General features: G+C 38.5%; 3 protein-coding genes and 1 pseudogene across 18 annotated transcripts; 1 reads left to right on the top strand and 3 right to left on the bottom strand.

Annotated features, from left to right (window-relative positions):
• Positions 1-22,224: 22,224 nt before the first annotated feature.
• Positions 22,225-57,489, top strand: LOC136219223 (uncharacterized). 16 transcript variants are annotated; one of them, XR_010684086.1, is made up of 6 exons: positions 22,225-22,454; positions 22,561-22,645; positions 54,683-54,803; positions 54,918-55,033; positions 55,905-56,425; positions 56,527-57,489. XR_010684086.1 is itself a non-coding variant. In XM_066006521.1 (5 exons), exons 3-5 carry the CDS (start codon positions 47,650-47,652, stop codon positions 48,812-48,814), a joined length of 1,002 nt encoding a protein of 333 aa, XP_065862593.1. In that variant the 5' UTR covers positions 22,225-22,454; positions 22,561-22,645; positions 47,601-47,649; the 3' UTR covers positions 48,815-48,914. The 16 variants fall into 16 exon arrangements, 3 of the variants coding, with proteins under 3 accessions (XP_065862593.1, XP_065862592.1, XP_065862591.1); XR_010684080.1 differs by having other exon boundaries at positions 22,551-22,645; positions 55,905-56,148; XR_010684079.1 differs by having other exon boundaries at positions 22,551-22,645.
• LOC136219226 (cytochrome P450 71D445-like) lies at positions 23,167-25,239 on the bottom strand. Its single transcript, XM_066006523.1, has 2 exons — positions 24,237-25,239; positions 23,167-23,971 (listed from the first exon to the last, which is right to left on the bottom strand). The coding sequence occupies exons 1-2, from the start codon at positions 25,119-25,121 to the stop codon at positions 23,357-23,359; spliced, it is 1,500 nt and encodes a 499-aa protein (XP_065862595.1). The 5' UTR covers positions 25,122-25,239; the 3' UTR covers positions 23,167-23,356.
• On the bottom strand, positions 27,498-29,148 carry LOC136219225 (premnaspirodiene oxygenase-like). Its single transcript, XM_066006522.1, has 2 exons — positions 28,255-29,148; positions 27,498-28,112 (listed from the first exon to the last, which is right to left on the bottom strand). The coding sequence occupies exons 1-2, from the start codon at positions 29,146-29,148 to the stop codon at positions 27,498-27,500; spliced, it is 1,509 nt and encodes a 502-aa protein (XP_065862594.1).
• A 5,032-nt stretch (positions 57,490-62,521) lies between the features above and the next one.
• On the bottom strand, positions 62,522-70,186 carry LOC136220861 (premnaspirodiene oxygenase-like; annotated as a pseudogene).
• Positions 70,187-72,089: the final 1,903 nt, after the last annotated feature.

Raw genomic sequence — 72,089 nt, 5'->3', positions numbered from 1 at the left:
GCCTACTACATCTATTTCCCCCTTGAGGCTGATCTTGTGATCCTTAAGAATTTTGGTGATGAGAGAGCCCATCCTAAAAATCCCGGTGCTGCGTTGGAAATCCCCAATATGGAAGATGGGCATGTTGAGTGGTTGATAGTTGAGCATATGCCAGATGAAGCATTGCTCAAAGTTTGAGGCTGAGGAGGAGGCGTTGACCTTGGGAAAAAGGTAGTTGGTCAGGATGTAGTGTGCCTGTCTTTGAGGCTGACCCAAGTTAGTACTGGAGACTTCACCAACGTGGTTCTTGGGTTTATAGAACTCAGCCTTGTACTCAACCCGCTTGTAATCATTTGTGCATCGTAGTTTTGCACCTTCTTCTGTCAGATCTAGCAATATAGCGAGATAATCAGGGGTGATGGTGATCTCCTTGTTTTTGACCTGAGTCACCATATAATCAACGTCTTCGTCAGCTACTTTCAGGTTTGCGTAGAATTCCTTCACTAGTTGTGGGTAGGTTGTTCCAGGGAGAGAGAAGAGCGTAGTCCATCCATTCTTTGAGATCCACTCACAGAAGGGTTTCTCAGCTTCGACGAAGCTTTTGGAGAACCATCGGGAATGGAAGACGTTGAGGTTCTTAATGCTCTTAAAAGCGTAAGTGAATGTCCTTTCCCTGGGTTTATTGTTCTTCTTTTCCTTCTTCTTCTTCAAAGGCGTTGATTGGTCAGTACGAGGGTTCTCACCGAGGATGCTGACCTCTGTTATAGGTTGGTCATGCTGACTATGGGTTTGTCGTTGGGACTCGGAAGAAGATGTTTCTTGATACTCCTGCTCAGCTGGAGAAGGAGGATTAATGTCGGATCGGTTGTAATCGTATTGGTCATTTGAACGGTTCTAGGAATCGTCAGACATGATGTTCTTGGGAAGTTCTTAAGAAACTCAGAAGATTTGGGAATTGAGAGAGAGATCGAGTGCGAAAATTTTTCAAGCGTGAAAGTGGATTAGTGAGAAATTTTTGACTATTTATAGTCGGAGCGTGTTGATCTGATAGGTCAGAACGGCGGTGGGTCCTTGAAGCATTCAACGGCATTTAATTCTGACATTAATGACACATTCGGTGCATGGTTTTCTAATGATTACGCTTACGTCATCCTAGTTGGCTACTCGAATTCGCATACATGCATTAATTTCGCAAGTTGTTTCACTCAGCATCTAAGGTACTAAACGTTTGAAGTTCTGAGCATATAGTTTAGTGTGGACGGGGTACTCAGCATGCATGGTAAATCACTCAATGTATTTAGCAATTCAGCATATAGTGATTTCATAGCATTCATATTTACTCAGCATATGACAGTTACTCAACATGTAATAATCACTCGGCATATTATAATCACTCAGCAATCACTTTACTCAGAAATTTATTGAAGAGAATTAGACATACTGATAGCTTTCCTTAGTATGCTAAACTGCTCATGAGCCAAAGGCTTTGTGAAGATATCTGCAAGTTGTTCATCTGTTGGAACATAGGTCAGCTTGATCTCACCTTTGAGTACATGATCTCTGATGAAGTGATGCCTAATGCTGACATGCTTCATCCTGCTATGTTGGATTGGATTTTTTTATAAGTCAATGGCGCTTTTGTTGTCACATTTGACTTCAATTGTTTTAGTTTGAACTCTATAATCATCCAGCTGTTGCTTGATCCATAGGACTTGGGCAACATAGCTTCCAGCAGCAATGTACTTAGCTTCAGTTGTTGACAGGGAAACTGATGACTGCTTCTTGCTGAACCAAGATACTAGACAGCTTCCAAGGAAATGACATCCTCCTGAAGTGCTTTTTCGTTCAAACTTGTCTCATCCATAGTCAGCGTTAGTGTATCCAATGAGTGTGAAATTATTTGTATTAGGATACCATAAACCTGCATTCACTGAGCTTTGCAAATATCTAAGGATTCTTTTTACAGCTATGTAATGAGATTCCTTAGGGTCAGCTTGATATCTTGCACAATAACATACTGAGTATTGTATATCTGGCCTACTTACCGTTATATAGAGTAGAGAGCCTATCATACCTCGGTACAACTTGCTATCTACTGACTTACCTTTTTCGTCAACACAAAGTACAGTGTCAGTACCCATTGGAGTAGATATTGGCTTACAGTTTTCCATATCAAATTTCTTCAATATCTCCTTGGCATACTTAGTCTGGCTGATAAAGATGCCATTCTTACCTTGTTTAATTTGAAGTCCAAAGAAGAAGTTGAGTTCTCCCATCATAGACATCTCAAACTCAGTTTTCATCTACTTGCTAAATTCCTTGCACATTGACTCATTAGTAGCACCAAAAATAATATCATCCACATATATTTATGCCAGCAGGGTGTCTTTACCCTTTTTCTTAATGAATAAGGTTGTGTCAACTTTTCCTCTGACATAGTTTCTGGTCAGCAGGAAGCTGGTCAGCCTTTTATACCAAGCACGTGGTGCTTGCTTTAGGCCGTACAAAGCCTTTTTGAGTTTATAAACATGGTTTGGGAACTTTGGATCCTCAAACCCTGGAGGCTGACTAACATAAACCTCTTCATTTATAACTCCATTAAGAAATGCACTTTTGACATCCATTTGGAACAATTTAAAATTCATAAAGCTAGCATATGCACACAATATTCTTATAGCTTCTAATCTAGCCACAGGGGCAAAGGTCTCACCATAGTCAATACCTTCCTGCTGACTGTAACCTTGAGCTACAAGTCTGGCTTTGTTCCTGACTACGTTTCCTTGTTCATCTAGCTTATTACAAAATACCCATTTTGTTCCTATGGTCTTCTGATTCCTTGGTTTAGGCACTAAATCCCATACTTCGTTTCTTTTGAATTGATCGAGCTCCTCTTGCATCGCATTTATCCAGAATTCATCGTTCTCAGCTTCTGAGAAGTTTCTTGGTTCAAGAACTGACACGAAAGCTACGTTGCTGAGATATCTCCTGAGTTGATTTCTGGTCATCAGGGTGTTCTCAGCGGCATCAAGAATGCTACTTTCAGAGTGTCCTCTTGGAACCTTGATCTCTTTTACCAGTGTAGTGTCTTCAGGGGTAGGTGTTTCAACAATCTCTGCAGGATTATATTGGCCAGCAAAGATAATTTGTGGTTCGTTTTTACCTTTGGTCAGCCCTTGAGGTAGTGACTCAGCGGCTCCATTTTGGTCAGCGGAAGCTGAGCATGGGTCATCTTCGACAGGCTGACTTATCTTCCCTGCAGGGTCAGTTTCATCGAACTCAATATGTACAGACTCTTCTAAGACCTGAGTTCGTTTATTGAACACCCTATATGCTTTACTATTTGTTGAGTACCCTAAGAATATGGCTTCGTCGGCTTTTGAATCAAACTTAGCAAGGTTGTCTTTAGTATTTAGAATAAAGCATTTGCAACCAAAGGCACGAAAATATCCAATGTTGGGTTTTCATCCTTTCCAAAGTTCATAGGGGGTTTTCTTTAGTATAGATCTGACTAGTGCCCTATTGAGTATATAGCAAGCTGTGTTGACAGCTTCACCCCAGAAATACTTTGGAAGCCTATTCTTACTCAACATTGCCCTAGCTATCTCGACTAAGGTTCTGTTCTTCCTCTCAACTACCCCATTTTGTTGAGGAGTTCTAGGAGCAGAAAAATTATGGTCAATGCCGCTGACTTCACAAAATTCATCAAATTATTGATTTTTGAATTCTCCACCATTATCACTTCGGATGTGAGCTAATTTTAGGTCTTTATCATTTTCAAGTTTTCTAACCAATGTTGAGAACATCTCAAAAGCTTCATCCTTGCTACTCAACAGGATGACCCAAGTGTACCGAGAAAAGTCGTCTACAATGACCAGGGAAAATTTCTTACCACCCAAGCTCAGCGGCTGAACTGGTCCGAAAAGATCCAAGTGTAGTAACTCTAATGGACGCTTGGTTGAGACTACATTTTTACTTTGAAAAGATTTTTAGTTTGTTTTCCTTGCTGACAAGCATTGCATAATTGATCCTTTTCAAACCTGAGTTTGGGCAATCCCTCATTTAATTGCTTTCTTGCTAATTTGGAAAGGAGGTCCATGCTTACATGACCAAGTCTCCTATGCCATAGTCAGGAATTATCTTCCTTTGATACTAAGCATATATTCTTTGAAAACTTCTTTTCTAAGTTTAGCATGAAAACGTTGTCAACATGAGGTGTAGTTAAAATTAACTTATTTGTTTTGCCCTCGAGTATTTTACACTCAGTGGCATCGAATACAACTCTTCCACCGCTGTCACACAGCTGAGCTACACTCAGTAGGTTGTATTCAAGTCCTCTGACTAGGGAGACTGACTCAATAGTAGGATTTCCTCCAACAGTACCTGACCCTACTATCTTACCCTTTTTGTTGTCTCCAAAACTTACATTTCCACTTCGTTTATGCACAAGTGTGATGAACTGAGTTTCATCACCAGTCATATGCCTTGAGCATGCGCTGTCAATATTTTCATCTTGTATGGTATTGTCCTGGAGAAGATGTCGAAGGTCACTGAGTTTGACCTCTTCAATCTCATCACATCACCTGTTGAGTGCTCATATTTTCTTATTACACTTTTTGATAAGTGTATCGAGATCACTCAGGGCATTTATCATTTCATTTCTGAGCAAAGGTATGGACATTACCTCGGTTGAGTGTTCCTCATGGTCAGACCCACCAGAAAGGTCAGCTTGCTCATAGTGGCAGGGGTCAGCAGATTCGTCAGCCATGAAACAGATATTTGCTGACGCGGTGGCCACCATTGCTTTTCTACTGCCCTTCTTGTCTTTCTTCAGGGTAGGACAGCTTGACTTGATGTGACCATCTTGATGGCATTCAAAATAGGTTACTGGTTTTGAGCTATCTTTCTTGTGTCTGCTGTAACTTGACTCAGCTTTGTATCTGTCATTTTTCTTGAATGGCCTTTTGCTGTATTTGTCATTTTTTCGGAATAGCTTCTTCATTTTTCTAGTGAATATGGCCATTTCCTCATCATCTAATGAGTCAGCTTTCATGACAAGAGATTTTTGCTTCTTGTCCTCAGTCTTTTCTTTGGCCTCAAAGTTCTTCATGGAGATCTCATGGGTCAGTAGAGATCCAATGAGCTCATCATACTTGTATGTGGTCAGGTCCTGAGCTTCTTCAATGGCTGTTTTCTTTGCCTGCCAGCTTTTGGGGAGACTTCTCAAGATTTTCTTCACCTGTTCTTCCTCAGTGAAGTTCTTGCCTGGTCTTTTGAGCTCGTTGATTATGTTGGTGAACCTTGCATTCATTTCTGAGATGCCTTCATTGTCATTCATTTCGAACAGCTCGTATAATCGCATGTGTTGATTCACCTTTGACTCATTGACTTTGTTGGTTCCTTCATAGGTTACCTCTAGCTTCTTCCAGATTTCTTGTGCTGACTCACAACCTGAAATCTTATTGTATTCTACAGCATCTAGAGCACAGTGAAGCATGTTTATAGCCGAAGCATTATTTTGTAATTCCTTAAGGTCATCTTCTGATCATTTGGCCTCGCTTTTGACGGTTTTTACCCCATCAATGGTTTCATAGGGAACAAAAAGGCCTTGGACTATAGCTAGCCATGCACTCATATTTGTTGCCTGAATGAAGTTTTTCATCCTGTTCTTCCAAAATGTATAGTTTGACCTGAAGAACAGCGGAGGCCGACTAATAGATAATCCCTCAGGGAGTATCTGAGTTGTTTGATTTCCTGGAAGGAAACGAGTGCTGTTCTCAGCCATTACAGGGATCAGCTCAAGATAGTTTTATCTTGAATAGTGAGCTGTTAGGCTCTGCTACCACTTATTGGTCCCGTGTAACGTGATGGTATTAGTTCCAAAGGGGGGGGGGGGGGTTAGGAACTAATTAAACTTTTTAATAATTAAGGCTGACTTATTTTAATTTTAATACTTTTACTCAGTCTCTAGGTCAGCACCGTTGAGTATGTTTTAAGACAGCTTTAGTCAATTTACTAACTAGAGCTGTTTTAATCGTGAGTTGGGAAGTAACACTTTAAGTTAGTTTCCAACTTAGCACTCAGATTACTCAGCTTCAAGGTGTACAGATTATTTTACTGAGTAATGTTAAGCAAGCAACATATAGATATATATCAAGAGAAAGGGTTAGAAGTTACTCAGCAGACTTATCCTAGTTCGGCCTCTCCGCCTACGTCCAGTCCCCGGAATCTTTCCGATCTTTTTCAATCCTTTACTGAGCTTTTTAAAGGTAGAGCACAAACCTTTTACAATAGCAACTGAGTATGCAAGAGTACCGTCCTCTATTCGTCTACTCAATCCTATCTACCACTGAATACTATAACCGAGTACTCAGCTTCTCTCTACCACTGAGTACCATAACCGAGTACTCAGCTTCTCTAACCTTTTACAGATGATACAAGATTTGTTCTCACTTAGTGAAGAACACTTTAGATGAATAAAATCACTCTAGACTTTTACACAAAAATAGGAGTTGGTGTAAGAGCTTGCTTTTTCTTTTTCAGATAACTTCTATTTTGGATTTCGGAATTGACTTTGAGATTTTGCTTGTCTGTATTTCTTATTATTAATCCAAGTGATGAATTGGCCTTTTTATAGTGATCTTTGGGGCGCCAATAATTTGAATCCCGACATAGCCGTTGTGGGAAAACGGTCTTCTTTCGTCATCACTTGGTCAGCTTACAGAGCTGCAGGCCAATCCTGTCTTCTGTTCTTGACAGGAGCCAGGTTTGTCTTCTTATGCCAGATTTGTCTTCTAGCAAAAGTCAGATGGTCCATGCTCTTTCTTGAAAAGGTCTTCAGGACAGATTTCCGAGGCTTTTGATTTGTTTCAGAATTTTGTTAGACCTTGTCTTCCAAGTTGACGGATCATTGATGCTGACTGACGACCACTCAGCTTGACTTAGCGGCTTTGCATTCAAGCTTTTCTGTAGAAGACATTTCTTTCACTTAAGCTGAGTTGCATTTTACTCAGCTTCTTGCATCTGCTGACTTCGTCTTGACTTTCTCTTATAGATTTTTAGTTCCTGTTCTTATTACTTAACTTACTCAACATTAAATCAAAGCACTTAAATTTAATTGTTTAATCATGAGATAAACTTAAATAATTTTGTCAAATCAAAATCATGTGGAAAGGTGTTTCAACAAAGTCAATAGTGCTGAAAGCTGACTCTATTAATGAGAGTTCTACTGATGATGAATAAATGGAGATGTTCACTCGCAAGATGAAGAAAATGTTCAACACGAGTGAGAGGTACAACAAAATGACATTCAGAAGGCCTGGCAGGCCTAAAAGGGAATACAGTGATAACAAGTTCAAGAAGGAACCCTTCAAGCCTATCACATGCTTTGAATGTTATCAGCCATGGCACATAACCCAAATCTCAACAAGGAGAAGAGACATGGCAAGAAGGTTATGGTAGCCATATTGAGTGATAGTGAAGAGTCATCATCCTTCGAGAATGAAGCTGTTGAAGTTGCCAACATATGCTTCATGCCTATTGAGACTGAAGAACCTAAAGCCTCTGAGATAGATGGGTCATCCAATACCTCTGAAGACAAAGAACCTGACCAGAGTATTGAGGTAAGTCCCTCTTCCGAACTTCGAGAAGAAATGATTAATGCTATTTGTGATCTTTATTCGTTAATGAATAAATATAACAAAAAGATAAGAGCATTGACTAAAACGTGTGATAAATTGAAGAAATCAAACTCAGAGATATCAGATATCTCTTATGAGACAATACTCGTCAAGATTAGAACCTTTAAATCATGATGAAAGTTGTCAACCAGCTTACTGAGGAAAATAAATCCCTCAAGAAAGACATCACATCAATTCAGAGTCACCAAGTGACTTAGAAGAGATATTTTGTGCATAACATATGAATCATATATCTAAGAGATCTTCAGATGCTCTGTTTTGTCCTCTAAGTATAGGTATTAGAAGTAAAATCAATCTCAGTGTCTGAAACCTCAGTAGACTTTGCCTCTGATTTCGAAAGTTGCCTCTATGTTGCATATTGACTTAAAAGAGAAAAGTTTCTAACGGTTTTGAACTACCCATTCGTTATATTCACCCCCCTTTAGAACTAATCTACCATATTAGGAATCAACAAGATACACATCTCTTGACTTTTAAGGGTAAGGTTACAATTTATTACAAAGGGAAAATAGGTTTTTTTTAAAATATTACAAATTTATTCTTTGACTCCGGAATTTTGTTAACATGCTTGGAATGGTGAGGACAACTTTATGTCTTCCAACTCACATGGTAGGAGTTCTTATTCTTGGTAGGTGTAAAATAATGCCCTAGCAAAATTGTACTAAGCCTATGTTATTCTCGTCAGCAAAATTGGTGTATAGCAACTTGTTGAGACCAAAGGATGTGAGTTATCTAGTTTAGGGCCAGGTTTAAATCTTGTAGACTTTTTGAAAGAACGGTAGCAAAGGAACTCGAAAATCGTTCTCAAAGTGCACCTTGTAGATAATAAATGTGTTATCCTTCATTATAATATTAGATCGAAAATCGAGCCTAGACACCTCTAATGTATATGCTCATTCGATCTGATACACTATTGAAATCAATGCCAAGTTTTCTATGGTGAGTATACTAGCAACCTCATCGATTGGGTGACACTTCTTCGGAGGTGTGAGATGAAAACAATGGTTGAATCTGGTGCCTGAAGTGCCCCCAATAATTCTCTTCATACATCCATACCTTTTTCTTAGTCTCCTCGTGTAGTGTATTCAGATCAGTGTTGGCACTATTGAAAGCTCCAGAGACAAAAAAAAAAAAAAAACTCTTTCGTGTATTTAGTCATAGTAGAAGGGATTCCCATCCTCTACATTGGAATCGCCAATCTAAGAAATTAATATAAAAAGCTATTATTAAACCTTAATTATCAAATTAAACTTTTAGTTCAATGAGTTTCATGACATGGTATCAGAGCCCGTTACAAACAATATTTTAATGATCTTATTTATTCACTAATATCTCCTAAATTATGAGATTTTTTGTTTGATTTTTAATCCGTAAACCTAAATATTTATATATTAAAATAAGTTTTATTTTCGTTTTTTAGTCCCTTAACTATTTCAACCCAAAATTTTACCGTTATCTTTAAGAGGAAAATCTGAAGGAAAGTGGCATAATACAAGAAAAGCTGGAAGAAAATTCACTCATTCTCCTAACATTGTAAGATGTACTAATCAGGACCGGTCATGATAATTTAAGGGCCCTATGCAAAATAAGCAATAAGGGACCCTTTAATAATAAAAAATTTATACAAAACAAAATCCTTCAAAAAACGATTTTTTTTAAATATCAAACCTTTTCCATTCGAATCACTATTCTAATAATAAGGGCCATGTTGTTCACAAAATCACATTTCAGACTGAAATTTTTACATAGATACATTCAGACTGATCTTAAATTCAAAAATATAATCCAAACTACAAATTACAATAAAGAAATAGGGTTAAGATGCAAAAATACCCCTAACATTTTGGGTCATGAGCAATTTTACCCCTAACGTTTGTAGCCAAGAGCAATTTTACCCTAACATTGATAAATTGGGTCAATTTCAGACATTATTATAAAGCACAAATATTTTGTTTCTTATTATGCACCAATTGCATATCGGTTAGTTCTAAAAAAAAGATTTCATGTTTTTTTATAATTTAATAATAGAATTGGAAATTATATTTATAAATTCGTTGAACTTTTTAAAAAAAATTTTTGATCCAGTTCGTACAAAAGAGAATATATTTTGTTTATTTTTTTTCACATCTCAATATATGTTTGTGATTTGTTATTGATAAAATGCCGCACCTAGAAAGTATATATGACAAAATTCATGATCGGAAAAACAGTTTGATAAATTATTTCTCAAATTAATCCAATTTATCAACGTTAGGGGTAAAATTGAACCATTTTAAACAATAAAAGTAAAATTGCTCATGATCCAAAGTTTTATAGGTATTTTTGCACCTTAACCCTAATAAAAACATATTCTTACAACTTTAAATGAAATATCTTGTTTATTTTTATTGGAACAAAAACTGGGTCTTTATTTCGTCACATGAATATAATGTCTTGTAAAAAATAATTTCTTTGATATGTCTTGTAAAAAATGGATAATTCATCTTTTAATTATAAATTGACAATACTTCCTACTCTACTTATATTTATTAGGGTAAAGTTAAAAAAAAAAAAAAAACTCATTTACTTTCATGTTTTGTAAAATAAATATTTGTAAGTTTTCCAAACTTCCTAAAAATGAAAATCTTTTAATTTGACACTATAAAAATAACTAGGTTAAATAATTTATTAGTCCCTTACTTTTTATCTAACACACTGTTCAGTCCCCTTATTTTGAAAAACACGTTATAAGGTCCCTAGCTTTTGCTAATATTAACCATTTGGTCATTTTGTCTAAATTTTTTAGACTTGTAATCGTTATATTTTAGCATAAATAGATAGTTATAAAATAACAGAGTAACATGATCAACTTGTATTGTACTGTGGTTGTCCTAAAAGCTAAAATATATTCAGTTAAAAATCTAAAATGACCACAAGATTAATATTGGCAAAAGATAGGGACCTTAAAATGTGTTTTTCAAAATAAAGGGACTAAACAGTGTATTAGGTAAAAACTAGAAGACTAATAAATTATTTAGCCAAATAACTATTAAATCCCATATTAAATCCTGGGCTGATATGGCAGAGGAGGATGACAATAGTTGGAACACAGTTAGCACTAAGAAAGTAAGGCGGAGGAAAAAAATTATGACAACAACGGAGAATTTGCCAGCTCGAAACAAACGAGCCAGTAAACCTCCGGTCCGTTTTAAATGATCTTTCTTTACTGGAATTGTAGGGGTATTCTTAATAGGGATACTCAGGGTTACTTGCATCGTTTGTGTTCTCTTCATAAACCGGATTTTCTTTGTTTAGCTGAGCCTATGGTGGAGTTCAGTTCTGTTAATGAGGCCTTCTGGAGAAGGCTTGGTTTGTCTTTAATTGCTATGAACAATAAGGAGCTTCCAACTCTATGGGTTTTTGCAAAGATTAATTCTTCCATGGTTACCAATATTTGTTTCAAACATGAACAGTTTGTTATTCTGAGTTTGTCTAATTTAAATACTTTTGTCTGCTTTGTTTACGGGAGCGTTTGGGCAAATAGACGTGTCACTATGTTTGATGATATTTTGGCTCATCAAAATAGGTTGAATGGGCATTGGGTGCTTCTTGGAGATTTTAATTCTGTCCTTGGATCTCATGAGAAATCGGGACGGGCTCCTGCTTTGCGTCCTTGTAGGGAGTTTCGTGATTTTATTGATTCTGGTTCTTTTGTTGATGGTCCTACTCATGGGGCCTTCTTTACTTGGTCTAATGGCAGGTCTGGCTCTGCGCGGGTTGAATGTCGGCTGGATAGAGTTTTATTATTTGCTTTATTCTCGGACTTCTGGGAATCGATTTGCAGTTTGGCTTTGCCGCGGCGTCACTCTGACCATTGCCCTTTGATGTTTAGCTGCTCCAAGGGGAATCGCCCTATCTCTAGATTTAGATTTCAGTCTATGTGGATTCTGCATCCGGGGATTAGGGAGGTGATTGCTGATTTTTGGAATGGAATGCATCCTAGCTTACCTCCTATGCAAGCTTTATGCGATAAACTCAGGCGACTTTGGCCGGTGCTCCGTCACTGGAATAAAGTGGTTTTTGGTAACATTGATATGTGTCTCACTGATGCTGAGACGGATCTGGCCCGTGTGCAGGCAGAAATATCTGAGAATGGGTTTACTCCTGAACTACATCATGAGGAGATGAATGCTCATGCACATTTGGATAATATTTTGCATATAAAGGAGGTTTTTTTTGCGCGACAAGAGCATAGTTAGATGGCTTAAGGAGGGAGATCGAAATACCAGCTTCTTCCATCGTATGGCATCTATTCGAGCTGCTCCTCTGGGATTTCGGTGCTTCAAATTGAGGATGAGTTGGTCTTTAATCCGAATCAAATTGGGACACATATTGCTGAATTTTATTCAAGTCTTTTTAAAAATGATGAGGTCTTGCCGCAGAATTATGATCTAGTTTATGAGGTTGTTCCACATCTTGTCTCTGACTTGGATAATGATTTGCTTACTCGTTGCCCGAATATGAATGAAGTTTGTATGGCAGTCTTTGCAATGGATAGCAGTAGTTCTCCTGGACCTGATGGGTTTTCTGGGGTCTTTTTTTAGTCTTTCTGGGATATTGTTGGTGCTGATGTGTTTGTTGTTGTCAAAAGCTTCTTTATGAGTGGCATGATACATCCTGGCCTGTGCTCCAGTATTATGGTCCTTATCCCGAAGGTGGAGGGTGCGATATCTCTTGATCAGTATAGGCCTATTGCAATGAGCAACTTTAGTTATAAAATAATTGCAAAAATTTTGGCTGATAGACTCGCTTCTATTGCATCTCGCATTGTTTCTCAGAATCAATTTGGATTTATTCCTGGACGAAGTATTCACCAATGCATTTTGCTTGCTTCTGAAGGAACTAATATGCTTCGTAAAAAGTGTTTTGGAGGGAACTTAGCCTTGAAGGTTGACATCAAAAAAGCTTTTGACACTTTAAATTGGAATTTTTTACTTGCTGTGATGGACGCTTTTGGTTTCTCTATTCAATTCAGAGACTGGATTCTGAATGTTTTATCTGCATCTCGAATTTCAATTTTGAACAACAGAGCCATTAGTGAATATTTCAGATGTTCAAGAGGGGTTCGACAAGGCGATCTACTGTCTCCTATTTTGTTTGGTATTGCCGAGGACTTTCTTAGCCGTTGGTTGCTTCACCTCGTGGATACTGGGCGACTTGCTCCAATGCAATATACTTCTGCAAAGGTGTTTCCGACTCATTTATTTTATGCTGGTGACATTCTTCTCTTCTGCAGTGCCTCTTCAGGTAATCTAGCTGTTATTAAGGGTGTATTTGAGTTGTATGGATCTATCTCGGGTCAGTGTGTTAGTTGGAACAAATCTGAATTATTTCTGGGCTCCTTTGTTTCTTCTGGACGTGGCAATCGTCTTGCTGATATTATTGGTATTCGTCAAGGGTCTGTTCCATTTCGCTATCTTGGAGTCCCTTTGTTTTTTGGTTTACCAAAGACACGACATCTGACTAGTTTGATGGATAGGGTGCTTGCTCACTTTGCTAAATGGAAAGGGCATTGCTTATCTATGGCTGGGAGAGTGGCTCTGGTAAATTATGTAATTACTGGTAGCTTCATTCACTCTTTTAGCATTTATAAGTGGCCCTCTGCGTTGCTTACACGTATGACTAGGCATATGAGGAATTTTATTTGGTCTGGGTCCATTAATTGCAAGAAGCTTGTCACTATCCCTTGGAAAATTTGTTGTCAAAACTTCAAGGATGGAGGTCTTGGAATCAAGAATCTGTCTATTCTAAACAAGGCATTGAATGGAAAGATGGCTTGGGGTCTTCTTCAAGAAAAGTCTCTCTGCTTTAACTTACTTAGAACTCGTTTTCTCAATAAAGCGGGACAGTCACAACATTATATCATGAATTCTTCTATTTGGGGCTCGATAAAATCCATTTATTCTGAAGTTGAGCATCACTGTTTTTGGTGGATTGGTCAGCACTCTGAACTTAATTTTTGGAATGGGGCCTGGATGTGTCCTTCACTGGCTGCACAGGTTGGCCTATCTGCCAGTCAACAGCGTCGTTGTTTTGATTTGGTGGAGGATTATTTGGATGGTAATAATTGGCATAATCTGCCCGTGTTACCTGCGGATGTGGAGAATAGATTGCAGAATATTAGGCGGGGTAGGGACGATGTTGATATTTGTATTTGGAAGCCTGCTACGAGTGGGGTTTTAACTGTTAAGCTCCTGTACGCTTGGCTTAGATCTCCTCCTACTCAACAGCCTTGGAGTCATTTTTTAAGGTGTCAAAGTGTTCCTCCTGCACACTCGCTTATTGGCTGGCGGGCTTATCTTGGGTATTTGCTAACACATGATCAGCTTCAGTTGCGCGGCTGTCAAGTTGTTTCTCGTTGCAGTTTGTGCTCGTTAGATTCTGAAACATTGGACCACCTTTTTATCTCCTGTCGGTTTTCCAAATTTATTTGGCATGGTGTTAGCTCATTGTTTGGAAGACGAATTAACACAGACTCGACTCTTAAGAATCTGGTTGATCATGCTGTTATTCAACGTTTCAGTACTCAAATCGCTGATTTGTGGGCGGCAGCAATTGTTAATACAATTTGGGCTATATGGCTTGCTCGTAATAGGTCCATTTTTTAGGATGAGAGGGTTGATACTTCCGTCACGCTGAGACGGATTTGGGGAGCTGTTCGTGAATCTGCTCACACTGGACGAGGCTCCGTTTGGAATTCGCTAGTTGAACTTCAAATCTTAGGTGAGCTCGGGATTGAAAAGCGTCTTGCTAAGGCTCCGCACATTACTCCGATTTTTTGGCAACCACCTCCGAGGGATTGGATTAAGATCAATACTGATGCGTCTGTCACGGGTGCTCCTGGTCCTGCGGGCTGCGGAGGTATTTATCGCTCGCATATTGGCATGTGCCTTGGTGCGTTTGCCTTTCCGATTGAAAGTTCCTTTGCTTATCTAGCTGAACTATCTGCTGCTATTTACGCCATTGACATGGCTATCAGCAAAGGTTGGCGGAAAATTTGGCTTGAAAGCGACTCAATGTATGTTGTGCAGATGTTCAAATCTAAATCTTGTTCGGTTCCTTGGTTTGGTTAGACAAAAATGGTTCAATTGTTTAAATCAGATCGATTCTGTGGCTTTTGTGGTGTCTCATATTTTTCGTGAAGGAAATCATGTTGCGGAATCTCTTACAAATTATGGACGGACGGCAACAGCTTCGACTTGGTGGGATGTTGTCCCGGATTTTTGTGGATCGGTCTTTTTTCATGATCGTGTAGGACGTTGCGTTTATCGCTTTTCCTAATTCTTTGGCTTCATTTTATTATTTATTCTTTTTGTATTATGACATTTATTTACTCTTTTAATAAATTTGGTTCGGGGCTTTTTTTGGGTCTGTGGTGGGGGTGCCAGCATAGTTTGGATGTCCGCCGCTTACCCTTCCTCGCTAACCAATCTTTAATCAAAAAATAACTATTAACAACTTCAAAATGAAAAATTTCCAAAAATTAAAGTTAGTTAGTATCACATTTACTACGTAACCAAAAATTTTATTTTTTAAAATATCATTTTCGGAGTTTTTTTTTAACATTTATTTTTTCTCTCTTCACCAAACAAGACCTAAATGACTTGAAAATTAAAAAGTTGAAGAATTAAAATTGATTAGAATATCATCAAGTCTTTGAATTTTTTTAATTTTGAAATCGTCACGGTCATTTTAATTTTGAAGTCCTTATTTTTAGCAATACGAAAAACCTCAATCATCACTTGATCGCAAAAAAAAAAAAAACCTAACTCCTCTTGTGGACAAAAAAAAAAAAATCAACATGTACATGTTTGACAAAACATGTTTTTTTGGAACTCTACCCTATTTAGTATGGTTTAACACAACTTTTCTTCTTTTGTGAATCAACTTTGAAGATGAAGAGAGGGAAGTTTGTCTTCCTTCTTCCTCTTCCCACTGGGTTAGATTTACTGTGTTTTTTTATTACTGTTATTTTTCTTTTCTGTTTGTGTTCATATACTTCATCTAATCTCTTTATTTGTCTGAATTGTATCGCTTCTCTATTATTCTTTCTTTATACCTTTTTCGAATTTAGCACGAGCAGAAACTGTTTATCTTGTTCGTGGATCAATGGATCTACGTGGTTGCAATAAAAGAAAGGATTTACATCCAAATGTTCAGAATGACTTAAATGGTGATGATTGAATTGCAGATGCTTTTCTACGGATTTGGATTTATGAGAAGTATATTTTTTTTTCTTGTTCTTTTGTGTTTTTAATACCTTTTATGGTTATTTTTGCTCTTTGTAGTCGTTTTAGTATCTTCATGGATCTTATAAGATTTTTTTCCTTATATTTGTTTGTTATACTTGTTGTTTATTCATCTATTGAAGATACAAGTGTTTCTATCAAATTTTTTTTTTTACTAAACATACAATAAATTAAATGTTTTATTTATTAAAACACTTCATTAATTAAGGAGTCTAAGCTCCCGTTTTGTAAAAGGTTGGATAATGTAAATGGAATGTAAAATATTAGATTAACCTTGTTTAATAGGTTGATTTTTTAGAGCAAACGAAGATTGATGGAATTTAACGTTTTACTCTCATTATTTCTAAAATGTTAAACTCCTAAACAATATTAAATTTTAATACTTTGCTTTCACTTAAATTAAAATGTTAAACATTTTTTTTTTTTGAAATAATGCCAAATTTTATTAACTTAAATCAGATGAAAGAATATTGCTAACAAATGGTAGTGGACATGCCCACTCACTCCAAACAGACACAGAATTGACCGCTTTTACTAGAGCATGTGCAACCGAATTCGCTGAACGCTTAATTTGAATTTGAATATGACAAGACAACCTGACTGAATTTGAATTTCCTCACTGCGCGATGCTTCTTAATCCAACTTAAAGCTTCTTTGATAGTCATGGCCTCGGCTAGCTGAGGACTGAGATTTCCTTGAAAAGCTCACATCTTAACTAGAATGCATTCTCCAGTGATTATTTGATGATGCCATAGATAGAAAAAGAATTTTTGATGCAAGAATTGAAAAGGAAAAAAAATTATCAAAGGACAAGACAAAATCAAACTTATCAAAGCACACGACAAAACCAAACTTGTCATATGACAAGACTCATATCTGTTGAACAGCAGCGGAGATGAAAGAATTCCATATTTAAATGCGTTTGATAACATTTATTTCTCCACCACTTAAATTAGTAAATTAAATTAAAAAACACTTATTTTGATAAGTCAAAATATTTAACTTAACATTTTAAGTTAAACATTATCAACTAATATTTTTATAAAATATAAAAATAATATTTTAATACTTATAATATTCAGTACTTACTTTTTCAACACTTAATTTTCAGTTTTTATCAAACAACACCTAAAAGAATACTAAAAAAAGTAAGGGTTAATTACAAGTAGATGCCATGTGGTTACATAGATTTGCAGATAAGTATATGTGGTATGTTTCTTTATAACCGCAACCATGTGGTTGCAAAATTTTGCATTTTTTTACTTTGCCATATTTACTATGCAACCATATTTTTAATTTTCCAAAATCACCATTTTTGGAGTTTTGTCTCTCTAGACATTAACTTTATTTTATAAAATACAACACATAAATGACCTTAAACTTAAAAAGTTAAAGTTGCATTTTTTTTTAAGTTGTGCGCAATGCACTTATATTAAACAAATGAAGATTACATTAAAGAGAAAGGAAAACCCTCAACCCACCTCATGTGATTCGAACTCATGACCTCTAGAGTCATAGGTAAGCTCTCCATCAACAGGCTAAGAGCTTCACCACAAAAAGTTAAAGTTGCTTAAATATAATTTAACTTTTAAAAATTTTCATTTTAAGATCATTATCGGTCAAATTCTGACAAAGTGAACCAAAATGCAAAATTTTACAAACCATAGGTTACGTTTGCAAAAAAAAAAAAAAAAATACTAGAAATATCATCTATGAATTGACGAAATCACATGGAATCTATACGTAATTAACTCAAAAATTAAATAAACAAATTAAGATATAGGATATGGATTAGGTGTAGATCATTTTTCCTCTTTACTACAGTATCCCATGTCAAGATTTTCAGGCGTAATTCCTGTATGCAGTCAGTTTGCAGTCAAAATGATACAGCAAGCAACTGTGCCAATGAAAACTCAACATTAATCATACCATATACCATATGTTAATCAAATTTAATGAAAAGTTAGATTATTTTTCTTGTAAAATTCTCATAACTGCATTATACAACCTGCATTTTTAATTATACATTTCGGTTTTTTTGTTGTTGGAATCTCATTCGATGATCAGGAACATATCGGGTTGCATAAGTGGATTCCTATTAAGTTTTAAACAATTTTAATTTTTGGAATTATTTATTTATTTATTTTGAAATCGTCGACCGTTATTTAAACATCGTTTACTTTGATAAAAAATGCTTATGTTAATAAAAAGATAAATCTCTCGTTTTAAAAGTTGAGGATTCATAAACAAAATGCTTAAGTTGGGAGATCATGGTCTAATTTACTGTTTTACTGTTTCCCAAATTCTATAGCAAACTTTGAATGGGAATCGGAATAAAATAATTAAAAGATAAAATCATGTTTATAATATTAGTGGTATGTTACACATTAATATTAATAAATTCTTCATACATATTGGATCAATTATTTGCACTTAATATTTAAAATTAAACAGTCTAATTTTGGAAAATGTTTTGCACTTTAATACTAATAAATTCATTGTTTCAAAAAAAGGAAAATACTAATAAATTCATACATATTGGATCAATTAGTTGCACTCAATAGAATAATTAAAAGGTAAAAGCATGATATTTGTGTGCAGAGAAGATAATTGATATTAATATATATATTTCATTGGATAAAAAATAATATATCTCTACATAAAATAATTAAGAAATTGTAATCTAAAAGTATATGAGAAGAGTTTGATTCTGCATCTTCAATATCATAGATCGTGATAGAGCAACAATAGACAGTGTTTGAAATTGTTTTTACCACAACGACGAGAAACAAACTTCACCCAGAACCGATTTCAGAGTCTTTTTTTTTCAAAAATGACTTCGTAATCTTTTAATGAACCAGATTTATGTGATGGTAGACAAAACTCTTATCAGATCCGTATCCAAAAAAAATTTATGTTTACCTTAAATTAGGATATTACAGCATTTGATTTGTTAAAATAATAAAAGTATACCACTAATTGTTTTTTTTAAACATTTTTATTAAAAATTAATTAGATACCTTAACTTCTCAAAATCACCACTACCAACTCTTTTTATCATTAAAATATCAATCTTTTCGTGTGTGTTTGATCTTTTTCATAATCATTCACTATCTTTTCTTTGATTAATTAATATAAATAGTAGTTTTTTTTAAAATCAAATTGGATTAATGAGTCTCAATCGGGCAAAAAAATCAACAAACTAGAAGAGATTACATTCGAAATAACATCATAAGTAAAAGGAATAGCATGTAAACGAGATAACCGAGCAAAAGCATCGGCTAAACCGTTAGCTAGTCTCCTAACAAAACGGACCGAGAAACCGTTATTAAGACTAAGAAGCGCTTTACATTGGGCAATAATATCACCGAATTCACTATAGTAGTAACCACCAAATAAATGATTATTTGATATAAAATAAATGTATGCGTATCGTATATATTTCATTTTTTTATTCTGTAATTTTTCTCTTTTAAGTTATGAGGTAGACGATTTTGATTAATATGTCTTAAATTATCAATATACCACCCAAAAGTATTACTTTTCATTATTGTTCTTTGGATTAACTTCTAATTATATATATTAGGAATTAATTAGGAAATTTGTTTAAGTTGTTTTAATAAAAAGGCAATCATCATGAATTGATTTCTTAAAACTAATTTTAAGCAATGTGGAATAAAAAACTTTATTTCAAGATTCATATAGAGCTTCTCTTCTATATGCCCATATAAATAGGCATTATTAATATCAATTTGATGGATTGGCCATTACTAAAAAAATTCTTGTAACAGTTTTTGTGACAAGAGAAAAACTCTCTGTATAATCTACCCCAAACTCCTAATTATATCCCCTGGCTATTAGCTTACTCTTGTATCTATCAACCATCCCATTAGCTTTGTATTTTACTCTAAAAACCCATCGATAAGTAGTGACTTTCTTATCAACTGGTAAGGAGACAAGAGTCCATGTTTGATTGATGTATAATGCATCTAGTTCTTTTTGCATGGTTTTAACCCATAATGGATCATTTTTAGCCTCTACATATGATGTGGGCTCATGAACTTTCATAGTATTCTAAAATGGCTTTGTGGCGAGGAGTATAAGCAAATATGGAGGCAACAGATGAATCATATGTAACTTGATTTGTAACAAAACCCAAGTAACTTTAGTATAATCATCTACAAGAGTTAATATTTACCTACATCCATTTAAAGATAATTTCTTGTATGGACCCCAAACATCGACACAAATTAACTTAAAAACAGTAAAACTAGTAATATGACTAATAGGAAAATGTTTCTTACATTGTTTGGCTATGTGACAAGTTTCACATACAGATAGTGAACCTTTACAATCAATGTTAGCAATATAATGAAATTTAGCATCAGATATATGCCCCAACTTGTAATACCAAACATCCTTTTTAATAAGTGACGAAAATGCATATCATTAGAAGTAGTACTAGTAGAACAAAGTGCAGAATTATTAAAAACAAGGAAATGAACTAAAACGCTCAGCTGATATAAACCATCCTTAAGAAAACCTTGAGCTAATGTGTGCTTAGAATCCTGGTCCCGCACCAAGCATCTATTATATATAAACGCAGCATGGGCTTCTGACTCTTGAGCCGCGTGTCCTTCTAACTCCTGGAATGGCAGATTTGTAGTCTTCTGCAATCTTTCCATTTTTGGTAACAACTGGAGAGATGTTGGGGGTCCTTTATACCATTTTGGGAATAGTTTGATGTTGACAGAATGTCAACATCTTGTGGGCTATTACTTCTGTCTTCCGAGGTTCCAGATTGTAGGCCAAATACAAGGCTTTGGGCCTTTAATTTATTTGAAACCTTTTTAGTTGTTCTTCATTTTATGCTTCAAATTGTAATCACACTTAACAAACATATTAACATAAAACAACTTAATTTAATTTTGCAATTAAATATTTTAGGGATCTTATTCCGTAATTGTTATTTTTGTCAGAATCAAAACCTCTATGGAAATTGTGTTTCAACAGTTTCTTTCGGCAAAAAGGGGTTCCGTATTTCACGTTACACCATCACTTAATGTTTTTAGGGACGACACGGGGTGTGTCTCTTACGGTGCATGTTTACTTATTTATTAGTCCGCTTTTATCATGTTTTTGAACTAATTTTATTAGGTTGAGAGTCGCCACCTGAGATTAATGTCCGGGAACATATATTAGATAACGTATGGGTTCACTCTATTTCATCTCTTTAGGGGGTGTTTGGTTGCTACTTTTCATGCTCCTTTTTGCATTTTCACTTCAAAAGGGAGAGTTTTAGGTGTTTGGTTAGTGACCTCCTGTTTGCCTTTTACATCTGAAAAGCAGCCTTAAGTGTTTGGTTAGTTACCTCATGTTTACCTTTTACACCCAAAAAGCAGCCTTTTACAAAAGCAGAGAATCTTTGCTTTTTGAAAAAGCAGTTTTTTCCAGTAGCAAACAGCAAACCCTAACAGCAACAGCAAACTGTAACAGCAAACAGCAACAGCAACAGCAAACCGTAAGTAAAACAAACGGGGCCTTAGAGTTGAGTTCGTGAATTAAAACGGTCCAAGGGTTTGATGAATAAACTCGTAGAATTGTCTTTTATTAAAATATCATTTATAATCTAAATAATTTTCCATTTATATAATGTTGTCGCGGGAAAGGAATAAATAAATACAAAAAGATAAAATAAATGACATTTCAATCAAATGACACAAATAGCTCTATACATCAAATCCAATCTTAATTGAAACTATTAAATCTACTAGTTGTATCTTTCGGATGTATATTACGACACCAAACTCGATCATATAGGACTTATAAATCCTATTCATCTAACACAACATAGCAATTATATCCACGAACTAATCTATCGGTTCTAATCGATTTAATATTTCTTTAAAAAATAACCATACTACCCTTCTAACTAACCCGAATCGTATTAAACATTAAAACATACAACACATCATAGATACACATTTACCGAAAATGAAGAGTTTAAAGAACTAAGCCCGAATTTTAAAATAGGCAGAAATCTGTGTTTCTACGTCTATATACGGTGGTCGCCGATCAGTGACGGGGTCACATCAATTGATATGTTAAGATTAAATTTGGTGATTATCTCTTTAATTAACATCAATTAACCTCAAAACAGCATACCCATCAATGTAAACGTGAGATTAAAATCAGGAAATTTCATTTTGTTTTTTTTTTGATAAAAAAATCATGAAAATCATGACCTTGAAGAATATATCCCGAAAGACAGACAAATATTACTCCAATAAGTAAGACATTCTCAATTTCAATGTGTCTAACCGAGGACGACTAGCACGAACTTGAAGAGAAGCCAACTGCTCATTTAATCGGCCTAAATTTGTCCCAACACTTCCAAAGCAATCTCCCGGCGCATTTCACCTTATGAACTTGGGTCTTCACGAATGGGGCCTGTAACATCTCCAAGTCTCTCTTTCAAAAGTTTAATTAGGTATTTCATGGGGTTTTTTATGTTTTAAATTCTATGTAAATTTCAGACAACTGCGTGATTATTTTATGCTGGGATTAATCATGGGCTTGATTGAAGTTTTATGCAGTTATTTTTACACTAATGGCGGAGGTGTTGAGAATTTGGTAGCATTGTTGGATTCTATGATTAGGAGCTGGATTAAGTAGGAACAGGTACACCTAATTGATCCTTATCTTTCAGTTTGTATGGATATTCACTTTGATTGTGTTTTGCATGCTTAGTTCTACTCTACAAATTACAAAAATCTGAAATCTATTGAGTCTGCTTATCTCTGGGGATGAGATGGAGTGAGTAACATGAACTGAAATACTGATATGCTCTCCCTTCTCTGTTCCAAGAATGGGGTTTCTCCTTCTGTTGTTGGTGCGTATAATAGGCTCACTAGAATCCTGTTGAATTGGAGATAGATAGTTAGCAGATTGATGGATGCTAGTGCTACCAGAATCTAGTTTTATCACTAGTACCTTATCTTTGGTTTCAAACGCACAACAAATAGCAAATAGGAGAAATTCTACAATACTCACCCGACTAATTAATTTATAACAGTTGTACATATTTATTTCTTAACAACAATATCTACTATGGAGTGGTAAAGCATCTCTTTTTATTGGTCGGGTCTATTACTAGCAGCAAATAGAGAGGAATATGAGGATACTTTTACACAGACAAGAAATGGAAATGAACTACACTGCTTGTATAGGATTATATATACCCGACCATTATTCTTAGCAGCAGAGATTATAGCATATTTCATCACACTCAGGAAAAGAAAAACGACTAAGCTATGCTCCTTATATTGAATCTATGCTGTCATATATCGAACTAATAGTGGAAACAGTGCTTAGAAAGTCTTGTGCTAACGTTTAATGAGGTTTGTAGGGGATGGGGATTAGGTGTAGATCATTTTTCCTCTTTACTGAAGCTCCAAAAATCTCAAGCATATCAAGGTTTTCTGGCGTCATTCCTGAAGGCAGTTTCCAGTCGAAATGAAACAGCAGCTGTGCGAGTGGAAACTCAACATTGATGATACCATATGTTAATCCTGGGCAAATCCTTCTTCCAGCACCAAATGGTAGATATTCAAAATTAGTCCCTTTGTAATCTATTGAGCTATCTATGAATCTCTCCGGATTGAATTTCTCAGCTTCATCCCAGTAATTAGGATCCCTTCCCATTGCCCAAGCGTTAACAATAACCTTGGATTTCACAGGAATCTCATAACCATAAATCGAACATTTCTCCCTACATTCTCTTGGTAGTAACAGTGCAAGTGGTGGGTGTAATCTTAGGGTTTCCTTTATTACTAGCTTTAAGTAGTTCAGTTCATCAAGTCGTGATTCATCAACGTTTCCTTGTCTATTGAAGATTTGTCTCACTTCTTCTTGTGCTTTTTCCATTGCTTTTGGGTTTTTCATCAGCTCTGACATTGCCCAGTCTATTGTAGTAGATGATGTCTCAGTACCAGCACCAAACATGTCCTGAATTAACATAATAATAATAATTACTTCGGATATTCGCAAACGATGCGGTTAAACATTATTCACCGCATAGTGTTCATTTAACTAGCACGAAGTCGGATGAAGTTCATCCGATTTCCTTATCGGCTTCCCAACAATAAGAAGTTGGATGAACTTCATTCCACTTCCTTGCAACTGGAAGTCGGATGAAGTCATCCAAGCATTACGAGCAAAAATCCAATTACTTGGTGATTATGAAGCTAAAAAGAGAAGAGAGGGAACTAACAAGTATGACTGCTTTGATATTGTCATCTGTTAAAGGGAATTGAAGATATCCTTGATCCTGAGCATTCAAAAGCACATCTATAAGATCTTCAATGAGATTACTTCCTGTCGCCTTTCTAGCTCTATGTTGGTCAATGATGTTTTGAAATATTACATCTATCTTTTTCTGATGCCTCTCCATTTTAGATATGATTCCACTTAGCACTCCAAAAACTTTGATGGAAGGATACAAATCAGCAAGATTAAACCCTGAAGCAGCTTCTACCAAAACTTTAAGAGCTGCTATCAAAGTATCTTCTCCCTCCCATATCTTACCAAATGCACTTCTCGAAACGATGCTATAAATTGAAGAATTAGCCATCATGCTAAAATTGATAGGCGATCCTGCAGCTGCACTGGAAGATATGGATGTAATGAGTTTTGATACTTGTTCTTCCCTGATAGATCTGAATGACTCCACACGTTTTACAGTGAGTAGCTCGACTGTGCAAATTTTTCGCAGTTGTCTCCAGTATTCTCCATAGGGTGAAAATACGATGTCTGAATAATTATAAGTTGCAAGAGTCATTGCAAGGAGACGGGGCCTTTGAGCAAAGGTGATGTCATGGGTTTTCAGAACCTCTTTAGCAGTTTGAGGTGCAGAGATTACAATAGTTGTAAGTTCTCCAAGTTGAAGATGCATAATAGGTCCATAGATTTTGGCTAAGTCTTTAAGGCGGTGATGTGGAAGAGAGGTAATTAAGTGGTGGAGACTCCCTATTAGAGGTAGCATCCATGGTCCTGGTGGTAGATTTTTGGTTGAGTTTTTCTTCACTAATATTAATCTTAATACCATGAAGATGAAGACTAGAAATGGAAAAAGGATTCGTAATTGGAGGAGTTCCATGATCAGGAAAATTGGAAACTACTGAAGAAAGGAAGTTGCGGGTTGATTAGGATTTTACATTTCATCTTAATCTAATATACTACCATTCTAGCTTTCTTTTTCGTTAGATAGGACCTCATCATGCCTATGTAATTGTAGTTGATTTTTTTTTTTGACTTAATATATATATGGTGAGTTTCTCAACTTGGCTTTAAAAAATTGATTTGTCACTGAAATTATTAAAATGTTTCGTTAGCTCACTGAACATGCGACAGAGTAATTACGTTCCGGGATTTCATAGATCACTATAATTACGTTCTGGGACTTCATAGATTACTGTAAGAAGTTCAAGGAACAATAAAAAGGGCGGCCCGGTCGCACTACGCGTCCCCGCTGAGCGAGGGTCCGAGGAGGGGCCCCACCACAAGGGTGTATTGGGGGCAAGCCTTCCCCTGCCAATTTATCTGGTAAGAGCATCTCCAATAGAGGTGCCTAAAAGAGTGGCAAAACTTACTAAATATAGTATTTTATTGTCTCTTTCATCCACATCATTTTTGACAACTTTTACTTAAAAAATACTCCAATAGAGGTTGCTTGAAAAGTTGTCACTATAATCCTACAAATTATTATTTTATTATAAATAAAATGTTTCAAATTTATTATTTCTAGGAGAGTATATTAAAAAATAATTAAACAAGGTTGCCAACAACTTTCCTTGGCACCCACAATCACTCCAATAGTGGACACCCTTTAAAAGTTGCCAAACATGATGCCACATCAGCTGGCACTCTTTTGGACACCCTCTATTAGAGATGCTCTAAGAGGCCGTTCCTAAGACTCCAAATAATTTAACCAAATTCAAAAGTTAATTAAACACTTATAAAGTTAAAAACTCTCATCTTTTATTAAATTTAGGCGGCTCTTGTTGTAGTATTAAGTTTTTATTTTTCCTTTCTAAATGACATGTTTATTGGAATTTGAAATTTTGAACCAGTTCAATAATTAGTAATAAACAAATGAAATAATTGTCATTTCACTGGCTGGACTTCTTAATGAGCCAAATCATTTATTTATATAATAACTCCACATTGGATCCATGAATTAAATAATAATATTTTAATTATATGGAAGCTGCGGTCAACAACAACTTGCTCCACTTCACTCTTTCGGTTTCTTAAGAAAACAAAGAAGATGAATTTATTAATTTTTGAAAATGAAAGTAACCGTTAATCAAATAAATCATCAAGAGCGAGAATACTCAGCCATAGATGACAGTTATAATGAGTGCAACACTCAAAGAAAATGAAAAACGGAGTAGGTAGGTATCTGGAGAAGATAACCAAGGAATAACATTAAGCAGATAAAGACTTTGATGTTCGTAGTCATCCCTAGAAACAAATTCAAAATCAAAGCAGGCGATAGAAAAATTAAGGGATAAAGATCAATTTTAACCTTAACGTTTTAAGGAAAGTGTAAATGTTATCGAAAGTTAGAAAAAACTGGTTTGACCGTTATAATTGTCACTTTAAACCTTCCAAATATCAATTATATCTTAAGATATTAAGTGTATTATAAAAAATTATAAAAATTCTGTTAAAATGCTAAAAACTAAATCACATATAAGTTAATCACAAAAAAAAAAAAATCAAACTGTCTAAAATATTTAGACTGTTATTAATATATTTATAAAAAAACCAACAAAAAATATAAGAAACTGTTTCAATTCATCGACAAACTTGTTTGAAAGGTGCGATGTGACAGTTAAATAACAGTCATACCAGTCTATTCACTCTGCTTATGTTTGGTGATGAGATGGAGTGAGTAACATGAACTGAAATACTGCCATACTGGTATGCTCTACCTTCTCTGTTCCAAGAATGGGGTTTCTCCTTCTATTGTTGGTGCCTATAATAGGCTCATTATAATCCTGTGAATTGGAGACAAGTAGTTAGCAAGTTGATGGATGCTAGTGCTGCCCGCATCTAGTTTTATCACTAGTACCTTATATTTGGTTTCAAACGCACAACAAACAGCAAATAGGAGGAATCCTAGAATACTCACCCGACTAATTAATTTATAACAGTTGTTCATATTTATTTCTTAACACCAATCACCTACTATGGAGTGGTAAAGCATCTCTCTTTTCATTGGTAGGGTCTATTACTAGCAAATAGAGAGGAATATGAGGATACTACACGGACAAGAAATGGAAATGAACTTTACACTGCTTGTATAGGATTATATACCCGACCATTATTCTTAACAGGAGAGATTCTAGCATATTTCATCAGACTCAGGAAAAGAAAAACGACTAAGCTATGCTTCTTATATTGAATCTATGTTGTCATATATCGAACTAATAGTGGAAACAGTGCTTAGAAAGTCTTATGCTAACATTTAAAGAGGTTTGTACGGGATGGGGATCAGGTGTAGATCATTTTTCCTCTTTACTACAGCTCCAAAAATCTCAAGCATGTCGAGGTTTTCTGGCTTCATTCCCGTAGGCAGTTTCCAGTCGAAATGAAAAAGCAGCTGTGCGAGTGGAAACTCAACGTTGATGATACCATATGTTAATCCAGGGCAATTCCTTCTTCCAGCACCGAATGGTATATATTCAAGATTAGTTCCTCTGTAATCTATTGAGCTATCTATGAATCTCTCCGGATTGAACTTCTCAGCTTCATTCCAGTACTTAGGATCCCTTCCCATTGCCCAAGCGTTAACAATAACCTTAGATTTCACCGGAATCTCATAACCATAGATCGAACACTTCTCCCTACATTCTCTTGGTAGCAACAATGGAAGTGGTGGGTGTAATCTTAGAGCTTCCTTTATCACCAGCTTTAAGTACTTGAGTTCATCTAGGCGTGATTCATCAACATTCGCTTGTGTACCAAAGATTCGCCTCACCTCCTCTTGTGCCTTTTCCAATGCTCTTGGATTTTTCATCAGCTCCGACATAGCCCATCCTAAAGTAGTCGATGATGTCTCAGTGCCGGCAACAAACATGTCCTGAAGTAAGTTTGTTACATAATGAAAAAGTGATGCAAACTAATGTCGAATTGTTTTTTTGATAGAAAAACAAAATCAACCATTTTTCAATGCTTGATCTTTATATTTAAACAACTAAAAACTTAAAACTCTTGATACTAACCAGTATGATTGCTTTGATATTGTCATCTGTTAAAGGGAATTGAAGGTCTCCTTGATCCTGAAGGTTCAAAAGCATATCTACAAGATCTTCATTACCCTCAACATGGTTACTCCCTGCGGCCTTTCTAGCTCTATGTTGGTCGATGATGCTTTGAAATATTTTATCTATTTTTTTCTGATGCTTTTCCATCTTAGAACTCATTACGCTTAGCACTTGAAAAAGTTTGACAGAAGGATACAAATCCGCAAGACTAAAACCTCCAGCGGCTTCTACTACATCTTTAACAGCTGCAATGAATATATCTTCGCCCTCCCATATCTTACCAAATGCTGTTCTTGAAACAATGCTATAGATTAAAGAAATAACCATCCTGCTAAAATTGATAGGTGATCCAGCACTAGAAGATATGGATGTAATGAGTTTTGAGAGTTGTTCTTCCCTGATAGACCTGAATGACTCCACACGTTTTACACTCAGCAGCTCGATTGTGCAAATTTTCCGCAGTTGTCTCCAGTAGTCTCCGTATGGTGCAAATACCATGTCTGAATAATTATAGGTTGCAAGAGCCAATTGGAGGACATGGGGCCTCTGAGCGAAGGTGATATCATAGGTTTTCATAACCTCTTTAGCAGTTTCAGGTGAAGAAATGACAATATGTGAAAGTTCCCCAAGTTGAAGATGCATAATAGGTCCATAGATTTTGGCCAAGTCTTTCAGGCGGTGATGGGGAAGGGAGGTAAGTAAGTGGTGGATACTCCCTATTAGAGGTAGCTTCCATGGTCCTGGGGGTAGATTTTTGGGTGAGTTTTTCTTCCCTAATATTCTTAATGCCAAGTATATGAAGAGTATGAAAGTCAAAAGAACTGGGAAGGAGGGTAACCGGAGGAGTTCCATGATGAGAAGAATGGAAAGTAGTGAAGAAATTAATGGCTTGCTAGGAAATTTCTTTTCAGTATAATACATAGAGGTGTTAGTATAGTATTTCTTTTCGATTTCTTAATTCAGTAGTTATGTTTTGTTCACATGATGTGTCTGCTAAATCATGCTATTTGCTTTTATTTATTTGTGAAATCAGATTTGATTCCATTACAAAATTACCATAATGTCTAAGATTTTGAATGCTCCCAAGGAACGCTCTCAAGATTTGTTCTAGTCTATATTTTACATTTAATAAATTTGAGACGTTTTGCCAATTTTTAAAATGCGAAGATTGAATCTCCCAACCCCACGCTCCAAAATGTAGCTTGACAACCATTAGTGATGGATACATAAATTTTCGGGAGGGAGCATGGCTAAAAAAATATAGTAATTGATGAGAGGAGAAAAGACAAAAAAACAAAAATGATGAGGAGAGGAAAAGAGGACATATTTTATGTTTTTTTCTGAAAATCCAAAGATAATGAGGACAGTTTTGGAATTGAATAATTAAGGGGTTGAAAATGAAAATAAAGATTTATTCTACGGCATAAATATTTGGATATATGGATATAAAAATCAAACTTATAATCTCATAATTTAAGAGATATTAATGAATAAATAAGATAAATAAAATATTGTTTATTTTTTTTTTAAAAGAAAACTGCAGCTTTATTAAGTATTTAAAGATAAGTCCCTGTTGATTACATCATGTAGCCATATAGGGGAAGAATTAGAAAAAAAGAAATTAGCATTGGAACGAGCCTGCCGAGCAACTATGTGAGTAGCCTCATTCGCTAATCGAGGAACAAAATTGACTTTTAGATTGTCGTTTTCAAAAAGAATGCTCTTGCAGTCTTGAATAATCGCACCGAACTCCGATCCATCTTGTGAAGAGGATTTGAGTCCCGCCAGAACCACTTGTGAGTCTGTTTCAAATTCCACCATCCGCCAGTTTGATTCCGAAGCCCAGATTAAAGCAGTTCGCAGAGCTATAGCTTCAATTATCCTGTAACCTTTTATGCCTTGATGAACCCCACTGCAGTAAGCAATGCATTCACCTTTTTCATCTCGTAGAACAGCCCCAACTCCACTCTGGTTTGTATCATTAAAATTTGCGCCGTCTACGTTGCATTTGAAAAATCCTTGTTGTGGCGGCTTCCATTTAGCAATTTCCCCTGCTGTTCTTGTCGTTTGGTTTCGTGGATTTCTCTGTCTCGCTTCTTTCCACTCTCTGACCTGCTGTTTTATTTCCTGTACTCGCCGTCTCCCGTCAATTGTATCTCCATTCCACAGCGTCCCGTTTCTCTGCTTCCAAATAGCCGCTAACACACATAGCGTGTCTTCCATCAGCTTCACCCCTCCAATTCTGCAACGGGACAGCAGCCAATTTCCCACCTTCCTATCAGTAAATACTGGGTTAGAAATACCTGCAGATTGCCAACAGTTCATCGCAACCCGACACTCCCCGAACAGATGCGCTTCGTCCTCCTGCCCTTCATCGCAGAGTACACAATTTTGGCTGATTTGGACGTGGCGAGAGACCAGGTTCACTCGGGTCGGCAAGCAGCCGATTCCTACTTTCCAGGCAAAGGTTTTTAACTTTGGCGGGATTGATAAGTTCCACAAATCAGACCAACCTTCAGCCGCTTCCCTGATGTTTGAGGCGCTATCCACTGCGCGATACCCAGATTTTGATGAATATATTCCATTTCTTGTGAATTCCCAAATTAACATGTCTTCGCCGATCCGAACCGAAGCTACTATCTCACATATTTTTTCCGCTTCAATTTCGCTAAAGCATCCGAATACGCGATTCCTGTCCCATATGCGCGTTCCCGGGATAAACAAGTCAGATACCACCATGTCCTCTAATCCAGGTATTAAGTAAGAGTTGATTTTGAAATTTGGAATATTGGGTACCCAGGGATCCTTCCAAACACTGATACTGCTCCCATCTCCAATCCTCCATCTTAAACCAAGGTGAAGAAGATCAATTGACCCCCAAACGCTCCTCCAAACAAAACTAGGATTAGTGCCTAATTTGGAGGATAGAAAAGACTCATTAGGATAATATTTGGCTTTGAACAATCTGCTTATCAATAATTGAGGGTACTGAATTAACTTCCATCCCTGTTTTCCAAGCAATGCTAAATTGAACAACCTCAGATCCCGAAAACCCATCCCTCCCTGATCCATTCCATCGCACAGTTTTGACCAGCGGAACCAATGAATATTTCATTTCCCGTCTGCTTTCGAACCCCACCAAAAGCTGTTCATCATACGCTGTAATTCCTCACAGATTCTCTTTGGAAGTAGAAAGGTGCTCATACAAAACGTAGGGAGCGTCTGTGCTACAGATTTTAGCATCACGACCTTTCCCGCATTTGACAAGAACTGGAACCCCCAACTTCCAAACCGCTTTCTTAACCAATCAATCAGGAATTTGAAAAGACTATACTTTGATCTTCCAATTAGAGAAGGAAGACCTAAGTATCTTCCAGTGTCAAGTGGTGTTACTACCTGGGTAATGTCACCAGTACTCTGTCTGAGATCATGCTTCACATTTCTGCTATAAAAGATTCCTGATTTGTTCAAATTGATAGCCTGTCCCGAAGCAGCTTCATATTCTCCCAGAATCTCCATGATTGTCTCAGCCTGTTCGACATTTGCACCAAAAAAAGAAAACTATCGTCAGCAAAGAAAAGGTGTGTTATTGATGGTGCCCCTCTGCAGATTTGACAGCCTCTAATTTGGTTATCTGCTTCCGCTTTTGATATTAGCTTGGATAGTACTTCAGCGCAAAGTAAGAACAAGTATGGTGAAAGCGGATCTCCCTGTCTTAACCCCCTCCCAGGTATTATAGGGCCGACCAAATCTCCATTAACCGACACATTATACGATACTGTTTCCACACACAATCTCATCCAAGCTATCCAATTCGCATGAAAGCCCATCCTCTCCATCACTGTCCATAGGAAATTCCAATCGACCCTATCGTAGGCTTTGCTTATATCAATTTTCAGCGTTACTTCTCCTTCGATACCTCTGGTGTGTCGTTGCATGTAGTGAATTGTCTCGAAAGCAATTTGCACATTATCAATGATAGACCGTCCAGGGACAAAAGCTGATTGGTTTTCACTTATAATTTCTAGTAGGATAGTTTTGAGTCTATTTGCCAGTACCTTTGCTATTATCTTATAAAACACATTACACAGCGAAATAGGCCTTAGATCTTTCATTGACAAAGGGATATCACACTTCGGAATTAGCACAACCACAGTGTCGTTTAAATTTGCAGGAAACTCACCTCTATCCAACCAACCTGAACAGATTGTAAAAATATCAGTACCAATGTTCTCCCAAAAATGCTGGTAAAATCCCGGATTTAGCCCGTCAGGTCCCGGAGATTTGTCCGGATGCATCGAAAAAGTTGCATTTTTAAACTCTTCAAGTGTGAAATTGCCCATCAGTTTATCATTCATCCCATTTGTTACCACTCGGTTAGCAACATTAATCGTGTTGTTTTGAGCAGCAAAAGATGGTGAAAAAAGCTCACAAAAATACTCACAAACATGGTTGCCGAGTGCCTGCGGGTCAGTTATAAGATTGCCTCCTTCATCCCGTAGACTAGTGATCGTGTTCTTCTTCCTCCTCGCTTTGACGCAGGCGTGAAAATTTTTTGTGTTCAGATCTCCATCTCTGACCCAGAAAGCTTTGGCTCTTTGCTGCCAAAAGATTGTTTCCTGCTCCAGAACCATCGTTAACCGCCTCTGCGCCTCCTGGTACTGTTCTAACGACACTCTATCCTCTTTATCCTGCAACCTTTGTAAAACTGCTTTCAATTTCACAATCTGATTTTTAAAGTTTATTTTAAAGCCTGTACACCACCTTGCCATCTCATTTGCGTAAGCTTCCAGCTTCGCTGTCAGAGAAAGCTGTGAATTCCTTCTCCAGCTATCACAGACGAGTTGATCAAAGCCTTCCTCCAACGGCAGTTTCGTACCGGAACCGTCAGCTTCCCTTCCTTCTGACGCTCACTTCCAATTTTAATATCACCGGTAAGTGATCTGAATATCCAGCAACAGAATTTCTTACTTTGTAATTTGGGAAGCGTTGTAGCCATTGAGCGCTAGCGAAAGCTCTGTCCAGTTTCTCCCGGATCCAAGCTCCTGTACCCCTGCCTCTTTCCCACGCAAACCGACTTCCCTCCATCGACAGCTCAAATAAGTTACACTCCTCGATGCTCCTTGCAAACTCATTCATAAGATAATTTGGGTATAATGCTCCTCCAACTTTTTCTTCCTGTTGAAGAATGCAGTTGAAATCACCCATCACAACCCAGGGAAGGTTTGATGAAGAGTGTAACAACCGAAGAAGGTCCCATGATTCGCTGTGTCTGCTTCTATCGGCGAGGCCGTAAAAACCAATAAATCTCCAATGTCCTTCGGTGTTATTTGAAATTTTCAGTTCAATATGATGATCCGAGTAACCTTCAATAGCTGCGGAAATCTTGTTACTCCACTAAATTGCTAGCCCACCACTTCTTCCTCTACAGTTCACTGTAAAACAGTTGTCAAATCGAAGTTTCCGTCTCAATCCTTCCATACGATTACTATCAACCAACGTCTCCATCAAGAACAACACGTCAGGATCGTGGGCCCGAGCCAACTCTCCTAACACTCGAACTGCACGGGGGTTCCCGAGACCCCGGCAGTTCCAACTAATCCAACTCATTGTGTTCGGCGGGCCTGAATGCCAGGCCTCGCCGCTTCATTAAAAATTGAGAGTTCCGCATCAATATCAGAAATAGAACCCTCATTCTGTTGTTTTTCACCTTCTGTTGCCACCTTCTCAGCTTCCCAGTCATCTCCCCCTTCTATGAACTTCCCTTTCATCTTTCTGCTCTCCTCCCTCCTTTTTTTAGCTTCTGTTAATTCTAACTCTTCATCCTCATCACTTTCCATACTGACATCCCCCCTTCGTTGGGTTTCGCTGTCTGTTTAAGAGTATTTTCCTCTTCTGTTGTCTTTGTCTGGATCTGACTCTGTGAATTAACACCCTTCAAGAAAGGTTGAGCAATGTTTGGATTTGAGTTCTGCCCCTGTGCTTGGGTGTCGAAATAACTCTCTCCTCTCCCATTATGGCTATGCTTCGTATATCCAGACCGAAAGCTTCTTTCCATCAGGATTCCATTAGTCTTCTCCCCTCCGCCCATACTGTTTCCTGGTTCTCTGAGCCATCGTGAACCCCCCTGATCACCTCATCTGCGCATAGGGGCTTTAAGCCATTCCCCCCATTCCTTGCTTATCTCCTTCGTCTATTCATCAAACAGCATGTTGCAAAATCGGTCTGAATGCCCTACCATCCCACATAAGTAACAAAAGATTCCGAGTCTTTCGTACTTAAATTTAATTAACGACCATTCAGTTTGGGAGCGGCGTATCTTCTTATATCTCTTCAGTGGCTTCCTCACATCGATCCGGACTCTAATCCGCATATATTGTATGTAAATTTCGTTGGTGTTCGTTATATCATATTCCAAAAACGAGCCGACAAAATTCCCAATCTGTTTTCCAACTCCTTCTGACATTGCCCCAATTGGAAGTTCGTAAACTTGCACCCAGATGTCCATGTAGTCCAGTTCGATAGCTTCCGGTTTCGTATCCAACTTCCATTATTCCATGACCAGATTGTAGTTATCAAAGGACCAGGGCCCTCCTGCTAGCACCCGATCACGATCAACGTAATGAAAGAATTCGAATGAGTACAGGTTCGGTGACAGTTCCTGGATGGAGATACCCCGACCTGGTCTCCACAAGTTCGCGAGTCTTATTTTCACTGCAGGAAAATTTATAGCCTTATCGGTGATGAGTCTGCCTACCAGACAAAGACTTCTGGCCGCGATGTTATTTGTTGGTGGTGGGATTCCTAAATCCAGGACAACAGATTCGTCGTCTTCAATATGCAGGTTATTCATGTCCTTCTCCATCTTCAGTTATGTGAAATCAGGTCTAGCCTTTTGCCGTTTGATCGCTCGCGTCGCCGGAATTGGATGTTGCCGCCGGTAACTGTTTGGAAGATAACTAGTTTGAACGAAACTCTCACAGTTTGATGGAGAGACAAACACTCTCACAGTTTGATGGAGAGACAAAAAAGAAAAAAACTTTAATAAAATATTGTTTATAATTAGGTTAATACATACATCACGATGTTCTAAACTTGGTTTAAAGAATTGATAGTTCTATTAACTTATAGAGTGTCTCATTAATCATCTGGCTTGTTAAAAGTGATCTGATTAACTCTCTCAATCTATAACAAAAAACATTAGAGAATTTGGTAAAATTAAAAAGTAATATTATTTTAAAAAAGTTCAGTGAATAATAGATTACTATAAATAAGTTTAGAGGTTAATAGTAACTTTAAACATATTCAGGTGGCCAATATATCACTTTAAGCAAATTTGAGGGGTTAACTTAACACTCGACAGGGGGGAAATGACCTTTTAATAGTGGTAAAACCATAAGGACAGTCGACAAGGAGAATGGTTGTCCCGCGCCTTCTAGATCTGCTAATGAAGACCACCAACTCGTTATTTGGTGGTTTTAGTCTATATTTATTTGACTTAATAAACCAGGGGTCCTTTAAGTTTGGTCCAAAAAATCGATTAGTGTCCTGAATTTATAAAGTATTTGGTTAGCTTCCTGAATTTCTTTAAAACGACATGATTAATCCCCTAAATCCATGTGACAAAGCAATAGAGAATTTGAACAAATTGAAATGTATATTATTTTAAGCAAATTCAAAATGACAATAGATCATTGTATGAAAGTTCAAAAAACTAATAAATCACTTTATAAATTAAGGTGGTTAATGTGTTACTTTAAGACTTGAGCAATTCAGAAGTGAAGAAAACGAGAGTTCCACTCTGTAAATTCAAGAAATTAATCAATTTATAGAGCCTTAACTTTGGATTTGGCACATTAAACCATCAATTGATGGTATTTGCATGACTTAGTCTCTTGCATTTGAATTATTATTTTTAAAATTAAAAAAGGATCGTTTTTATAGTGTTATTATTAATGTTAGCCTTGGTCTAAATTGTGAGTGGACTCCTTTAATTGTTAGTTGTCCTGAGTCGGAGTAGACTTCTTGATACATTATAATGCTAAAATCAGTAATCAGAGCATAGAAAATGATATATAACTTAATGAATGAAGAGAAACAAAATAAAGAATACCTATTCATAAGCATCCATTAATATGAAAATATCATTTTCCTCTAGCTTAAATGAGGTGGTTTTTACTATGAACTTCTTCTTTATCAGCGAGCCTTCTCGAGTGGAGTGGGCTTTTAGAAAGTAAATTGAGTGTATGTTTGGACTTGGTCTAAAATAGATGCCCACCCTCTTTTAACATTCTGAACATTGATGTGACTTCTGTCCATTGTTCTTATTTCAAGGTTTAATTTTTGTCGATCGAGGCTTGTGTGACGTTGATATAAACTAACAGTTACCTATAATTGTGAAAATTTATATAGACTCGGTTAGAGTCATAGAAAACCTTTTCATATTGAGCGATTCTTGGATATAAAGCGGAAATACAACAATTCGTTTGCATTTGAATCCTTAAGTAAAAGAACTTTATTATATCCATGTTAGTTTTTCGCTTCACAGTCCTTTTCTCCAACACGTTTCTTCTTTCAACAACTTTTCATGTAAAAAATTTGAGCTTTTCTATCGCTAATTAGACGAATGAATTTTTTTTCTCTCTTAAGTTTTCAAGAATAAAAACTCTGATCTGAGTACATTATATGAGGATGCGAAGAAAAAGCTATGCATGTATGAAGAGAATTATTGGGGTGCTTTAGGCACCAGACTCAACCAATATTATCATCGCAAACCTCCCAATTGATGTTGTTAGCATATAATCACCACATAAGACATGGCATAGATTTCCATAGTATATCAGATCGAAAGAGCTTATACATTACAGGCGTCTAGGCCCGATGTTCAAGCCTACAATGTAAGTGATGATAACACCTTTATTCTCTATAAGGCACACCTCAATCACGATTTTTGAGTTCCTTTGCTACCGTTCTTTACGAGAAGTCATGCAAGATTTGAACCTAGCCCCAAACTAGATAACTCTCATCGCCTGGTCTCAGCTAGTTGTTATATACCTATTTTGTTTACGAGAAAGGCATATGCTTAGTACCACTTTGCTAAGACAACTTCTTACACCTACCAAGAATAAGAACTAATATCACGTGAGTTGGAAGACAAAGTTGTCCTACGGATAATACAGACATAGGCGTACCCAGTCGGCAAGTTATGAGGCCCATCCGATGGAGACCTCGGGAGAGCGGAACGTGGAAATGTAATTTGGACGCAACAATTTTCTAGGCAGCAGACAAGTGCTGGCTCGGGGCTATTCTTCGTAATTCAGCTGGTCGGTTCATCGCAATGCATAACTTGTTCTGCGACGGTATTACTAAGGTGGGGAATGCAGAAGCCCTTGCCCTTCGGCAAAGCCTACAATGGATAAATGCTCTCAATTATCAATGGGGTTGCTTTGAAACTGATGCAGACCTCGTAGTTAACAGTCTTCATTCAACAAGGCCTGATATCTCCGAGTTCGGGCAACTTATTCAGGACTATAGAGATGTGTTACAAAGTAGACCAAACTTCTATGTGTCTTATGTGTCAAGGATAGCGGATGGGGTCGTGCACATCATTGCTCGTATGCTAGTTCTTACGTTTCATTCTTGCTTCCTAATTGGTTGGAAGGATTTTTTTGTAAGTATTATTTGGATACATCTTAAATAAAAGTTGTTATTCGTTTAAAAGAATTAACAAACAATTCTTTTTGTAACAAAACAAATTAACTACGAGTAGGTTTTAGAAAAAAATACAAGAGTGAAAATAGGCTTTCAATAATTGCTCTCAAATTCTTTGAAAGCTTTCATTATTATATATTGTATAGAGATAGATATTATAAGTTATAATAAAAAAATACATAAAAATACATCATCTTAGTTTAATTAATACTTTTCTTGAATATAAGTTAGAGACTAGAAAGACATGGAGATGGTGACGGGCTAACAAGTAGTTTGGAATTAGAAGCGATAGAAAATAATTGAATAAAAGTTCAAATTGGTTCTTTAAGTTGGTATGAAAAGTCAATTTAATAAAATACTTTTTTAGGTATCGACTCAGTTTAAAATTTGATCGCTTTTTACAAATTAGTCCAAGATCAAATGAAGTCTGAAAGTGCAATTTATTTTTGGTATGTGATCTTTATTATTTTTATAGTTTCATAGCTGAAATTTCTTTTAGCACTTAAAAACTGTTACTTTAAATATTAAAATTTATTTTTATATTTTATTTTATTTTATTCTTGTCGTCCTTTTCTCTCTTGTCTCTATTATCTAATTTTTAATATATACATATCAACCATAATTCATAGATTCTTCATTTTTATGCTTAAACACCAATTTAAGGATAATAAACTCTCATGGCATTTTTATATATTTCGTCATTTTTACAGCCTTAACATGTTATTTTTTTTAATCTCACTTGTTGAAGATCAATAAAACTCAATTCATTAACTATGATAAGTTCAAGTTATTTTTTCTTTTGAATTATGGTTGACAAAAAAAACTTATTTTAAACGTAATTAACACACTATTATATAGAAGTTTGTCATTTGGAAAAATAAAATAAAAAATAAAATTTGTCTTAAAAATGTTAAATGTGATTAAATAAAAAAAACAAAAAGAACATACAAAAATAGGCTTAATACATCAGTTGCTCCCTGAACTTGTCCAAAAAGGTTGATTGACCTTCCTAAATTTATATGGTACCTCATTAGTCACCTAAATTTGCTTAAAGTGTCATGATTAAGTCCCTAAATCTATAAAAACGTCATAAATTATGTAGAAAATAAAAAGTTAATTTATTTTAAAGACTTAAAATCACGAATTACGCCTTTACTTTTTAAGTTTTGATTGTTTTTATGGATTTAGACAAATTGCAATATAGGTCACTTTAAACATGTTCAGGGGGCAAATGGATCATTATAAGCAAATGTAGGTGGCTACTTAAATACGCGTGCAAGCATTAATTTTCGCAAGTTGTCTTACTCAACATCTAGGATACTAAACGTTTGAAGTTCTGAGTGCTCAGTTTAGCGTAGAAGGGATTCATATCATGTGAAGTAACTCAGCATTTAGTAATCACTCAATATATATAGCAACTCAGCATACAGTGATTTCATAGCATTCAGTTTTACTCAGCATATGATAGTTACTCAACATGTAATGATCACTTGGCATATTATAACCACTCAATATTCATTTAGCTCAGATTTTTATTGAAGAGGATTAGACATACCGATAGCTTCCCTTAGTATACTGAACTGTTCACGAGTCAATGGCTTCGTGAAAATATCTGCAAGCTGTTCACCTGTTGGAACATAGGTCAGCTTGATCTCACCCTTGAGTACATGATCTCTGATGAAGTGATGCCTTATGCTGACATGTTTCATCCTGCTGTGTTGGATTGGATTTTTAGATAAGTCAATGGCACTTTTGTTGTCACATTTGAATTCAATTGTTTGGGTTTGAACTCGATAATCATCCAGCTGTTGCTTGATCCATAGGACTTGTGCAACACAGCTTCCAACAGCAATGTACTCAGCTTCAGTTGTTGACAGGGCAACTGACGACTGCTTCTTACTGAACCAAGACACTAGACATCTTCCAAGGAATTGACATCCTCCTGAAGTGCTTTTCCGCTCAAGCTTGTCTCGTCCATAGTCAGCGTCAGTGTATCCGATGAGTGAAATCATTTGTGTTTGGATACCATAAACCTGCATTCACTGAGCTTTGCAAATATCTAAGGATTCTTTTACAGCTATGTAATGAGATTCCTTATGGTCAGCTTGATATCTTGCGCAGTAACATACTGAGTACTGAATATCTGGCCTACTTACCGTTAGATAGAGTAGAGAGCCGATCATACCTCGATACAATTTGCTATCTACTGACTTACCTTTTTTCATCAGCACAGAGCACCGTGTCAGTACCCATTGGGGTAGATATTGGCTTACTATTTTCCATATCAAATTTCTTCAATATCTCCTTAGCATACTTAGTCTGACTAATGAATATGCCATTCTTGCCTTGTTTGATTTGAAGTCCAAGGAAGAAGTTGAGTTCTCCCATCATTGACATTTCAAACTCAGTCTGCATCTGTTTGCTAAATTCCTTGCACATAGACTCATTAGTAGCACCAAAGATAATATCATCTACATATATTTGTGCCAACAGGGTATCTTTACCCTTTTTCTTAATAAATAAGGTTGTGTCAGCTTTTCCTCTGACATAGTTCCTAGTCAGCAGAAAGCTGGTCAGCCTTTCGTACCAAGCACGTGGTGCTTGCTTTAGGCCGTACAGAGCCTTTTTTAGTTTATAAACGTGGTTTGGAAATTTTGGATCCTCAAACCCTGGAGGCTGACTGACATAAACCTCCTCATTTATAACTCCATTAAGAAATGCACTTTTAACATCCATTTGGAACAATTTAAAGTTCATAAAACTAGCATATGCACACAAGATCCTTATTGCTTCTAATCTAGCTACGGGTGCAAAGGTCTCACCATAGTCAATACCTTCCTGCTGACTGTAATCTTCAGCTACAAGTCTGGCTTTGTTCTTGACTACGTTTCCATGTTCATCTAGCTTATTGCGAAATACCCACTTTGTTCCTATGGTCTTTTGATTCTTCGGTTTAGGCACTAAATCTCATACTTCGTTTCTCTTGAATTGATCAAGTTCCTCTTGCATAGCATTGATCCAGAATTCATCGTGCTCAGCTTTTGAGAACTTTTTCGGTTCATGAACTGAGACGAACGCAACATTACTGAGATATCTCCTGAGTTGATTTCTGGTCATCAGGGTGTTCTCAGCAGCATCAAGAATGGGCTTCTCTGAGTGTCCTCTTGGAATTTTGATTTCTTTTGGTAGTGTTGAGTTTTCAGGAGTTGGTGTTTCAACAATCTCTACAGGATTATGTTGGTCAGCAAAGATAATTTCAGGTTCGTTCTTACCTTTGGTCAGCCCTTGAGGTTGTGACTCAGTTGCACCATTTTGGTCAGCGGAAGCTGAGCATGAGTCATCTTCGGTAGGCTGACTTATCTTTCCTGCAGGGTCAGTTTCATCGAACTTAATATGTACAGACTCTTCTACGACCTGAGTTCGTTTATTGAACACCCTATATGCTTTACTGTTTGTTGAGTACCCTAGAAAGATAGCTTCATCAGCTTTAGAATCAAACTTAGCAAGGTTGTCTTTAGTATTTAAAATAAAACATTTGCAACCGAAGGCACGAAAATATCCAATGTTGGGTTTTCGTCCTTTCCAAAGTTCATAAGAGGTTTTCTTAAGTATAGGTCTAACTAAGGCCCTATTGAGTATATAGCAAGCTGTGTTGACAGCTTCACCCCAGAAATACTTTGGAAGCCTATTCTCACTCAGCATTGTCCTAGCTATTTCAACTAAAGTTCTGTTCTTCCTTTCAACTAACCCATTTTGTTGAGGAGTTCTAGGAGCAGAAAAATTATGGGCAATGCCGCTGACTTCACAGAATTCATCAAACTGTTGGTTTTTTAATTCTCCGCCATTATCACTTCGGATGTGAGCTAATTTTAGGTCGTTGTCATTTTCAAGTTTTCTAATCAGTGTTGAGAACATCTCAAAAGCTTCATCCTTGCTACTCAGCAGGATAACCCAAGTATACCGAGAAAAGTCATCTATAATGACCAAGGAAAATCTCTTACCACCCAAGCTCAGCGGCTGGACTGGTCCGAAAAGATCCAAGTGTAGTAACTCTAATGGGCGCTTGGTTGAGACTACATTTTTACTTTGAAAAGACTTTTTGGTTTGTTTACCTTGCTGACAAGCATTACACAGTTGATCCTTCTCAAACCTGAGTTTGGGTAATCCCTCAACTAATTGCTTTCTTACTAATTTGGCTAGGAGGTCCATGCTTACATGACCAAGTCTCCTATGCCATAGCCAGGATTTGTCCTCCTTTGACACTAAGCATATATTCTTTGAAAACGTCTTTTCCAAGTCAAGCATGAAAACATTTTCAACACGAGGGGCAGTTAAAATCAATTCATTTGTTTTACCCTCGAGTATTCTACACTCATTGGCATCAAATACAACCTTCCTACCGCTCTCACACAGCTGAGCTACGCTCAATAGGTTATATTTAAGACCCCTGACTAGGGAGACTGACTCGATAATAGGATTACCACCAACGGTACCTGACCCTACTATCTTACCCTTTTTGTTGTCTCCAAAACTTACATTTCCTCCTCGTTTATGCACAAGTGTGATGAACTGAGTTTCATCACCAGTCATATGCATCGAGCATGCGCTGTCAATGTACCATATCTTTGACTTCTCCGCTCACCTCAGCCTCACCTGCAATGTAACTAGTTATCTTTAGGTACCCAATTCTTTTTGGGTCCTTGTTTGTTAGAGCTAACAGGTGATGCATCATATTTGATTTTGTGACGACATACATTTATGGTGTGACCATCTTTCCCACAAAAGTCACAATAAGCTACCCTTTGAGGGTATTTCCATTTTTGGTCAGCACATTTGTGCTGAGCATGCCAGTATACCTTTGTGGTATGTCTTTTCTTTCCGCAGAAGTCACATTGGACATTCCGCTGAGTATTCCACCTTTGCTGACTGGTACCTGAGTACTCAGCTTTTGGATGGAACCTCTTCTTAGCCGATGTACTCAGCTGGTTCTGTATTGATGTGATATCTTTCCTCAGTTTCTTGGAATCTGATTGGACTTCAGAGACAAACCTATGCATGATTTTTAGATTTTCATTTTGCCTAGTGTTGTCCTGAAGGAGATGTCGAAGGTCACTGAGTTTGACCTCCTCAATCTTATCACATCGCCTGCCGAGTGCTCTTACTTTCTTATTACACCTTTTGATCAGTGTATAGAGATCACCCAGGGCATTGGTCATTTCATTTCTGAGCAAAGATAGGGATGTTACCTCAGTTGAGTGTTCCTCATGGTGGGATTCACCAGATTGGTCAGCTTGCTCAGAATGGCACAGGTCAGTAGATTCGTCTGCCATGAAGCATATGTTTGCTGACTCGGTGGCATCAGCTTCTGACGAGGTTGACTCATCACTATCACTCCATTTGGCCACCATTGCCTTTCTGCTTCCCTTATTGTCTTTCTTTAAGGTGGGACAGCTTGATTTGATGTGTCCAGCTTGATGGCATTCAAAGTAGGTGACTGGCTTTGAGCTGTCCTTTTTGTGTCTGTTGTCGCTCGACTCAGCTTTGTATTTGTCACTTCTTTTGAATGGCCTTTTGCTGTATTTATCATCTTTCTTAAACAACTTTTTCATTTTTCTTGTGAACATGGCCATCTCCTCATCGTCTGATGAGTCAGCTTCTGTTGAGTCAGCTTTCATGACAAGAGATTTTTGCTTCTTGTCCTCAGTCTTTTCTTTGGCCTCAAAATTCTTCATGGAGATCTCGTGGGTCAGCAGAGATCCAATGAGCTCATCATATTTGTACGTGGTCAGTTCCTGAGCTTCTTCCACAGCTGTCTTCTTAGCTTGCCAGCTCTTGGGGAGACTTCTTAAGATTTTCTTCACATGTTCTTCTTCTGTGAAGTTCTTGCCGAGTCTCTTAAGCTCATTTATGATGTTAGTGAATCTTGCATTCATCTCTGAGATGTCTTCATTATCATTCATCTCGAACAGCTCGTATAGCCGCATATGCTGATTCACTTTGGACTCCTTGACCTTGCTAGTTCCTTCATAGGCCAGCTCTAGCTTCTTCCAGATTTCCTGTGCTGACTCACAACTTGAAATTTTGTTGTACTCTGCAGCATCTAACGCACAGTGAAGCATATTTATAGCCGAAGAATTATTTTGTAATTTCTTAAGGTCATCATCTGACCATTTATCCTGACTTTTGACGGACTTTACACCATCAATAGTTTCATAGGGAACAAACGGGCCTTGGACTATAGCTAGCCATGCACTCATGTTTGTTGCCTGAATAAAGTTTTTCATCATGTTCTTCCAGAATGTATAATTTGACCCGAAGAACAGTGGAGGCCGACTAATAGATAATCCCTCAGGGAGAATCTGTGTTGTTTGATTTCCTGGAAGGAAACGAGTGTTGTTCTCAGCCTTTCACAGGGATCAGCTCAAGATAGTTTTATCTTAAATAGTGAGCTACTGTGCTCTAATACCACTTGTTGGTCCCGTGTAACATAGTAGGATTAGTTCCAAGGGGGGGGGGGGGTTAGGAACTAATATAACTTTTTCGCTTAATAATGCTGACTTAATTAAATGTTTGATGATTTAACTCAGCTTTTAGGTCAGCAAGGCTGAAAGAGATGTGGGACATCTTTAATCAGAAACTGACTTGAGCTGTTTCAATTGTGAGTTGAGAAGTAACACTTTAGGTTAGCTTCCAACTCAGCACTCTGATTACTCAGTGTCGGCGTGTACAAATTATTTACTGAGCAATTTAAACAAGCAACACATACATATACATATATATCAAGAGAAAGGGTTAGAGATTACTCAGCAGACTTATCCTGGTTCGGCCTCACCGCCTACGTCCAGTCCCCAGAATCCCTCCGGGCTTTTTCAATCCACTACTGAGCTTTTTAAAGGTAGAGCACAAACCGCTTACAATAGCAACTGAGTATGCAAGAGTACCGTCCTCTATTCGTCTACTCAATCCTATCAACCACTGAACACTATAACCGAGTGCTCAGAGTTTCTCTACCACTGAGTACTATAACCGAGTACTCAGCTTCACTCTTCTAACCTTTACAATTGATACAAGATTGTTCTCACTGAATGAAGAACACTTTAGATGAATACAATTCACTCTAGACTTTTACACAATGATTGGAATTTGGTCTAAGAACTTGCTTTTTTATTCAGACAGCTTCTCTTTTGGATTTTTGATTTAGTGAAGATTTTGCTTGTCTGTTTCTCTCTTGTATGTTCGGCAATGATCTAAGTGATGAACTTGTCCATTTATACTGAATTCTGAAGCTTCAATGATTTGAAAATCTGACATAGCCGTTGAGAGGAACGGTCGTCTTCGTCGTCATGTGGTCAGCTTCCTGAATCACAGGCCAATCCTGTCTTCTGATTTGCGCAAGAGGCAGGGTTGCCAGTTTCGTCTTCTTGCGCTAGGTTCGTCTTCTAACGCCAGGTTTGTCTTCTTGCCAAACGTCAGACGGTCCATGCATCTCGAAAAGGTCCATGAAATGGATTTCCAAGGCTTCTAAAATGTGTCAGACTTTGTATCACAAGTTGATGAATAATTGGACGTTGACTTGATTATCACTCAGCTTGACTTGGCGGCGTCTTGAATCTTGCTCAGCTTGACTTCGCAGCTTCGCCTTCAAGCTTTCCTGAAGAAGACATTTCTTTTGTAACGCTGAGTTGTGTTCCTCTCAGCTTCTGCTGTGTGCCTTGCTCATGCTGACTTTTGATGACAAGTGGAGAAATTCTGATTAACTTCCGTCCCTGTGGGGGCGTCGTTGGGTTCGACGGGGGGAAGCTCTGATGCCAAAGTCAGTAAGGAAGAACAAGAGAGCAAACTGAATTGACAAAGGGTAAGTGAATGTGTACCTGGATAGCCTGAGACATAGGCTATATATAGTCGTGAAGTTGTAACTCTCAGTAACTAGAAAGTCTCCATTAATGCCCCCATTAATGGCGGTTACTGGTTACCCTTAAGTTGGCGGTTAGCTAATTGATAGCTCATTAATGGTCTTTATTACAAGGTCGGCTCTGCCGTTCTCATGGCGCATTGAGAGCTTATGGAGATCCGCCTCATAGGTTCGCTAGCGGGTCACTCTTGGCCAGTTTTAGGTGATTCGCCCGTCGGATCTCTTTACTTCGATACGCCGTGGAATTCCTGGGTCAGGCGACTAACACGTGGCGTTCTTTAATCAAATATCCCTTTTGATCCTTGGGATAATATCACAATGTTATCAGAAGCCCCCCCAAAGTTCCTTTAAAGTCCTTTAGGGCTTTTGAGATTCTTTGCGCGCCGTCATGATTACCTGCATTAATGAGCACTCTGTTCGATGCCAATCATGGAGTGACACGTGTAGCAGGTGCATCACCCGAGGAGAGAGAGAAGACGCCTTCTTCTGTTTCCCTTTTCTCTTTCTTCCTCATTCTTTCTTCTTCTCCATTTTCTTTCGCATCTTCTGTGCAGAGCTTCTTCGGAGTATTTCCAGAATCTTTTAATCTTCTATTCTTCATGTAAGTTCATCTTTTCATTCTGTATATTGTGTTTTGAATGTTTAGAAGTTCCTCTTCATCCTCTGGGTCTACCTCTGAATTTTTCAATTTGTCCTCTCCTTCCGAGGTTGTATTTAGCTGGACCTCTTCTTCGTCGGAAAATTCTACTTCCTCCGAAGGTTCGGTTAACTCCGATTTAGCTGAGTTGCTCGACTCGGCGTGTAATCACGGTCGAACTTGTTTAGGTAGTAGTAATCAAAACCTCTCAACTCTGATCACTGAAACCGCTCCGGCCGTAGGTTTTAGGCGTTTTTCTGGGTGGATGGCCCCTTCTTCTACCCTACCTAGGAAAAAGAAACCTCGAGCGGAGTCCACTTCGTCTCGTATGAGTGCCGCGGATCTAGCGGATCTGGCGAGTAGATTCCCATGGATAAATAACTATGAGACCCAATTGGCGGAGGCTCATCAACGACCCGCCTGTCCGCCAAGCGGATTCTTGACAGTGTACTATAGTCACGTAGAAAGAGGATTTCGATTGCCTCTTCCCAAGATGATGGCGGACATCCTTGCTTATTTTGACACTACGGCTAGCCAATTGCATCCTAATGGCTGGTTAGACATAGCTTTAGATTGCTATCTGGCCTCGAACTTAGGAGTAGTGTACACTCCCCGTATCTTCAGAGCCTTTCATAAACCATCAAAGCGTAAGTCTGAGTCTTTTCTCACTTTTGCAAAATTTAGAGTGTACTCGCCGTTTAGTGGCAAAATGTCCAACGTCCATTGCTGGGATCAAAAATTCTTCTACGTGAAGATAAATGAGGGCGAATCTCTAGGCTTCCCAACATATTGGAATCCCAAACCTTTACATATGGCGGGAGATATGCGTATTCTGACGAATAGTGATGAGGTGGTGGCGGAGCTCATGAAAAGTGTCAAGGCGGATGCCTGGACATATGCTGATGCCCTAGATTTCATGATGAGCGATATTCCCCTGATTCGCAAGGATGGGGACAAGTTCATTTACTCGAAGATTACTCAATTTGACCAAGGTAACTTCGTTTTCTTTTTGAACTTTGATTACTTTGTTGTTTTCCTTGGCAGGGGTTTATCTAAGGCTAATCACGCTCTTGCAGAGAAGCGTAGGAAGCTGATGGAGGATGAGGCTCGTAAGAAAGCTCAAATGGCGAATCCCCAAAAGGATATTGGGAAACATCCGGCGGAGACAGCGGCCGATCCGCCTCTAAAAAGGAGGAAACCTGCAGCTTCGGGTGGTCCGAAGATTATGGCGGATGCTATGAGATCCGCCATGCCCGTGGTGGAGATGGGACAAGTAGGTTGTCTTTATCTCTTATCTGTTAGCTATGTTTGGAATCTAAGTTTTGATCCTTACATTTTCGTGCAGATGGTGAAGCCTGACCTAGGCAGATACTGGTCCGCCAAGTATGGTGTCCAGGGATCTTTAGAGAATGAATCTGTTATCAATGACCTAGATGAGGCTCTAGGTCAGCTGGGCGAGGTACAGAGAAATCAGAACCAGATTCCGGGATCAATCCATGCTCAAAGGGGAAAGACGGAGCTTCTTACGGTAGATCCCTTTGCTAGAATGACTCTCCCTGTTTTTAGAAAAAGTTATATATTTGTTCCTTCATTTTGACAAAACTGTTTGTCTTTGACAGATGTATACTCGCATACGTGCTATGGAAGCTGAGCTCCTTCAAGGCGTGGCGGATAAGGCTACCATAGAAAGGTTGGAGAAAGAAATAGTTGATGCCAGGGCGAATATCGCATCCGCCACGTCCGCCATGGCCCTTAAGGACGCCGAGATAAAGAAGCTAAATGAGAAGATTGAGGCAGATTCCAAGGAGCATGAGAATGCTGTAGAAGAAGCTGAGTACATGGCTGATGAGCAAGCTTTCTTTTACGGTGAACTGATCATGTCGTATGTCTCGTTGGCGTATCTTGAGATCGATTTCACAGATCCGCAGTTCGCCGTTCCAGACCCAGAAGATGTTCTTAAATTTAACAAAATCCCGGACATCGAGGACTACCTCCGTGACTATGTTCGGAAATGGATGAAGGGACCCGTTGAAGAATGCAAACCTGCCACCAACGTCAAGCTAGTGGACCTCGAGGAAGTGCCTCCGAAGTCTGGTGAGGAGCCGATAACCGATGGCACCCCTCTTCCTGGGGGAACACCTTCCGTGGAAAAGGAGGTCTCCTTGGTGGACGTATCTGGGGCTGTCGAGAAGGAAGCTTCTCAAGCAGGTGCTTCTGGCGAGAAGAATATTGAGGAGAATGCTCATGTTGTTACTTGATGTTTTATTTTTCGTTTGTAAAACTTGAAGTACAATTTTTAATCCTTATGTTTGCTATTTATTTTACCTTTACGTTTGCGCAAGTAAATATATATATAGGCTTTTTGGATTTATTTTGGAGTAGGTGGCCAGCCATACTCCATTGTGCGAACCTTTGTGAAGGTTTGAAGCTGTTTTATTCCTTTAGAGGAAGTAAAGCTGCCTTTAGGGATCAACTTGCTACCTATCTTTAAGGTGAAGTGATCCGCCTGTAGGTCTTGTGAACCCTTCTTTGGGAAGGGAGTAAGAGAGTGTAAAGACCTTGCGTCCAAGGAACGTTTTAACTCTATCTCGAATGGGGATCGTTCACAGATGGATCCGCCCATGAGATTGTTCTCCTATCTTTGAGGAGAAAAAGTAGCTATGAGATAGCAGTACTTTTTAATGTGGAGAGCGTTTGATGCCCCCCCTCTTCTTGAGACTGGAATATTTATATTGCTGCAAAAAATACTTAAAAAGAATATGGACAATAGAACAATTGCTTTTTATTTGATAGACAATATGCTTTATTACAGCCAAAGGGTCTTATATGTGAGCCTCGTTAAAACCTTTAACAAGAAAAACCACGTGGGAAAAAAGCTTATTAAAGGAAAAAGAGTATTCAAGACCTTGTTTACATTCTATTTTCTGGCGAAGTACTTGCGGAGATTTTGGAGATTCCAAGTGCGTGGCAGTGTATTTCCGTCCATGTCCTGGATTTTAAATGTGGCGAACCCAATCTTGTCCACTATGCGGTATGGACCAGTCCAGGTGAGCCCTAGCTTGCCCTTCCCTTCTTTTGACTGGATTTTGTCGGCCTTGCGGAGCACGAGATCTCCCACATTCAATTCTACAAGTTTGGCGTTTTTGTCATGATAAGCTGCGATCCGCTGCTTATAAGCCGCCATATGCACATATGCCTTGTCCCTCTTATCTTCCACTTGATCAAGGCTTTCTCTTAATCTCTGACCGTTGTCCTCCTCGCAATAGAATGCAACTCTGTCACTTGGAACCAATATCTCGACTGGGATTACTGCTTCCACACCATGAGAAAGGGCGAATGGGGTTTCGCCTGTGGCCGTACGAGGTGTAGTACGATACGCCCATAAGACGCTTGTTAACTGATCCGCCCATTTCTTATCATGCTCTCCCAGTCTTTTCTTTATTCCTTTTACGATTGTCCGATTCGTGACTTCAGTCATACCGTTGGACTGTGGGTAATATACGGAGGCGAATCTGTTCAAAATGCCCAATTTTTCACAGAAAGCTTTGAACTCGCCACAGTTGAATTGCATTCCATTATCCGTGATGATCGTGTGTGGGATGCCATATCTTCCCACGATATTATCTTTGACGAATTCTACCATTCTCTCAGCAGTGATGGAGGAGACAGCTTCAGCTTCCACCCACTTGGTGAAGTGATCTACGGCTACTACCACATACCTTCTTTGTCTACGAGTAGGAGGAAATGATCCAACGATGTCAATTCCCCAGAGGGCAAAGGGTCGACCTTCCAGGATGGGCTTTTGGAGATGCTTTGCAGTATGAGATTCATTCGCATGAATCTGACAACTATGACAAGATTCCACCTGTTTCTGTGCATCAAGTTTTGCAGTGGGCCAATAAAATCCTGCTAGCCTGGACTTTTTTAGGATGGAGGCGGATGCCTCATGGGCTCCACATGCTCCTTCATGTAGCTCCTTGAGGACTTGCTGTCCTTCTTCTGGCAAAATGCATTTTAACCAAGGATGGCTAAAAGATTTTCTGTAAAGGCAATCATTTATTATAGAGAAATAGGCCGCCTTCCTGACTATCCGCCGAGCTTCCTCCTTGTCCGTAGGTAGTGCTCCATCTAACAAATACTGGCGGATGGCAGACCTCCAATCCCCTTCTACTGTCGTGAGTAGAGATACTTCTTCTGAGGCGAAGGCCGGAGCTGCTTTAATTTCGAATGGACATTGTGGATCCACCCAGTTCTCCTTGCTGGAAGCCATTTTAGCTAGATGATCTGCTTCGGTATTTGAACCGCGAGGTACATGGATCAACTCCCATTTAGTTTCTTTAGCTTCAAGGTGATCCAGCAATTTTTTAACCTCAGCAACGTATTTGGCCAAAACCTCATCTTTTACCTCGTAGTTTTTGATCACCTGGTTGACCATCAACTTGGAGTCGCTATAGCTCACGATCCGCTCGGGAGTGATTTCTTTCAGCAGGTGTAGTCCCAATATTAAGGCCTCGTACTCCGCTGCATTGTTAGTTGCTATGAAATCCAATTTTGCCGCGTACCTTAGCTTTATATATTGGGGGCCTGTGATTACGATGCATATACCCGCTCCTTCTGCCGAGGAAGCTCCGTCTGTGTACATCGTCCATTCCTCGACCTGAGATTTTGGGAGATTAGGTATTTTAAAATGTCTATCTGTTTCCTCTGCCTCGATCCAAGCCGTGAAGGGTGAATCTCTATTGGCGAATGGGTTATGCCTGGCATTCTCCTCGTTCATGCGGAGCACCGCAGCTCGAACTATGTCGTCAAAATTCTCCGGACCCGCCCTTGGGCGACCCCTCCGTGGAGATCTTCTTAGAGAAGATGAAGAGCTGGATCCCGAAGACGGATCCGAGGGCGATCGTCCGCCTCCGTTTCCACGTCCACCTCCTCCTCCACCTCCACCTCCTCCACCCTGTCTGCCCGGGGGAGCTTGACCGCTACCCCCTCCAGAGCCTCCTGAAGGAATGTGCCCTTCATTTCCTGGGTGTGGTGGTGGCGGTGGCCCATTCGAACGTGGTGTCTCTACTGGCCTTTTGCTCTGTCTACGTCCAGTAGATGGGGGTGATCTACCCTTTCGGGAGGATCTCGGTCGTCGGGGCGAAGGTGATTCGGACCGCCTACTATTCTCTTTTCTACGCTTTTTGTGTTTTCGCCCTTCTGATCCACCCAAGGAGAGATTCGACCATGGTCGCCTTGGGATATCTGATCCGCCTAGATTTAGCCCTTGGCTTGCAGATCCGACAGGAAGAGTTTGATCGTTCCTTTGACTTCCTCCTGCGCCAGCAGGGAATAATTCCCGATTGATCGGTCGTTCTCCAAACGCCGCCGTGGAAGTTACCATGGATTCTGTATTGTGAGCTTGGAGAAACGAAGAATTGAGGGCATTCGGTCCTAGAGTCATCTGGGGCCAAGAAGATATCGTAGATGTGGGCGCCATGCTCCAAAACGGAGGAATGGTCATGAATGACCATAGGCGATCACCTGTTTCAGGGCCAAACTTTTCTCCTATTGCTTCTGCACACATGTTGATGAATGCATCCGGGGGCATACTACTTTCAGCTTGTGTTGTGGGAGCATTTGGATCAGTGTGCCTAGCACTAGTTACTGGTTGACTCGATGGTGTTATTAATGGTGTTTCAACCCCTGAGGAGGGGTTCTGCTCTCCATTTGTCATATTCTCTCTAACGTGAATGGAAACCCTTTATTTGATTAAGGATTCCACGATCACCGCACCAATTGATGACAAGTGGAGAAATTCTGATTAATTTCCGTCCCTGTGGGGGCGTCGTTGGGTTCGACGGGGGGAAGCTCCGATGCCAAAGTCAGTAAGGAAAAACAAGAGAGCAAACTGAATTGACAAAGGGTAAGTGAATGTGTACCTGGATAGCCTGAGACATAGGCTATATATAGTCGTGAAGTTGTAACTCTCAGTAACTAGAAAGTCTCCATTAATGGCGGTTACTGGTTACCCTTAAGTTGGCGGTTAGTTAATTGATAGCTCATTAATGGTCTTTATTACAAGATCGGCTCTGCCGTTCTCATGGCGGATTGAGAGCTTATGGAGATCCGCCTCATAGGTTCGCTAGCGGGTCACTCTTGGCGAGTTTTAGGTGATTCGCCCGTCGGATCTCTTTACTTCGATACGCCGCGGAATTCCTGGGTCAGACGACTAACACGTGGCGTTCTTTAATCAAATATCCCTTTTGATCATTGGGATAATATCACAATGTTATCAACTTTGTTCTGTCTTTCTTTTATAGACTTTAACTTCCTGTTCTCGTTAGTTTAACTTACTCAACATTGAACAAACGTATTAGTACAATTAAATCAAAACACTTAAATTTAATTGTTTAATCATGGGATTATCTTAAATAATTTTGTCAAATCAAAATCATGTGGAAAGGTGTTTCAACACAAACAAAAAGAAGGGGGAGGAGAAAAATTTAGGAAAGTCAAGAAAAACGCAAGTGAGAAATACTACAAATGTCATCATTGATAAACCTGTGGCAAAAAGTAGGAGTTGAAGGCCACCAATTGATCACTGAGGAAGAGACTCCAAACTTCGCCAGTGCATCAGCAACTCTATTTCCTTCCCTAAAGATGTGTGAAAAAAGAATGTTCATCCTAGAGCAAATGCTGAGACAATGCAACCATTCTTGACGAATACTCTAAGGAACATCCATGGAACGATGTCTAAGCAGATTAACAACGTACGTTGAGACTCACTCAACCCAAAGCTGATGCCAATTTTTCTCCCAAGCAAGTTCAATTGCAAAAATAGCGGCTGCCATGTAAGCAAAAGAAGGAGGGGTAGAAAAAGCAAAACAGCCTTTGGAAAATCCACGATAGTTGCAAAAAATACCTCCCGCTCCTGCCTCGCCTGGAGTGCCAAAAGCAGAGCCGTCCACATTGACTTTAACCCATCCCGAAGGAGGTTTAAGCCAATGGACTGAAATAATGTTGGGAGCCGGAGGCGGCCTAGGAGAAGCCAGAAGACGGGATAAGATAACATCATCTCTTTGTAAAGAGCAAAAACCTTTAGAAGTGGCAAAGGACTCTCGAATCATTCGAAAGAGGGTGGTGATCTTCGAGTGCTGAATAGAAGGAGAAACTTCCTTAAAAATTGCTTCATTCCTGCAATGCCAGATTAACCAGATGCAAGTGACAGCAATAACACGCCAGATCATCGACACCCGTGAGCCAAAATAAATGCTATGAAGAGAACTGAAGAAGTGGATGAATTGTGAATAACGAGGCAAAGAGCAGTCAAAATGAAACTGAAGGACCCTCTAAAGAGAATCTGCAAAAGAACATCTAATGAATATGTGGTTAATGGACTCAGCATCCCTACCACATAGAACACAACGAGAGGCAAAGGAGAATCCAAGATGCTGCAGGAGGTCGTGAGTCAGAACCCGGCCATGCAAAGCTCTCCAGAGAGTGAAGGAACGAGAAGGGAGAGTGCGAGCATTCCAAACAAATTTATACCAGTCCACCGAAGAGGAACTAGGACTGATAATCGAATAGTACTCTTTGGCAGAGAAAATACCCTTCGTAGAGGACTGCTAAACACATAAATCAAGAACATCTCTACTATTGTGAATAGATCGAATACTGTCTTGAACAACCAAATGAAGAGTGCCTAAGTCAAGCCACTCCGAATTAACCAAAAAATCATCAACAGAATTAAAGCGTGAACGCTTATCCTGATGATCAAGACCCAATTTGTCCGCCATCGATGGAATGATCCACCTATCTGTCCAGAAATTGAGCTTTGAAGACTGACCAATCCACCAAAAGGTCTAGTCCCAAATGGATGAATAAACAAACTTACAAGAAGACCAAATCAAGGACGGAGCAATGGAAAGGGAATTTAGATTCCGAACCAATATGGTGACGACACATATATCCAAACCTAACCTCAAATGTCTATAAACAGGAGCCAAGTTCAAAGACGAATGTACATAATTCTATACTTAAACTCCATTACATTCTCCCTAAGCTTTGTATTCACGTACTAACTTAGGCATCAGAGAGGGTACGCCGGTCTCCAGCTCCATGTCTAACTATTTTCTGTCTTACAGGTCATTGGAGGAAGTGTTCAAGTATTCTCAGGATATTCCGATATCAGTACTCATCCAAAGATAGAAGCGGGAAAAATCACCAAATTCAGAATGTTATCTTGGGCATATTTCCATATCGAATGTAGGACATATATATTTTGCCTCATTTGTGTTATATATATATATATGATATCTTTGTTAATGAATTAATATATACATCTAAAACTTTATCAATGATGTGAGTTTGAGTTTGCAGTTTGGAGAGTGCGGAAGAATTAGGACGAGGATGTTTGGGGTGATGTTAATTGAAATTGAAAGTATTAGTGAGTTTAGAACTGATGTGAAAAGAGAGAAATGGTGGAGAGGAATAGGGTAAGTTTGAATCTTTATTTTTGTTTCGTAGTTTGTTTGTGATAATTAGATAATAATGGGGTAATTTATAAAATAAATAAATATAAATTCAAAATTAACTTTTTTCTTTTTAACTTTTGATTTTTTTTTTAACAACATTAGTCAATTTGGACTGTGTTTGCTAACGAAATCAACTTCAATTTATCTGTTTCTCAACTTTTAAACCACATAGTTTATGTTTGAAAATGGCATAAACCATGTGGTCTATTTTTGTACTTTTCACTAGATTATTTTAATTGGAATTTGAAATTTTGAAACAGTAAGTGGATTGCTAAATACCTCCAATTTTTACTTATCACCGCCCCCTCTCGAACATTTCTACCCTTTGCATAATTTTGAAAGGAAAAGGACTAATGATCCATCCGGTACGTTTTCTTTTGCTTAATTTCAATCGAAAACATTAGTTTCGTCTTCGGAATTGGAGATGGAATTCATTGAACAAGCACTAGGCGGGAGAAATTCCCGCCTAGCCTTAGGGCAGGCGGGACAAACATCCGCCTACCCTAAGGCCAGGCTGGTGATTCACCCGCCCGTCCAAGGGTAGGTGTGTATTTCATCTGTTCACCTTTAGGGGGGGGGGGGGGGGGCTCGAAATTGGAAAAAAAGCCAATACCAAGTTACCAAAGCGTCTGATTGTTGTTTTGATGTTAAATTTGTATTTATCTATCAACGTAAGTATGAAATATTGTAAAGTAAATAAGAACGTAACTTAATTAGACAAATTACTAATTGGATTGGAGTAGATAATAATGGAAATGTTTGGGGTTTACATGCGAATTTCAATTAGAGTAAATAAGAACTGATGTTCTTTGATTGGTTTATCATTTTTCAGACTTCTGGGGTTGGAGGTAGTTCGGGACATCAGCATACTACCAGACGTGTTGTCATTGCCTCTGCTCGAAGGAGCCGGGACCAGGAGAGGCTGATGGCGGACGCCCAGAGGGCGCACGTGGTACAACGTCAACACATTAGAGCTGATGAGCAGGGTGATGTTGCCATGGACGTGGATGGCTCAAATCATCACGCAGACGATAGGATCCCACTGTTGAATATACGATAGAGATATAATAGAAAAGGTACAATGTGTTTAATGAATTTCCCTCAATCAGGATTGATCATAGAGCCTTGTATATATAATAGATTACATGAGTTAGAGTTTAACTAGAATTGCCAATACGTAATATAGATAAACATAAACACTAGTTATTAGATAACTCTAAACAAGCCTAATAGTTATCTGTTAGTATCTGATGATAGCTAAAGAGATAATTAACAATAATTATCTCTAACACCCACCTCCTTATGTGTTAAGGGGTAGAGGCGGCCGATTTGTTGCTACTGAGTCGTTATCCGGTAAATAATTTACATTCTTGTTTTATTTTGTTATTAGTTTATTTTAGTTATTATTATAAGATTTCAATTGTTTAAATGTTTTATGTGTAATATAATTTTAGGGAGCAGCAAACGCTTCAGGGATGCTACTGGTGAGGATTCAGTGGTGACGGAGCAGGTCCCCGCCGGTCCTATTGATGGTTCTGTGATTCCCCATTTCTTGGGACATATTGCTATTGGGATTTGGAGAGGGGATCCTCAGATGCCATACTAGATCGAATTATAAATAAAATAATTTCCTTAAATTTTAGTTAACCTAATCACTTCTATAATTTATAGAGATCAAATTATAAATAATTTAGTGACAATCTAAGCATTAAAGTTGCTCTAAAAATTATTTAGAGTATTGTGGAATAAAAAGAGAAAGTTTCAGTCAAATTTCAAACGTCATCGGAGCCGGTCACTGGAATCCGTCGATCGAAAAATCAAGTTGAGCAAATGACGAAACTGGTTATGTCACCTTATGCCTTACACTCCCAGTAAGTTAGAAACACCTCCAAAACGCTTAATTTAACCGGATAAGTTGAAAATTAGAGAAGATTGTCGGCTTCCCGGTGAGTCTCCGATCAATGGTAAATCATCCTTGCATGGTCCAATTACCGACTTATCCAAGGGTTTTCTAACCTTCTGAGTCCATTTGTGGGGTTAGAATCGCGAAAAGAAGAAGATAAGGTGAACAAACATAAGGGGTAACCAAAGTGACGAATCTTCTTCCTTCAATTGATGTCTAAAAACATAAAATAATATCCTCTAAAACTTACTTAGGCGTGAACTACATGATGAGACACTACAAGAAAAACAGTAATTACCAATGTTATCAAACCCGGACCCGACCAGTCGGTCGGACCGATTCGACCAAGAACCGATAGGCAGTCCGGTCCGAGCTTGTTTGGGTTGATGAACCCTCTAAAAATCGGTGTGAACCGACAGTGGACCGGTTCGATCGGTGGTTAAACCAGAAACCGGCCAACCCGGTTCATACCGGTTGTTACTTTTAAAAAAAAATTAAGGAAAAAAAATTTAATGGAAAGAAAGGAAAATATAATTTAAGGAAAAAAAATTTAATGGAAAGTTTAAAAAAGAAAAAGACATAAAATCTAGCAAAAGGAGACCGGGCTTCACTTGTCCGTTTTGAGTTTATAATATATCGTTAAAAAGACCGCATTTCATAGAATACGTTTACATATTTCAAGTTATTCTAAATTCTATTTATCCGTTATATATTTAAGTCTCAAGTTGACAAAAAATAACAAACCAAAAGTTGTTTATTGTTTTGGATATATATAATTTATAAAAATAATTTTAAATTTTTTTTTTTGGGTAAGAAAGGAAAGGAAAAAAAACAAAACCAACAAAAAACCTACACCGGGATCAGTCTAGGAAGGCTGACTCCAATCCTATCCTCTAGGAGAGAAGGCAAAAGAAAAGAAGGAGGAACAGATAGGGTAGAAACACCTAACATTCTCCCATGCCCAGCAGCTGCTAAGCGATCCGCCACGCGGTTTTGCTCCCTAAAAATATGGGAGAAATTAAGATACTCAAAGGCAGGACGAAGCCTCAAAATAGCTTTGATGAGATTCTGGTTCTTCAGACAAAAGCCTGGCTATCTGAAATCCTGTTAATAGCCTCCAGATTATCAGATTCCACCGAGAGCTTTTTAACACCCATGCGAATGGCGAGTTTAATACCTGACAAGATACCCCAGAGCTCCGCAGAAAAGGAGGAGCCCGTCCCCAAGTTATGGGTAAACCCCGCCATCCAATTGCCACCAGCATCCCGAAGAACTCCTCCAGCAGCAATTCTGCCATTGCTAAGGCAGGAGCCATCAGTATTCAACTTAGCAAACCCTTCTCTAGGCTTACTCCAGCCAACTAGCAGGATCTCTTTATCCGGGGAGGGGCGAACAAGGGAATCTCTTTCAAAGCTTTTAGTAATAACAAAGAGCTTCTTCGAGAAGAAAAACAGTAAATCAGGAATAAGGACAGCCTTACCCGCAAATAATTCTTCATTCCTCCACTTCCAGATTTGGTGACAAGTAATAGCAAAGAGGATGGCACCGTGCTCCATGTTGGCCAGCAAGTTCCCCTTGGCTCCTTGAGAGAACCAGTCCCCTTCAGAAAAGGCCATGAAGGAAGGGAGGATGTGATGAGGGAGGATCCCTTCCCAGATCTTCTTACTATTTGGGCAATCCCTCAAGGCATGGCACAAGGTTTCCACATTGCCTCTGCATCTACTACAGGCACTAGACTCAGTCAAGTGCCTTCTGTGCCTATCCGCATTCGTAAGGAGCCTGTCTTTGATACCCAGCCAAAGGAAGCTCCTGATACGGTAAGGGATCTTGAGGGACCATATGGACTTCCAAATCTCCAAGGGAGGATCAGCCCTATTAGGGGTAAAAGCTTCATAGGCCGATTTACAAGAATAAGTACCATTATTCGTCAAGGCCCAACAATGTCTATCCTTATCCTCCTCTTGATTGCTAATCTTCACTCCTCTAATGTTAAGAAGGGTCTCCAGACTAAAGAAAGAGTCGAACTTTGACCAGATCCAGTCTCCCTCCGAGTCCACCACATCAGCAATTTTCCAGGAAAGGAGATCAACCGACGGAGGGGCATTACACACATCAATCAGCGGTTTATCACCAATCCAGGTGTCATACCAGAAGCTAATAGATCTACCATTACCCACCTCCAGGCCAATCCCCGTACAGAATTCAGCAAACACGGCACTGAGCCCTTTCCAGAGGAAGGAACAGCTAACAACCCTCTCCTTCGGGCCACCAAAGATTCTATCTTTCCGATACTTCCCGCACAAGAGACGGACCCAAAGAGAGGAGGGGCATTGCCACATTCTCCAAAGAAGTTTCATTAACAGGACTTTATTATTGTCCTTTGCCTGCCTAATACCAAGACCCCCCTGTTTTTAGGCTGGCAAGCTTCCTTCCACGGCACCAGGTGAACCTTTCTCCCATCTCCAGACTCACCCCACAGGAAACGCCGATTTATCTTATCCAGGTCACTAAGGACAGGCTCAGGAAGCTTACAGGCCTGCATGATGTGGTTCGGAGCAGCGCAGTTAACTGACTGGATCAAGGTAAGGCGACCTGCAAGGGAAAGAGAATTAGCTTTCCAGCTAGCACACAAACCATTAGTTTTGTCCAAAATATCCTTGAAAGAGGCTTTGGAAACCCTGTCACTGTGAAGAGGAACCCCAAGATACTTCCCCAAAGAGTTCGTCAGAGGTATGCCAGAGAGCTCACTCAGTCTGCTGCACAAGCTATTGTCCATATTTTAAATTAATTATATATATTTAATATATATAAATATTATTTATTTATTTATTTATTTATTACGTCATCCGGTTCGACCAATCTGAGCCATCCAGTCCGACCAAGTGACCCGTGACCTAGTCACCAATCCGGTTTGATGTCCGGTCCGATTCTGATAACATTGGTAATTACCAACCAAAAATCTAGTTGCTATATCGGTCTCTAACACGGTTTTGCAACCAACTTTGAAACCGTATTTTTGTCTCAAATGTGTTTAAGAAATCTAATTATCATCTTTGCACTTAATGACAATGTTTTGCAACCACATCGGTTGCCATTTTGCAACTGATTTGAATCTGGTCTCAAAGTTTGGTTGTTAATCACCGTTTTTCTTGTAGTGAGAGTTTTGTTTCAGTATATGGAACAGAGAAAACGGTTAAGAAATGAGGAAGTTATAGTGTTTGGAAGATTAAGATTAAGTGAATTTGTAAATAATGGGAAAGGGGAAGAAGGATCTATCATTCATGGGGATCTTTTTCTTCCTTCATAAGGTAAAAATGCTGCTTAGTTCTTCCTTACTAGGGTTGTAATCGAGCCAAGCCTAGCCGAGCTGAGTTTTGGCCTGCTCAAGCTTTGCTCGCTATAAAATTAATGAGCCGAGCTTCGAGCTTGTTTCAAGCCCAAAATCCTATTTGAATTTGGTTCATTAAAAAAAGTATCTAACCATAAATTGGTTGTGAGTAAATCGTTAATTATATTGGAGTATTAGTTAGTCGTTCGAAATATATTCTTTCACCCATGGGTACCCGGCTCTAATGGGACTATAAATACCTGTATAAAAAGGTATGAGATGGGTATGAGATCAAAACCATTACTTGTTAGAGTAATGGGACGGGTATGTGACCTCCTAGGGTATCCGGTACCCGTCATAACGTTTTTATATATTAAAAAAACATTATTGTGTTTTAGATGTAAGATGTGCGATTTAAATACCATTTTTTTATTCTTCAACTATTAAGTAATGTCACTAAGCCATTTATTTTTATTGATTAAGGTTCAATTTGTTCAATTTTTAGATTGATGATTTATTAAATTTATACTTTGTTAAGTCTGTAATATTTTTGTTTTATTTATTGATTCTTAACGGGTAAGGGTGTTTATGGGTATCCGTGAATTAAATAAGACGGATATGAGATGCAAAATATATACCTATTAAGATAATGGAAAGAGTACGGATAATTAAAAAATAAACGGATAAGGATTTGAGAATTGGAGTATCCGCGTTTAGCCTGCCAGTTGCCATCCGACACATGTCCACTTAATTTATATAATCAATTAAAAAAGGATTTTATTATTTACAAAAAGAAAGAAATATCAATGCCTTCCCCTTCTTCCTCCTCAAAGCTCAATGCCGCCATTCTCACCTCTCACCCTTCGCAAATTATCAACTCGTCAATCTTTACTGCAGCCATTTCTCTACCAATTTCCATTGCAGCTCTTCCACACTGTCTGCAATCAAAAGCTTTACTACTTCCATTGTTTTAATTTCAAAGTATAATATCTGAATTTTCAAAGGTTTTTTTCTAAATTTTTCACAAAAAGATGAAAGGTTTTTTTGTTTAACATTAGTATTGCATCCCACTGAATTTACCATAAGCAGTGGGTTTTTGTATTAAATCCAAAACATCTCTATAAGTGTCTGCAAATAAGAAATTGACATTTAGGAGTTTGGTTTAATGTAATTAGCTTCTGTACTTTGCAATTGAATTCTGAAACATTTATTAACTCTCTTCGGACAATGGAGATTGGAGGAGGTGGAAGATGGCGGTGAAGATCCGAAGCGGCACCGGAAAAGCTTGTTGAAGATGGCAGCACTGAACTTTAAGGAGGAGGAAGAAGATAATGCGCTGATATTCTTTCTTTCCCGTGCTGATAGTTTTTTTTTAATTGATTATGTAAATTAAGTGGATATGTGTCGAAATATGGCAGGTGTTTTAAGTGAGTTGGAGCACCTGGTGCTTAATATAAAATCCCCTATTTCAGAGTCAAACCTGCACGAAGTTGAAGGGAAGCCAACTGCTCATTTAATCGGCCTAAATTGGTCCCAATACTGCGAAAGCAATCTCCCGGCGCATTTCAGGTCTTGAGCTTGGGTCTTCAAGAATGGGGTTTGTAACTTCTTCAAGTTTCTCTTTCAACAGGTTAATTAGGCATTTCATGGTTTTTTTTATGTTTTATATTCTATCTAAATTTCAGGCAACTGCGTGATTATTTGTACGCTTGGATTAATCATGGGCTTATTGAAGTTTTATGCAGTTACTTTTATGCTAATGGCGGAGGTGTTGAAAATTCGGAGCTGGATTGAGTAGGAACAGGTACACCTAATTGATCCTTGTCTTTCAGTTTGTATGGATATTCACTTTGATTGTGTTTTGCATGCTCAGTTCTACTCTACAAATTACAAAATCTGAAATCTATTGACTCTGCTTATCTCTGGGGATGAGATGGACATAGAGTGATAAAGCATTTCTCTTTTTATTGGTTGGGTCTATTACTAACAAATAGAGAGGAATATGAGGATACTTTTACACAGACAAGAAATGGAAATGAACTACACTGCTTGTATAGGATTATATACCCGACCATTATTCTTAGCAGCAGAGATTATAGCATATTTCATCACACTCAGGAAAAGAAAAACGACTAAGCTATGCTTCTTATATTGAATCTATGCTGTCATATATCGAACTAATAGTGAAAACAGTGCTTAGAAAGTCTTGTGCTAACATTTAAAGAGGTTTATAGGGGATAGGGATTAGGTGGAGATCATTTTTTCTCTTTACTACAATGCTAAAAATCTCAACCATGTCAAGATTTTCAGGCGTCATTCCTGTAGGCATTTTCCAGTCAAAATGATACAGCAGTTGTGCCAGTGGAAACTCAACATTAATCATACCATATGTTATTGGCACATTCTTCTTCCGGCACCAAATGGTAGATATTCAAAATTAGTTCCTCTGTAATCCATTGAGTTATCTATGAATCTCTCTGGATTAAATTTCTCGGCTTCATTCCAGTAATTAGGATCCCTTCCCATCGACCATACATTAACCATAACCTTAGATTTCACAGGAATTTCATAACCATTAATCGAACACTTTTCTCTAGATTCTCTTGGTATTAATAATGCAATTGGTGGGTGTAATCTTAGAGTTTCCTTTATTACAAGCTTTAAGTAGACCAGTTCATCAAGTCGTGATTCATCAACGTTCCCTTGTGTACCGAAGATTCGTCTCACTTCTTCTTGTGCCTTTTCCATTACTTTTGGGTTTTTCATCAGCTCTGACATTGCCCATTGTATTGTAGTAGACGATGTCTCAGTACCAGCAGGAAACATGTCCTGAATTAAAATAATAACAATAATAACAATTACTTCAGATAATCGCAAACGATCCAGTTAAACATTATTCACCGCATAGTACTCATTTAACTAGCTCGAAATCGGATGAAGTTCATCTGATTTCTTATCTCCTTCCCAACAATAAGAAGTTGGATGAACTTCATTCCACTTCCTTGCAATGGGAAGTCGGATGAAGTCATCGGACTTTTTTGTTGGGAAGCTTAATCCAAGCATTACGGAGCAAAAATCCAATTACTTGGTGATTATGAAGCTTAAAAAGAGAAGAGAGGGAACTAACCAGTATGACTGCTTTGATATTGTCATCTGTTAAAGGGAATTGAAGATCTCCTTGATCCTGAGCATTCACAAGCACATCTATAAGATCTTCAGTGAGATTACTTCCTGTCGCCCTTCTAGCTCTATGTTGGTCAATGATGTTTTGAAATATTACATCTATCTTTTTCTGATGCCTCTCCATTTTAGATATGATTCCACTTAGCACTCCAAAAACTTTGACGGAAGGATACAAATCAGCAAGATTAAACCCTGAAGCAGCTTCTACTATAACCTTAAGAGCTTCTATGAAAGTATCTTCTCCCTCCCATATCTTACCAAATGCACTTCTCGAAACGATGCTATAAATTAAAGAATTAGCCATCATGGTAAAATTGATGGGTGATCCTGCAGCTGCATCGGAAGATATGGATGTAATGAGTTTTGATACTTGTTCCTCCCTGATAGATCTGAATGACTCCACACGTTTTACAGTGAGTAGCTCGACTGTGCAAATTTTTCTCAGTTGTCTCCAGTAGTCTCCATAGGGTGCAAATACGATGTCTGAATAATTATAAGTTGTAAGAGTTAATGCAAGGAGACGGGGTCTTTGAGCAAAGGTGATATCATGGGTTTTCATAATCTCTTTAGCAGTTTCAGGTGCAGACATTACAATGGTTGTGAGTGTTGAATCTAGGGTTAGATAGATGAGAGAATTATGGAGATAGACAGATAAGTAATAGGCACAATAATGAATTGAATCAGCTTAATGATTCTGACTCAGAGGCCTTGTATTTATAGTGAGCCAATAATAGTTTGTATAGGAATATAATACATAAGTATAGTCGTATTAGAACTCTACCTAGCTAGGAATATAGACAGAGTAAAACTCTAACTAGATAGGAATCTATTTACAGGGATAATTAGAATATTATCTCTAACACCCCCCCTCAAGCCGATGGCGGGCACGAACGAAGAGGCGGGAGCGTAGCATCGTGAAACGAGCCGGAGCTAGCGGCTTGGTGAGTATGTCTGCAACCTGATCATCGGTTGGAATAAATCTGACACTGAGAAATCCTCTGTGAACTTGTTCACGAACAAAATGATAGTCTAGCTCAATGTGTTTCGTGCGAGCATGAAACACTGGATTTGAGGTGAGATAGATTGCTCCAACATTATCACACCATAACTGAACCGGGGTGGGTAATGGAAATCCGAGATCCGAGAGAAGAGATTTGAGCCATAGAAATTCGGCAGTGGCATTTGCTACTGCTTTGTATTCGCTCTCCGTTGAGGATCTGGCTATTGTGGGTTGCTTGCGGGTCTGCCACGATACAATGCTGGATCCAAGATAGACACAGAAGGCACCCGTGGATCGTCGATCATCAGGACACCCTCCCCAATCACTATCTGAGTAGCAGTGGATGTGCTGTATTGGTTTGACAGACATGACTATGCCAAAATCTGATGTACCCTGAACATAGCGTAAAACCCTCTTGACTCCTTTCCAGTGTTCATCAGTTGGACAGTGTAGAAACTGACATAATTTGTTAACTGCAAATGCAATGTCAGGTCGAGTGAATGTTAAGTATTGAAGTGCCCCCATAATGCTTCTATATTCATCTCCAGAGGTTAAGTTGGTGCCTAGCTCCTTTGAAAGTGTTGGTGTGGTGGCCATGGGCGTTAGTGTGGGCTTGGAGTCAATCATCTTCACTCTGTCGAGGATGTCAGCCACATACTTGGCTTGACACATGTGAATGCCATCCTTCTCATATCGGATCTCTATTCCAAGAAAGTATTCTGCTTTGCCAAGATTGCGGATGGGAAACTCACGTTCGATGGCTGCAATAGTGTTGGTGATGTGTGCAGGGTGGTTCCCTGTTATGAGTATATCATCAACATAGCACAGAATGTAACTTTTTTAAGTATCGGTGCATCTGATGAACAAAGAGTTGTCAGCCTGTGACATTTTGTACCCTAGGGAGAGGAGGAATGTTTGAAGGCGAGTGAACCATTCTCTCGGTGCTTGCTTCAATCCATAGAGACTCTTTTTGAGAAGGCAGACATGATCTGGTCGGTCACTATCTCGAAACCCCTGCGGTTGTTCCATATATATGGTTTCTGATAAGTTTCCATGGAGAAAAGCATTGGAGACATCTAGCTGATTGACGAACCAGTTGTTCGCTGCTGCGATGGCAAATACAGACCTGATGGTTGTGGCTTTGATTACTGGACTGAATGTTTCTTTGTAGTCAATCCCAGCTTTTTGAGTGAATCCACGTGCTACTAAGCGGGCTTTGTGACGCTCAATGGTTCCATCAGACTTCTTCTTTGTACGAAAGAGCCACCTGGAGGTGATGACATGCTGATCATGTGGTCTCGGTACAAGTTGCCATGTTCCATTGTCCAGAAGAGCTTGGATCTCTTCAGACATTGCAGTACGCCATTCTGCTTGTTTGTTGGCTTTACTGAAGCACGTGGGATCCACTGTGCCATTTGGATGTGTAGCTAATAGTCCCTCAAACCTTCCTCTTGACTGAAGAGATGACTGTCGAAGTTGCATATAATGTTGTCGTGGACCAATCAGCGGTGCATTGCGAGGCCTGGGCCTTTCAGGTGGAATAGGAGCATGTGGTGCACTTTCAGGAGGAGGAGAATCTGTTTGTGGCATGATGTTCTCCTTATTAGGAATTGCATTCTGTATTTCCGGTGTGATGATGTCCGCAGCATCAACTGGAGTGTTATCTTCAACATTAGGATCATTCTGAGAAACAGGTGTTGATGCAGCAGGGACCACTGGTGACAGATATTAAGGTGGAACTAAAGGAGCACTGTGTGTGGCTTCAGAGTCAGGAGGAGTAGTTGGGGTTCCAGGATGAGGTCCAGGTGTGATGGGTGCAGAGTATGGAACCAGGTTAGAAGAAGATACTATAGGGTTGGGATTAGAGAAATTACCTAGATACGGGCCGAGTAGAGATGGTAGTTGACACGATGTGCTTACCCTTGAGTTGCTAGATGAAGGTGATGATGCAGTGATTGTTGATGCAGGAAAGACTTCTTCATTGTGCTGCACAAACTTGCAGATGTATATGCGTCCGGTGGCATATTCAAGACAGATATCCCAGGAATGATTTTCTGATGGACCAAGGTAGACACATAGCTTGGAGCGAAAATCAAATTTGTGCTGATTGTATGGACGAAGAAGGGGATAAATACCACTGCCAAAAATGCGTAAGGCCTTATAGGCAGGTTGTTTCTTGTAGAACAAGAAATAGGGTGACTCGTTGTTTAGGATTTTGGTAGGTAAGTAGTTAATTAGCCTAATGCTGTGTATCATGGCATAGTTCCAAAATTTTGGAGGTAAAGATGCATTGGCTAGCAAAGTAAGGCAAGTGTCAACAACATGTCTAATTTTCCTCTCAGCTATACCGTTTTGTGCATGAGTGTGAGGGCATGCAATCTTGTGTATAATGCCATGGCGTTTGAAAAAAGGTTGTAGTTTTTGAAACTCCCCCCCAAGATCAGAGTAAATGTTCTTAACCCTTGCACTATACTGATTAGAGATCATGGCATAAAAATCACAGAAGGTTGAAAAAACATCACTCTTATTCTTTAAACAAAAAACCCATCCAAATCTGGCGAATTCATCAATGATTATTAAAAAATAACGGTGGCCAAGACAAGAAGTAACTGGAGCTGGCCCCCAAACATCCAGATGTAAGTTTTCAAAAGTAAATGTGCTAAAGCGACTAATAGATGGTAAAGAGCTCCTAGCAAGCTTGCCTAATGGACAAAAAGAACATTTGCTAACTGGTTTTGAAGAGGATAGATTGTTTCCTTTGAGAACTGAGCTGACTGTCTGATTCTGACAATGTCCAAGCCGTGCATGCCACCTTTCAAAAGACACCTTCTCTCCAACTAGCGCCTCTTTCAGGGTGGGTGTAAGCACATAGAGTCCATCTTTACTCGGGCCCCGTAACAGGATTTCCCCAGTTGTTTGGTTCTTCACAAGAAAATGGTTAGGCCAAAATTCAAAGAAACATGAGTTGTCACGGGTAAATTTTTGAACAGATAGTAAAGATTTGGTAAGCTTGGGAACAAGTAGGGCATCATTAATTTTCAAATTATTGATACTTGAATTTCCAAAGTGAGAAATTTGCAAACCTTGACCATTGCCAAACTGAACTGTATCATATCCTGGATATGGCTGCATTTGTTGAAGTTAAGCCGGATTTGCCGTCATGTGATTAGTTGCTCCTGTGTCTGGGTACCACGGCTGATTAGGACCCATGAATGGATTCAGTGGTTGGTGCCATGCCATGTGCGCTTGTGGTCCAGGATTGTATTGTGCTCTTGAATTGTTCTTAGGTCTTTTGCATTTGTCAGCCCAGTGGCTTGGGTCACCACAATTATAGCACTTGCCACTTCTTCTTTTCTTTGGATTCTGCTTCTTTGCTTGATTTGCTTCCATGGTGGATACATTAGCCTCAGGTTGAAGCAAAGTTGTCTTTCTGGTTGATTGAATCATGCCCTCAACTATCTTCAAGCTATGCAAAATCTCTTGATAGTTGATGTTTGTACCGCGCTGAGTTACAAGATTCTGAACAGTGGAGCGATACTCTTCTGCTAAACCTTTGTAAAGGACTGACGATAGTAGATGCCGAGGATAAGGATTTCCTGAGGCAGCCAGATCATCAAGGATGGATTTCACTTTTTGCATATATGCCGTAACAGACATTCCTCCTTGCTCAAGTTCATGCAGTTCGACTCCCATCTGAAACTGCTTGCTGCCTGTAATCAGCCCGTAGGCATCCTCTAAGGCTAGCCAAATGTCATGTGAATATTTGAGATATGCAATCTCAGAAAACACCTCTTCGGTGATTGAATTTAGGAGCAAAGTCCTAACCACATTTTCTACATCATCCCATTGAATAAACGATGGATTTATGATTAAATCCGCAGCTGATGTCACAAAACCTGTTCTAGGAATAAATTTGGGTGGTGGTGGTGTTGAACTAAGAATGTGAGGAAGAAGATGATAGGTTTGAAGGGTAGATTCCATGGACATTCTCCATGCTTTGTAGTTGTTCGGGTTTAATTTGATGTTGATGTTGATGTTTGTGGGTGGTTGTCTAGGTTGTTCAACATGAGTGGGTATAGGTTCTGGATGGACAGGATTGTTTGTATTATGAGGGATGGATGAAGAAATAAAATCATGTCTAACATTGGTTGACGGTGCATTAACAGTGTTGTGAAAAGAATTTGAGAAGAAGGATGGTGAGGGATCATGAGATAATTGAGTATTGTAACAAAATGGTGAAGTATGAGATTCAGAAATAACCTGATTTTGGTTACTAGCTTCAGCCGCCTGATATGCTGCTAGGGCAGCCAAAACTGATGGAGAAAATAAGGTTGGAGGTGTTGCAGATTGTTGTACCTGAACGAATTGTTGCTGAATCGGAACTTGTGGATTCCGTGTTTGTGGAATAGCTGCCTGATATGCCGCGAGTGCGGCTAGAATTTCCGCGTTTTGGTCCTGCGTTGGTGTCGCGGTTTGCCCTAGGGGCTGTTCGCGCACCGCTGTCGCGGTTGGAGGAATCGCCGGTTGTACGAACAGCGACGTCGAAGGATGGTTCTGCACAGTGGCAGCCGCGAGGAATGGTGCGGCAGGTTCCTGAATCGGAGCTTGTACTCCGGCCGCTGTCGTTACCACGGCAGACGGCGCATGACGCGCCTGTGCGATTGCCGCCCTTCCGCTGGCCGCTTGATAGGCCTCGAGCGCCGCGCGGACCTCCGGAGGGAAGGTGTCACCGACGGTATGCGTTGATGGTGCGGCGGCTGCTGCAGTTGGCGGGTTGAGGAAGACAGAATCCCCGGTGACGAACGGCGAGGTAAATCGCCATCCCGACGACGCGAAGGAACCACCATAGGCGTCGCTAGTTTTCTGGGCAGCGGCGACGTCAGACGCGGCTGCGGGTTCGATCCGGACGGCAGCGACTCCGGCCGCGGCGGCGGCTGCGGCCGCGGCTTTGTATTGTGTAAAAGTGGGTGATTGAGGATGATCAGAGGATTCGGAGGATGCGGAAGTGGATAGCTCTGATACCATGTTGAATCTAGGGTTAGATAGATGAGAGAATTATGGAGATAGACAGATAAGTAATAGGCACAATAATGAATTGAATCAGCTTAATGATTCTGACTCAGAGGCCTTGTATTTATAGTGAGCCAATAATAGTTTGTATAGGAATACAATACATAAGTATAGTCGTATTAGAACTCTACCTAGCTAGGAATATAGACAGAGTAAAACTCTAACTAGATAGGAATCTATTTATAGGGATAATTAGAATATTATCTCTAACAGTGAGTTCCCCAAGTTGAAGATGCATAATAGGTCCATAGATTTTGGCTAAGTCTTTGAGGCGGGGATGTGGAAGAGAGGTAATTAAGTGGTGGAGACTCCCTATTAGAGGTAGCGTCCATGGTCCTGGTGGTAGATTTTTGGTTGAGTTTTTGTTCCCAAATATTAATCTTAATACCAGGAAGATGAAGATTAGAAATGGGAAAAGGATTTGGAATTGGAGGAATTCCATGATCAAGAAAACTGGAAAGTAGTGAAGAAAGGAAGGAAGAAAGGAAGTTGTGGGTTGATTAGGATTTTACAATTCATCTTATACTACCATTCTAGCTTTGTTTTTTAGTTAGATGGGATCTCATCATGTGCATGTAGTCACTAATTATAATTGTTTTTTCTTTTAAAATGATATCACGTCCATTTTTATTGGCATTTCAACAAGTAAGCTCACTAAATAATTAGTAGCTAAACATATTACTAAATAATTGCCATGTTACACGAGCCAAATCTTTTATTTAGATTTTGCCGGTTGATTAGATTTTACATTTATATTAATCATATAGGCATGTATACGACAGCGCAAACTATAAGTTAAACAAATTTAAATGTATGTAATTATGGGTTAATTTCAAATATAACCCCTGTGGTTTCAAGTTTTAGCAAATAAATACATGTGGTTTGATTTCGAGCAAATAAATACATGTGGTATGCTCTGTTTTTCAAAAACGCGGAAACGGATGATGACGCCGTCTATATGCTGACTTGGCCGAGGGTAATTAAGTCAATAAGAGTTAATTTCAAATAAATTGTTGTGGTTTGCGTGTTTTTTACAAATACGTACCTGCGGTTTGGATATTTTTACAAATAGGTACCCGTGGTTTGGATGTTTTTGCAAATAGGTACCCGTGGTATAACAAACCATAAACAAAAGCTTAATTTAGACAAATACATGTGGTATAACAAACCATAAACAAACGCTTAATTTAGGCAAATAGGTACCCGTGCTATAACAAACCACAATATTTGCCTAAATTAAGCATTTGTTTATGGTTTGTTATACCACGGATATCTATTTGCAAAAACATCCAAACCACGGGTATCTATTTGCAAAAATATGCAAACCACAGGTACCTATTTGCAAAAAAACACGCAAACCACAACAATTTATTTGAAATTAATTTTTATTGACTAGATTACCCTTGGCCATGTCAGCATATAGACGGTGTATTTACCGTTATCGCGTTTTTGAAAAACGGAGCATACCACAGATATTTATTTGCTCGAAATCAAACCACATATATTTATTTGCCAAAACTTGAAACCACAGAAGTTATATTTGAAATTAAGTAAGGAGTTCTATAAATAACTTTAAGATTCAAGAGAGATAATTGGTAATTTACAAGGTTAAGTAAATTGAGAAAGAAAGTTAATGAAATAATTTATAAAAATAATCCAGAAAACTAAGTTTAAGCTGCTCTCATTGTTTTATTATTTTTTAAAAAAAAATTATATTACGAACATTGTTTATTGGAATTTGAACCGGTAAACTCATTAAATAATTTGTAATTAAACAAATGAGATAACTGCTATTTTTTTGAATTCAAAATAATTGCCATTTTAATGACCCAAATCATTTATTTATATAGTAATCCATATATGGATCTATGACCTAAATAATACTCCATCTGTTTCATATTACATGTATTTCCAGCGAATTATATAGAAATTAAGAATATTAGAAAAAAGATTTTATTGTTATTTTATAATAAGTTTATTATTCTAATTAATTTTCATAAACACATGGTTTATAGCAAAAAGAATGTGATTTAATTTGTATTGATCATATTAAAATGATATGTATTATGAAATAAAAAAATCTCTAAAAAAACATGTAATATGAAATAAAATAAATAATATTTTAATTATGTGGGAAACTTCGGTCAATAACAACTTGCTTCACAAATACATCACCATTATAAGAGGGAGAACAATGATCCATAGATGACGGTTATAACGAGTGTTAGACATTCAAGAATAAAAATAGTTATCCTGATCGTCTAGGAAAAAAGAAACGAAAAGAAATTAATATAGGTCTACAAACCAAATCTTTAAATTGATAAAGAGCCCATTAATCCTGAACCATAATCATCACCAGTCTTGATCGAAGTGTTTGAACCAACCGTGGCTAAAATGATTGACAAGCAAGCCATATCAAAATTACATTTTAGGTAAAGATTACATGGAGGCGACTGAAAATTAAAGATATACATCTATTATCAAAAAAGTTGCAGTGATTATCTTCCTCTCTTCCTTTCTCACTATTCACAAA

The sequence above is a fragment of the Euphorbia lathyris genome, chromosome 2 (genome assembly GCF_963576675.1).
Source record: "Euphorbia lathyris chromosome 2, ddEupLath1.1, whole genome shotgun sequence".
In the NCBI taxonomy this organism is placed as follows: Eukaryota; Viridiplantae; Streptophyta; class Magnoliopsida; order Malpighiales; family Euphorbiaceae; genus Euphorbia; species Euphorbia lathyris.
The sequence above is the reverse complement of the archived record's forward strand: the minus strand, read 5'-3'. Positions and strand labels throughout refer to the sequence as shown.

Excerpts from the sequence above, each read along its gene's own strand:
- LOC136219226 (XM_066006523.1), bottom strand. The coding sequence starts at position 25,121 with ATGGAACTCCTCCAATTACGAATCCTTTTTCCATTTCTAGTCTTCATC. Across the intron at positions 23,972-24,236 it reads ATATCAAAGCAGTCATACTT|GACATGTTTGGTGCTGGTAC; the intron begins GTTAGTTCCCTC and ends ATGTTAATTCAG.
- LOC136219225 (XM_066006522.1), bottom strand. The coding sequence starts at position 29,148 with ATGGAACTCCTCCGGTTACCCTCCTTCCCAGTTCTTTTGACTTTCATA. Across the intron at positions 28,113-28,254 it reads ATATCAAAGCAATCATACTG|GACATGTTTGTTGCCGGCAC; the intron begins GTTAGTATCAAG and ends AACTTACTTCAG.
- LOC136219223 (XM_066006519.1), top strand. The coding sequence starts at position 46,558 with ATGTTTAGAAGTTCCTCTTCATCCTCTGGGTCTACCTCTGAATTTTTC. Across the intron at positions 47,549-47,632 it reads GATTACTCAATTTGACCAAG|AGAAGCGTAGGAAGCTGATG; the intron begins GTAACTTCGTTT and ends ACGCTCTTGCAG. Across the intron at positions 48,085-48,175 it reads GAAAGACGGAGCTTCTTACG|ATGTATACTCGCATACGTGC; the intron begins GTAGATCCCTTT and ends TGTCTTTGACAG.